The sequence below is a fragment of the Anomaloglossus baeobatrachus genome, chromosome 11 (assembly GCF_048569485.1).
Source record: "Anomaloglossus baeobatrachus isolate aAnoBae1 chromosome 11, aAnoBae1.hap1, whole genome shotgun sequence".
In the NCBI taxonomy this organism is placed as follows: domain Eukaryota; kingdom Metazoa; phylum Chordata; class Amphibia; order Anura; family Aromobatidae; genus Anomaloglossus; species Anomaloglossus baeobatrachus.
In genome coordinates this window covers 16,219,439-16,291,527 of record NC_134363.1, presented here as the reverse complement: position 1 = coordinate 16,291,527, position 72,089 = coordinate 16,219,439, and the positions used below count along the sequence as shown (strand labels likewise).

The 72,089-nt window shown below is 44.1% G+C and overlaps 1 protein-coding gene and 1 long non-coding RNA gene across 2 annotated transcripts; both read right to left on the bottom strand.

Annotated features, from left to right (window-relative positions):
• Positions 1-20,652: 20,652 nt before the first annotated feature.
• LOC142256325 (uncharacterized) lies at positions 20,653-28,239 on the bottom strand. Its single transcript, XR_012727515.1, has 6 exons — positions 28,182-28,239; positions 27,788-27,922; positions 25,786-25,899; positions 25,546-25,692; positions 22,192-22,340; positions 20,653-21,966 (listed from the first exon to the last, which is right to left on the bottom strand). It is a non-coding gene; the product is annotated as an uncharacterized LOC142256325 (long non-coding RNA).
• A 5,807-nt stretch (positions 28,240-34,046) lies between these two features.
• On the bottom strand, positions 34,047-54,709 carry LOC142255670 (phospholipase A2 inhibitor and Ly6/PLAUR domain-containing protein-like). The gene is made up of 4 exons (XM_075327086.1): positions 54,667-54,709; positions 46,143-46,286; positions 34,458-34,607; positions 34,047-34,199 (listed from the first exon to the last, which is right to left on the bottom strand). Exons 1-4 carry the CDS (start codon positions 54,689-54,691, stop codon positions 34,084-34,086), a joined length of 435 nt encoding a protein of 144 aa, XP_075183201.1. The 5' UTR covers positions 54,692-54,709; the 3' UTR covers positions 34,047-34,083.
• Between the last annotated feature and the right edge of the window lie 17,380 nt (positions 54,710-72,089).

Sequence of the window (72,089 nt, the reverse complement as noted above, 5' to 3'; positions counted from 1 at the left end):
CTTTTAGACACAAATTTATTCAAAACAATTCACACAATAGAACAAGGAAAAAGAAAGAAGAATAAACCACATATGGTAGAAATAAAAATAAAAGTAAAAATAAAGAATAAGTAATTGATAGTGCAGCAAACAGATACCAGGTGTCTGGTTGCAGTACCCCGGCCGGTAGTAGAGCAATTATTAAATCCAGTATAGTATATTAAGTGATGCTTCAAGGCATATGATATTTAATGCCAATTGAAACTATCACTGCAATATGATTTTTCAGATACCTGGAGAGTTTTTTTCAATCCATAAGCAAAAAGGTTTTTAATAGAGGCTTAAATTATAAGCAGCAATTTCAGCGTGCCTTTAAATGAATTTGAAGAAACTGCACTTCAGGATTGTAGTGAGGATTGTAGTGAGGATGAGGTGCCCCAGCTCATCACTTGATGAGCTGGGGCACCTCATCCTCACTACAATCCTCACTAGTGTAGTAGTAGTGAGGATTGTAGTGAGGATGAGGTGCCCCAGCTCATCACTTGATGAGCTGGGCACCTCATCCTCACTACAATCCTCACTACAATCGGGAAGCAGCGTGCAGCCTTCACTCCGTAAGAGATCAGTGCTGCTGGCTGTCAGCGGTAACAGCGGTAATGCTGACAGACGCATTACCATAGCAACGGTGCTCTCGGAGCCGCGGTTAGCGGTGACGTCACCGCTAACTGCGTTGCTATGGCAACGGTGATCTCCATTAATGACCGGCTGTGTCAGCCGGTCCCTAACGGAACGGGGAGTCGACCGTGTGCTAGAGCATGTCGCCGGTACACGGCGATACACATATGTGCACCGTGTACCGGAGAGTGCAATGACAGGTCCTACATGACGCGTCATAGTCATGTGACCAGTCTGTAGCCAATGAGATAATAGCCACGTGACTGGTCACATGGCTATTTTGACGTCACGAAAGGTCCTGCATCACTGCTGGCAGTGATGGTCACCGGGAGGATTCAGCGATCATCGGATGGAATAGCTGCAGGAGACAGAGTGCAGGAGGGATCGCGGGGACCGGTAAGTGTTATGGCAATGTTTATTAACTGTTTGTGTACATTTATCATGCATTTTTATGTGTTTGTTATTGCGTCCCATTATAGCCTATTGGTTCGAGTTTGGTTCGACGAACGTTCGATGAACCGAACTCGAACTGGACCTCCGTTCGGCGAGCCGAACCGCGACCGGTTCGCTCATCTCTACCAAAGACACTACAAATATTTATATTTTTAATCCAAAAAGTAGGCAATGTTTATAAAAAATATACAACATATTACAAAGGGGTCAATGCAATACAGTAGATACAATAACAAAATTAAGGGATAAAGAAATGAAAAGTACGAGACTTGTGGTCCCAAGGATGACACAATTCAGTTTTTTGGAGGGCTCCTATTGAAATACTGGAAAATCCTACTGGAAAACGTATATTCCATACTAATCAAAGACTTCAACTTATAATCTGTATTTATTAGTTATCAACCACTTCCACATACCTCCCCTTAAAGCCTCAGCTAGGGGCTGGTCAATGGGGTATGGCTTTGGTCCTAAAAACTATGAGATCCCCGATCCATAGGATATCTACCCACTGAAGATTCCAGATGGAAGATATTAATGTCATATTTCCTACCATGATTTTGCATTTCCAAGGAAAGGAAACATGGCATATACAGCTCTATGAATGTAGCAGAGATGAATTTGGGGCTGATGCACAGATCGGAGAGCCATGCAAGAAATTGCATTTGGTTCCCTTTGAGATCACGATGTTGAAAATGGGTCTCATCTAAAGATAGGATTACTGTAAAACCAGTGTCCTTTTTGAAGTCTGGAGCCTTATCTACTCAGGTGCTAAATTTGTAAATCTATTGCTTTTCATCCTCTTCTATTTGCTGAATCCAGAGTATGTGTCTTGTTTTCAGCTGATATACCATTTTAACTATCTGTTCGCACCAGGGGGTCATAGCTGAAAAGAAGTGAGATAGAGTGTTACCTCTTTCTCCACTCTCAAATTATAATGAGCCATGTTTCTTCATAGATACGTCCTATTTTAGTATTTAATTATGTCAAATTGCAAGCCAGATGTTTTGTCTGAATCTATTTATTTCATGCAGACATTAATTTGAGATATTTGATCATCTTTAGTTGCAGAACACATTACTTAAGTAAAACTGATGATTTTCCATCAGTCAATTACACTTATCAACATATGACACTTACTTTCAAATTTTTGATTGTTGCAAAGGTCCCCAGAGCAGCAATGCACAGAGAATTGATAGGGAGTATTTGCCACTACTAATGAGCCATTAATTCCACACAAAGATTCATTGGCACAACCTTTATATATTTCGTTAAACTGTGTTCCGTCTACAAAATAAGTAAACAGACATCTCAGAACCAGAGATAAAATTGTAATATTTTAGTTAAGTAAAGATAATTAAATAAGTCATACTTACTAAGCTTAAGGTGTTGGGAGCCGGTCATACATCGATTTCCAAGGCATTCCGTCTCTGACTCCTCACATGTTGTAGAATTGCGGGACTCACAGTAGTGACATCTATGCGAAATTACTGGAAAACAAACAATCCATTATACATATATAGTCAAAATTTTTGGTACCTTTCGTCTAATGAAAGAAAAACCCACAATAGTCACAGAAATAACTTGAATCTGACACAAGTAATAATAAATAAAAAAATCTATGAAAATAAACAAATGAAAGTCAGACATTGCTGCTTTTCTGCTTCCTCAGAATTTTTTGAAAAATAAAACTCATGAAATAAGACTGGACATAAAGGATTGCACCCCTGAAAATAATGTGACAAAAGGGACATGTTAAATCAAGATGTGTCCACTAATTAGCATCACAGGTGTCTACAATCTTGGAATCAGTCAGTTGGCCGGTATATAGGGCTACAGATACTCACTGTGCTGTTGGGTGACATTGTGTGTACCATGCTCAACATGGGTGAAAGACAGCAAAGGAAAGAGATGTCTCAGGAGAATAGAAAGAAAATTATAGACAAGCATGTTCAAGGTAAAGGTTATAAGATCATCTCTAAGAGACTTGATGTTCCTGTTACTACAGTTGCACATATTATTCAGAAATCAAAGATCCATGGGACTGTAGTCAACCTCCCTGGACGTGGCCACAGGAGAAAAATTGATGACAATCAAAGAGACAAGTAATACGAATGGTAACAAAAGAGCTCAGAAAAACTTCTAAAGAGATTAAAGGTGAACTTCAAGCTCAAGGAATATCAGTGTCAGATCGCACCATCCGTTGTTGTTTGAGCCAAAGTGGACTTCATGGGAGACAACCAAGGAGGACACCAATGTTGAAAAAAAACATAAAAAAGCCAGACTGGAATTTGCCAAACTACATGTTGACAAGCCACAAAGCCTCTGGGAGAATGTCCTGTGGACAGATGAGACAAAAATTGAACTTTTTGGAAAGGCACATCAGCTCTATGTTCACAGACGGAAAAATGAAGCATATCAAGAAAATAACACTGTCCCTACTGTGAAACATGGAGGAGGCTCTGTTATGTTCTGGGGCTGCTTTGCTGCATCTGGCACAGAGTGTCTTGAATCTGTGCAGGGTACAATGAAATCTTAAGACTATCAAGGGATTCTAGAGAGAATTGTGTCAGAAAGCTTGGTTTCAGTTGCAGGTCATGGGTCTTGCAACAGGATTATGACCCAAAACACACAGCTAAAAACACTCAAGAATGGCTAAGAGGAAAACATTGGACTATTCTATGAGCCCTGACCTAAATCCTATTGGACATCTTTGGAAAAAGCTGAAATGTCTGAAAAAGGCAACCTTCATACACCAGACACAAGGAGCAGTTTGCTCTTGAGAAGTGGGTAAAAATACCTGTCTCATTGACCGTTACAGGAGTCGTTTGATTGCAGTGATTGCCTCAAAAGGTTGTGCAACCAAATATTACGTTATGAAGAGGAAGGAACCATCATTTCTGTCCAGGCCAATTTCATGAGTTTTAATTTTTTAAATTTCTGTGGAAGCATGGTTGAAAATCAATGTCTGCCTTTCATTTATTTATTATTACTTTTGTCAGATTCAAGTTATTTCTTTGACCAATGTGGGTTTTTCTTTCATTAAACTAGGACGAGGGGGACCAACAATTTTGACCACATGTGTGTATTATATAAGAACAATCAGAAAGAAGAATTTAGGGGAAATATTAATTGTGATTTGATTTATCTGTTCCACAATCAAAGGAAACAAAATTTTACCATTTTTAGGATTTTTCATTGCCCCTTTATTTCCACACTGACTTGAATTCTAGGCTCACAAGTGTCTATGAACATGATAAGTGTGTCATATTTGTTCACTAATACTTTTATACTTTCAGCTAAGCTTGGTATGATTATATTACTACTTAATGGGCTTTAAAGGGAACCTGTCAAATGATTCCCACTACTCGTTACACTGTAGCAGCTATGACAGCCTGGAAGCACAATAACAGCCAGGAATAATTTTATCTGATGTTCCTCTGTGCAGAGCATCTTGCAGACTTGCAGATGCTCTGCTGCGTTTTCCAGAATTACATTCCTGACAGTTACACGATTCCTCTGTGCAGAACATCTTGCCTTTGCAGATGCTCTACTGTCCCTTACTGAGCTAGCAGCTTGCTTGACAGCGCAGGATTCCATGTTGGTGCTGATTTATCAGGTGTTCCTCCTTACTGGTAATTGTTCAGGCTTCTTACTGAGCATGCTCACCCAGAATTTTGCCAGTTGTATATTCTGGTTCTGCTGTTTTGCTGCTGCCTCTGCTAGTGTTCTGATCTTTGTGCTTTGACCCTAGATTGATATTTGACTTTTCTCTGCTCGCTCCCTGTTCCAGTCTTGACCTTTTGCCTATTGACCTCGAACAGTTACTGGACCACATCTCTGTTTTCTCTCTAAACATAATATGTGCTCTCCTGGATTTCTGACCCTTCGATATTGAACTGACTACGCCTCCGTTTACTGCTTCTGTTCATACGTGTCCTCCTGTTACCAGACCCTGGCTTTCCTGACTACTCTTCCGTACATTCTGCCCATAAGTAGTGAATACATCACATCTGGTAAGCTCACTGTATCAGATAAATTGTATCATAAACAACCAGCTGGGGTACAAAGCTTGAGTTGATGTCAGAAGTGACCAAAGCTTGAGACATGAATAATTTAGTGCTGCCCCTGGCTGGACTCCACCAGCGCCACTGCAGGTGAATAACAGGTATCACGGTATGGAAGAGACTTGTTAAGCTCCTAGAGTGACTATGGAAAGAGACAACCAGGGTAAAACAGACTCGTCATTTCTCTGTCTGTTGTCCATAGCAGATTGTTCTCACTTTATCCTATCTTACATACTTGAGCTTTGCAGAATAAGATATACAAGGCTGTAATCATACAACTAGGCTCGGATTCACAACGTCTATTATTTGGGCAGCATATGTTGACTGACATGTTCCCTTTAATATACAAATTGCATATATTTAGTTTTTTTTAATTAGTATTATTTATTTTTTTTAAAAGAGCACTACTTGGGTTGACCTCGATGGACACAAGTCTACCTTCAAACTTAAACACAAGGAAACTACTTGATTTTTAAGAAGTTTTTTCTTAGTACAATGCTATCCACAGATTGGGAGTGTCATAAGGACACGCAACGACATCGCTAACGAGATGTCGTTGGGGTCACGGAATTTGTGATGCACATCCGGCCTTGTTAGCAACGTCATTGCGTGTTACACGTACGAGCGACCACTAACGATAAAAAATACTCACCTTATCATTGATCGTTGACACGTCATTCTAATCCCAAATATCGTTGATGGTGCTGGATGCAGGTTATTCGTCGTTCCTGAGACAGCACACATGGCTACGTGTGACACCCCGGGAACTACGAACAGCACCTTACCTGCGTCCTCTGGCAATGAGGTGGGCGTCACTTTCTTTCGGCTGCTCTCCGCCCCTCTGCTTCTATTGGCCGCCTGTCGTGTCATGTTGCTGTGATGCCGCACGAAACGCCCCCTTAGAAAGGAGGTGGTTCGCCAGCCACAGCGACATCGCTAGGCAGGTAAGTACATGTGATGGGGACTAACGATACTGTGCGCCACGGGCAGCGATTTGCCAGTGGCGCACAACTGACGGTGGTGGGTGCTTTCACCAGTGGCATCGCTAGCAATGTCGCTCGTGTAAAGCCCCCTTAACAATCAATCAACAAGCTCGTTCTGAGTGGGATGTTGTACATCAATTATCTATTTTATTTGCTGACCTCCTCTCAACTGAATTATGAACACATAAGAGAAGAGATGAACTTCGATCAGCTAAGAGAACCTTCGTAATAAATACAAAAGAGATTTACAAGCTCTTTATGAGATTTTAAGATCATCCTTCCTACAGCAACCTATGTAAGACATCCTTAAAAGAAAAATAGTGCAAAATATTTAAGGATATCTCATTGTAAAAAAAATATTTTTAGCTTAAAGTACCAAAGTACAGACATTTAAGTTGCTACTAGAATGTGTCCTCAAGCCAAGTGTCCTCAAGCCAAGTACCCTCAAGCCAAGTGTCCTCAAGCAGAGTGCCCTCAAGCCAAGTGTCCTCAAGCCAAGTGCCCTCAAGCCAAGTGTCCTCAAGCCAAGTGTCCTCAAGCCAAGTGCCCTCAAGCCAAGTGTCCTCAAGCCAAGTGCCCTCAAGCCAAGTGTCCTCAAGCCAAGTGCCCTCAAGCCAAGTGTCCTCAAGACAAGTGTCCTCAAGCCATTCGCATTCCTTAATATCGTTTCAGGCTTGTTCAAAAAGAAGTTAATAAGAACATTACTTTAGGTTTATGATTGACTCCATGATATTATCAATAATGTATAAGAGATGGGTCTATATAATACAATTACTGTATAGCAAATAGTTGGGTATGAACACACCACTGGAAATATAAGATGTTGCTCCATGAAAGCTTTTGGGGCTCATTTATTAAAAGTCCCATTAGAAAATGTTGTGTAATGTCCCTTTTACCAGAAAAGTGTAAAATATAGAAGAATTTGAAAATAATATTAGTGCAGACCTGTCTGAAATCATTGAGAGATGTCAATAATGTTTGCTGATGTTCTTCAGTATATAAAGGTGTATATTCTATAAAGTGTCTACATTAGCCTTACCTGAGCCGGTAAGAGCGGAGATCATGCAAAGTAAAGCCACCAGATTCTTCATTGTGGGTGAATGGGCGTCTTCTCGGATCTCTTCTGCTCATTCTGTGTCTGGACATAGGGATCATATAAATAATGTTTCAAAAGTCAAAAACACCATGCATTATGGGATAAATGAAATCTCTCCAATAACAACATGGCACGCTACACTTTCCAAGTATCTTTGACAATGATTTACTTTCTTCTTTATGTAAACACATTACTTACAGCAAGATGGAATTGCAGCTGTATATTGCTCAGCACAAAAAACTACTACTGATCCAGCAGGATACAGCTAAACCTCAGGGCAGATCAAAGTGCGCCTGCTCAGGACCTGAATGCCGGCGAGTGTGGATGACATCGGACACGTCATGCACCGCGGCTAGAGAAGAAGGAGGACGAAGATGTCCGAAAGAGGCGGCGCCGGCACCGGAGAACGAAGACACCCATCTGGCCAACCGAGCGACCGTTAGGTGAGTATTATAAAGTGATTTTTATGTTCTTACAGCGGCCTGGGCTCTTATATACAGCATGCTAGAATGCTTTATTTAAGAGCTCGGCGGTGGTGGCCACAGTTTATACGCCAAAAAAGTGGTGACAAATTAACTTTAAGAAAGAATTTCCCACCTGGACCCATTATTGTAGCCCTATAGTTCATAAATCTGTCCATGGATCCAGTGCACTCCATCACCACGTCAGTCTTGCATTCCTCCGAAGTGCCAAGACATAGGGAAGATAGACCTTTTATATCATTTTGTGTTTTATCTTCTGTAGGTTCTGAAAGAATGCTCACATTTATTATTTCAAACAAGCAAAGACTTAGGGTATGTGCCCACGATCAGGACTTGCTGCATTCAGAATGTCGGGTCCTGACCGTGGGGGCCGCATGTCTCCACCGCAGGAGAATGCAGGAGACCGCAGCTGTCAGAACCCACGATCAGGGTTCTGTGCGCTGCGGTCTCTCCCTTGTGTTCTCTTTACAGAGGACGCATGCGATTCTGCAGCAAACAATTTGCATGCTGCAGTCTGGAAAGACGCTCTGCAGATCAGTGTTTGCTGCGGAAAGAAGAAGCACAGTGGGCACGGGATTTCTAGGAATCCATTTACTATGCTTATATTTTTCACCGCAGCAGTTTGGCTGCAGCTGAGGTAGGCTGCGTCCAAAACACTGCAAACTCTGATCATGGGTACGCACCCTTAGCAGTAAAAAAGAATGAAGCCATTTGATGAAAAACACTTGGATATTCATTGGACTCGGTAGGTTCAAGAAATTTGCATTTTGATTTGCACTAATTGTCAAAAATGTCTAATGACATTTTACATAATGCAGAAGTTTGCATCAACTAGAGAAGTCATATATGACCCCAGGCAAAGCAGACCGGACTACAGTAAAGGCCACTTTACACACAGCGACATTGTTAGCGATGTCGCTGCCGATCGTACCCGTGCCTGTCGGTTGTGCGTCACCGGCAAATCACTGCCCGTGGTGCACAATATCGCTAGTACCCATCACATGGACTTACCTTCCTAGCAACGTCGCTTTGGCCGGCGAACTGCCTCCTTTCTAAGGGGGGCGGTTTGTGCGGCGCCCCAGCGACATCACACGGCAGGCGGCCAATAGAAGTGGAGGGGCGGAGAGCAGCCGAAGGAAAGACATGCCCACCTCATTGCCGGAGGACGCAGGTACGGTCTTGTTTGTGGTTCCTGGGGTGTTACACGTAGCGATGTGTGCTGCCTCAGCAACGACGAACAACCTGCGTCCTGCACCAACAACGATATTTGGGATTTGAATGACGTGTCAACGATCAACGATTAGGTGAGTATTTTTCATCGTTAGCGGTCGCTCGTACGTGTCACACGCAACAACGTCGCTAACGAGGCTGGATGTGCACGAATTCCTTGACCCCAGCGACATCGTGTTAGCAATGTCATTGCATGTAAAGCCGCCTTAAGACATATTTCCTTCCAATTATATCTGCATTTCTAATAAAGAAGGGCAACTAGAATAAGCAGAAGTTGCAGCCATTTTTTAATGAATCTGTATGGTGGGAGAACAGCATAGAACACATATCAGCGATAGCGGTAGAGAAAAAGCAAAACAATTATAAACAGATTCTACATATATCGTATATGACAGCACAGCAGAGAAGAAAATGTGTGAAGAACAGGCCGGTGTTCGGTTTTTGGGCTGAACATCGATTTTAAAAAATAATAGAATTTGAGTTAGGCGTTCAGATGCTTTACGTATGTTGACGACTCATGCAAATATCGCTGTGCTCAGGTACGCTCAGTGCTCAGCCCTGTGTGAGCCACTTGCAGTGTTTGAATGGCTTGCACTGGGGGTAACAAGAGCATGGTCAGAAGTAGTGTGCAATCCCCCAAAAAATGGAAAAACTCAGCCCACCCTCCACCAGAATTATTCTGATTATATCTGGTTGTACGTGTGCGGAGACTTGAACTACCAATCAATGATTTCCATTGGGGTTTGGGCCAAGTCAGCAGTCAAGTTTGGGCCAAGTCAGCAGCCACCAAACCGAACTTCCACGGGTTCGCTCAGTTGTGTGTCACAAAACCACACATTTTTCACCTATTTCCTCTATATTGGGCAAGACCCTATTATGCTTGTTTTAGCCACTTCTTTGTCCATTATCAATAAAGTATAAGTGATGGGTCTATATAATACAATCCCAGTTTAGGTAAAGGCTGCTTTACATGCAGTGACATCGCTAGCAATGTCACTCGTGAAAGCACCCGCCCGTCGTTTATGCGTCATGGGAAAATCGCTGCCCATGGCACACAATATCGTTAGTCCCCGTCATATGGACTTACCTGCCTAGCAATGTTGCTGTGGCCGGCAAACCTACTCCTTTCTAAGGGGGCGAATCATGCGGCATCACAGCGACGTCACACGGCACCTATCCAATAGAACCGGAGGGGCGAAGAGTAGCCGAAAGAAAGTGACGCCCACTTAGTTGCCGAAGGACGCAGGTAAGGTGTTGTTCGTCGTTCTTGGGGTGTCACACAGAGTGATATGTGCTGCCTCAGGAACGACGAACAACTTGCGTCCTGCAACAGCAACGATATTTGTGATTAGAACGACGTGTCAACAATCAATGATAAGGTGAGTATTTTTGATCGTTAGCGGTCGTTTGTACGTTTCACACGCAACAACGTTGCTAGCGAGGTCAGATGTGCGTCACGAATTCCGTGACCCCAACGACATCTCGTTAGCGATGTCGTTGCGTGTAAATCCCCCTTAACAGTTGGATAGGAACACACCACTGGACATAAAATAAGTGACTACATGAAAGAGTTTGGTGCATAGGTATTAAAGGTCTGATTTTCACATTAGAACATGTTCTGTAATGTCACCACATTTTCTAGAAATGTGCAAGGTATACACGATTTTGTATTTAATATTTGCATAGACCTGTCAAAAATTATTGAGGGGGATGTCAATAAATTATGCTGATGGTCCACAGTACACTATGGGTAAGGCCTGCGACACACATCCATGCCGCAGGTACGTGTTTGACATTGTTTGCACGTACCAGCGGCACGGAGACACATACACCAATGCTACCCTATGGTAGCAGGCACACACACGTAAAACCGCACGGAACGTGTGTCCGTGTGCATTTGTACGTGTGTGCATTTTTCTAAACGCTGACATGTAAGGATTTTCTCTGGCAGCACGGGTGTCACACGGCCCGCACCCATACCACACGGGTGTAGTGTGGATGCGGTCCCGTGTGACACGCGCCGGAGAAAAACACGTGTCAGTGGAAAAAAAAAAAAATTACTCACCTTCTCCAGCCCTCCTGTCTCTGCCGCTGCTGCTACTTGCTGCCGACCGCCGCTCTTATGCTCATTGAATATTCACTTCACTGCCTGGCAGCAGCAGCAGCGGGGAGACGGCAGGGCTGGAGACCGAAGATCAGCACCACGGACAGCAGGTAGGACCACGTGAGTATGTAAATTACCGGTTCTACGTGTGCTATCGCGGATAGCACACGTAGAACACACGTAGCCCACACATACCTGAGACACGTATTTACCTGCACGCAACACGCAGGGGAAATACGTGTCTCTCGGCACGTGCGTGATTTTCACGTGAGTGTGGCAGAGGCCTAATGGTGAGAAATGATAGTAGTCTTATCTGATCCAACAACAGCGGAGATCAGGGAAAGCAAAGTCACCAGGTTCTTCATTGTCCATGAATGGGCATCATCTCGGATTCTAATCAGCTCATCTTGCAGTCTGTACACTGGGAATCATATAAATACTCATTAGAAAGGTAAAAAAGTTATCATACATTGGGATGAATGAGATCTCTCCTGTAACATGGACATCACAATTTCTCGAAGGACATTTTGTTCTCTGAAAAGTTAAAGGTTTTTTCAGGTATGGTTCTGAAGCTTTATAATAATAAAAAAATTACCTATTTTACGAGGAATTCATCAGAATATCTGTCAATTTGTTCTTTCCTAAAACCGAGTGTTTAAATCAGTTACACAATGATATATTTACCTTCCCTGAGGACCATGGGTGGATCCATGTTGCTGGTGTGCACAAGCACTCCAAGCTTCTCTGTAAACTATCAATACTGAATATAATGTTTATCCAATGTCTTAGTCTGATTTATTTATGTTCTACCTCTAGGAGGGTTGGCTATCTGTATTTTTAACTATTAAATGAATAAAGAAAACAGCGCACCATTCTATCCACTTGTATATCTTCAATCGTAAAGATCCTGAAACTTTTCATTGTTTATCTCAATCCTACTTCTTTATTTTTTCATTATTTTGTTATTGATAAATGATTAAAATCTTCATTAAAATGTTAAGAAAACAATGTAACATCCAGTGACGCGTTTCAAACGCTACATACTCCTTAGTCTCGGAGTTTCATTCCGTTTTTTCTGTCTGAACTTAGTACCTCTTCTAAACACATTGCACACCTTTTTAGTAATACTTCAGCCTTAGTAATACATGTTATTATTAACTGGACAGCTTCCTTGAAAACACACTTATAGTTGTAAATAAGTGCTTGATAATTCAACTAAAGCAGAGGTCTCAAACACGTGGCCCGCGAGCTGCATGCAGCCCCCGAGGCTGCTTGTTGTGGCCCGCAGACCCCCTGACAATTGCAGCTCTATGCCCGGGGACCGGCGCCGGCTGGACTTTACTACAGTGGAATCATTTGCGGTGCCAAGCAGAGCAGCTGTTTGCGTTATACCAAAGGCTACTGTCCGCTAATTAGATACAAGGAAGTGACGTCATTGTATGATGTCACTTCCTTGAATCTGATTGGCCAGCGGTAGCCATTGGTATTGTGACAGGGCAATCCAGCAGTCAGGCAGGGGTTTACCTGCGGTCACAGTTGATAGTTCACACACACAGCATACCTTAAAAACTGCTAGCTGTGAACTTTGGTGACCTCACTAACATCCCCGCTTTTGACAGCCAATGGCTCCTACTATTTCTTCAGTGTGTTCCAGAGGCCAAAGTACGTGGTCTTGTTTTCTATTGTCACTGCTCACCACGGCCTCTGCATGTAGCAGAGGCAAGAATCATCAAGGTACTTTCTTGTGGATTATGTCAGGCCTGCGGGAGTGTTTTGAGGAGTAAAAAATTGCTGAAGATTGGTGTCTGTGTTTCTATTTGAAATAAAGGATTTTTCTGTATTTGTGTTTATTTATTTTCACTTCGAGGGTTAGTAATGGGGGTGGCTCATAGACACTTACATTACTAAATCAGGGCTTGATGGCGGCTGTGATTATTTACAAATCACATCTGTCATCAAACCCATATTTTACCCCCCCATTTCCTCTACACCAGGCAATTGGGAAGAGCCAAGTAAAGCATCAGAGTTGGTGCATGTAATGGATGCTATTTTTTGGCTGGGAAGGGTCAATACCCATAGGTCTTTTTGGCCCAATAATACCAGCAACCAGCTGTCGGCTTAATCTTGGCTGGTTAACAAAAATACGCTTTTTTTTTTTTTAAATGAATTATTTATTTATGACTAAAAAAATTAACAATTGACAAATACTAATAAAGAACTTGTTTAAAAAAAACAGGGTGTGATTCCCCTCTTTTTCACCCTTTAACAGATAGATGTTATGGGGAACTGGCGGATTAGGATGAAGGTAGCAAACATCCCAATCGCCAGTCAGGGTCCACTGTGCAGTGATGGTAAACTGCTGATGGAAACAGGAAGGTCAGGTGAATAAGACAGAGCTAGGTGGCTCGGTAATGAAATAAAGCCTGGCCCGAGTTAAAGGTCACTTAGATCAGGATAATTTTGAACCCTGTTAACACACCAGGGCCCACACACCGAAAGAAAGACCTCTATTGTTCACACCACAGGGAGTCCTTTCAAAGGAAACTGTCCGTGTACATAGGGGGCACACCGGAACATTGGGTGCAGCTCAGTTAACCCCACTGAGCTTCTGCAGAGGAACTGGAATGGAGGAGGGGAAGCGGAATGACTAGCCCTACCGTGCCTTACCACATGATCTTGGCGTGACAGGCATCGAGCGCCTAACCCTGCCTACCGCTTCTAGTATATCAATGGCGCTAAGGCTGTGATGTGGTTTCACTGCTCTGACAAGACTCTCAGAGCTGGAAATGTGATGACTGTGCATCGGGGTGCACTCTCCAGGACCCTTTAAACAATTAAATTCTGACCCAAACACAAGATGGGACCACAGGGACCAATGGTGGAATGCCACATCAACAGTGATCTTACCAGCGGCCTATCCAGAATGTCACATCACTGATGACACAACCGCAGCACTGCCCCAAACACCCTACCAGTCATCATCATAAGACCAATGGTGGGGTGCCAGGTCATAGCGGCGGGCTTCTGTGAGCCAGTCCATATTGGCAACATCATCAGTACACCTGATGCTTTCCAACTTATTGGGTCCTGCCACCTCACAGACATGCCCAGGGAAGTCCTCACTAGACTTAGCCTCAGATCCTGCACAAAGTGTGTGAGCATGCTCAGTAGCCTGACCTGAAGACTTAGCCTCAGAAATAATACTAACAGGCTGAGCATGCTCAGTAGGAAAAACACAAGACTTATGCGAGCATCACACGGTACGATCTATCGTGCGATCGCACAAACGATCATACCCACCCCCGTTGTCTGTGCATCATGGGCAAATTGCTGCCCGTGTCGCACAAGGTCGGTAACCACCGTCACACGTACTTACCTGCTGAGCGACCTCGCTGTGGGCGGCAAACATCCTCTTTATGAAGGGGGAGGGACGTTCGGTGTCACAGCGACGTCACACAGCTGCCAGCCAATAGAAGCGAAGGGGCGGAGATGAGTGGGACATAAACATCCCGCCCACCTCCTTCCTTCCACTTAGCTGGCGGGTGCCATGGGACACAGGTAAGCTGTGTTCATCGTTCCCGGGGTGTCACACGGAGCGATGTGTGCTGCCCCGGGTACGATGAACAACCGGTGCCATGAAACATAAACGATATTTTAAAAATAAGCAACGTGTACATGACTCACAATTTGTGACCGATTCAGCGTCGCTCAGAGGTGTCACACGAAACGACGTCGCAAACGATGCCGGATGTGCATCACAAAAACCGTGACCCCACCGATGCATCGCACGATAGATCGTCTCGTGTGACGCCCGCATAGGACACAGCATTAAGGCCAAGCATCTGGTCAAAGAGGCTTTTTGCTTAAGTGTGTGAGCATGCTCAGTAGCCTGAACTGAAGCCCTAGCCTCAGGAATGGGGATAGCTGAGCATGCTCAGTAGGCGAAACACTGGACTTAGACTCTGACTGGGGCAAATCAGCACACGCTTGCTCACTAGCCGTCTCTGCACCATTAGGCGTGGAGGAATGAGCCACCAGGTGGATGACCCAGGTACAGCCAAAAACAGAGGCAGGCTCCTGGGCGTAACAGGAACCGCAGCAGGCTGCTTGCAGCATCAGCGGCACAGATTTGTAACAATAGATTGTTGAATTGAAATGTATTGTTTTTCAAAATTAATTCAAACATGAAATAGTTAAGTCTGTCTCATACCTTCATTTTTGTAGAGTATTTTTCTTAAAAGAACTTAAAGGGAACCAATCATCAGGATTTTGGTATATAAGCTTAAGTCAGTGCAATATTGCCACTATCAGGCTGATTCTATACGTACCATTAGTGGTTATTTTGGATGTTTAGGCTTTCAAATCCAAGAAAGTAAACTTTAAAAAATTGTTAGCTTTTTGAGTGACAATTGCAACTGAGCAGATAATACAGTCATATGAAAAAGTTTGGGCACCCCTATTAATGTTAATTGTTAACCTTTTTTCTTTATAACAATTTGGGTTTTTGCTATTTCAGTTTCATATATCTAATAACTGATGGACTCAGTAATATTTCTGGATTGAAATGAGGTTTATTGTACTAACAGAAAATGTGCAATCCGCATTTAAACAAAATTTGACCGGTGCAAAAGTATGGGCACCTCAACATAAAAATGACATTAATATTTTGTAGATCCTCCTTTTGCAAAAATCACAGCCTCTAGTCACTTCCTGTAGCTTTTAATGAGTTCCTGGATCCTGGATGAAGGTAGATTTGACCATTCCTGTTTACAAAACAATTCCAGTTCAGTGAAGTTTGATGGCCGCCAAGCATGGACCGCCGCGTCACATCATCCCACAGATGTTCAATGATATTCAGGTCTGGGGACTGGGATGGCCATTCCAGAACATTGTAATTTTTCCTCTGCATAAAAGCCTGTTGTTACTTCCTCTCTCTGTTCTCTATGGTAAGTATTATACAAACGATTCACTTTGTTGAAGGACTTGTGGGAGGTTATACCCATGTCACCTGGTACCCAGCTTTGTTGGCTGAGGCCCCTCCCCTTCTGGTCACACGGGTATGACCATACACAGGTCCTTCAACAAAGTGAATCGTTTGTATAATTCTTACCATAGAGAACAGGGAGAGAGAGGAATATATTATCTGCTCAGTTGCAACTGCTACTCAAGAATCTGACGATTTTTTAAAGTTTACTGTCTTAGATTTGAAAGCCTAAACATCCTAGCTGACCACTAATGGTATGTAGATAAGCATCCTGATAGTGTCAGCATAGCCCTGGCTTTAGCTTATATACGAAACTCCTGATGATTGGTGCACTTTAAGAATTGCGGACCTTGTTTTATATCACTATACAGTGCTGCAACGTCCATGTGTGCAGGAGGATTATTTTTCCCAGAATACTATTAAGATGATAGACTACCAAGAAATCGTTACATGACTGCATTTGTCAGGAATTTGGGAAAACGGTCCTACAAATAGTCATGTAAATTTGGAAAAACAATCTAATATTTATAAAAAAAAATTCTGATGATAGATTTCCTTTAAATATTCACTGTCCTTTCAGGAAATAAAAAAAAATCTAATTTAAAGCCATGTCTCCTTTACCAGCCTCAGGAACATACACTGTGTGCAGAATTATTAGGCAAATGAGTATTTTGATCACATGATACTTGTTATACCTGTTGATCTATTCCATGCTGTATAGGCTGAGAGCAAACTAACAATTAAGTAAATCAGGTGATGTTCATCTCTGTAATGAGGAGGGGTGCGGTGTAATGACATCAACACCCTATATAAGGTGTGCTGAATTATTAGGCAACTTCCTTTCCTTTGGCAAAATGGGTCAGAAAAGAGATTTGATGGGCTCTGAAAAGTCCAAAATTGTGAGATGTCTTGCAGAGGGATGCAGCAGTCTTGAAATTGCCAAACCTTTGAAGCGTGATCACCGAACAATCAAGCGTTTCATGGCAAATAGCCAAAAGGGCTGCAAGAAGTGTGTTGGGCAAAAAAGGCGCAAAATAACTGCCCATGAATTGAGGAAAATCAAGCGTGAAGCTGCCAAGATGCCATTAACCACAAGTTTGGCCATATTTCAGAGCTGCAACGTTACTGGAGCATCAAAAAGCACAAGGTGTGCCATACTCAGGGACATGGCCAAGGTAAGGAAGGCTGAAAAAACACCACCTTTGAACAAGAAACATAAGATAAAATGTCAAGACTGGGCCAAGAAATATCTTAAGACTGATTTTTCAAAGGTTTTATGGACTGATGAAATGAGAGTGACTCTTGCTGGGCAGATGGATGGGCCAGAAGCTGGATCAGTAAAGGGCAGAGAGCCCAACTCCAGCTCAGACGCCAGCAAGGTGGAGGTGGGGTATTGATATGGGCTGGGATCATCAAAGATGAACTTGTGGGACCTTTTCGGGTTGGGGATGGAGTGAAGCTCAACTCCCAGAGCTACTGCCAGCTTCTCGAAGACAACTTCTTCAAGCAGTGGTACAGGAAGAAGTCGGTATCATTCAAGAAAAAGATAATTTTCATGCAGGACAATGCTCCATCACATGTATCCAACTACTCCACAGCGTGGCTGGCCGCTAAAGGTCTAAAAGATGAAACAATAATGACATGGCCCCCTTGTTCACCTGATCTGAACCTCATAAAGAACCTGTGGTCCCTCATTAAATGTGCGATCTACAGGGAGGGAAAACAGTACACCTCTTAGAACAGTGTCTGGAGGCTGTGGTGGCTGCTGCACGCAATGTTGATCGTAAACAGATCAAGCAATGACAGAATCTATGGATGGTCGGCTGCTGAGTGTCATCAAAAAGAAAGGGGGCTATATTGGTCACAAATTTTTGGGGGTTTTGTTTTTGCATGCCAGAAATGTTTATTTCTAAATTTTGTGCAGTTATATTGGTTTACCTGGTGAAAATAAACAAGTGAGATGGGAATATATTTGGTTTTTATTAAGTTGCCTAATAATTCTGCACGGTAATAGTTACCTGCACAAACAGATATCCTCCTAAGATAGCCAACTCTAAAAAACCTACTCCAACTTCCAAAAATATTAAGCTTTGATATTTATGAGTCTTTTGGGTTGATTGAAAACATAGTTGTTGATGAATAATAAAAAAAAAAAATCCTCTAAAATACAACTTGCCTAATAATTCTGCACACGGTGTAGTTTTCACTTGGTAAAACTGGAAGATTTCATATTGGTCATTAAAAGTTGGACTGGTGGATCACTTAGAGATCAGATTACAACTACCTATTGAACTCTGGGGAGTGTCAGGAAAACAAGAGGATGCTGAATGAGAAAAAAAGCAAAGGAAGACACTATCAGACCTCACCACAGTCCTGGTTTCACAGCAACCCCAGTTAAGGCCCCGTCACACTAAGCAACATCGCTAGCAACATCGCTGCTAACGAACAACTTTTGTGACGTTGCTAGCGATGTTGCTGTGTGTGACATCCAGCAACAACCCGGCACCTGCTGTGAGGTCGTTGGTTGTTGCTGAATGTCCTGGGCCATTTTTTAGTTGTTGCTGTCCCGCTGTGAAGCACAGATCGCTGTGTGTGACAGCGAGACAGCAACAACTAAATGATCAGGCAGCAGGAGCCGGCTTCTGCGGAGGCTGGTAACCACAGTAAACATCGGGTAACCAAGAAGCCCTGTCCTTGGTTACCCGATATTTACCTTTGTTACCAGCCTCCGCCGCTCTCACTGTCAGTGCCGGCTCCTGCTCTGTGCACATGTAGCTGCAGGACACATCGGGTTAATTAACCCGATGTGTGCTGTAGCTAGGAGAACAAGGAGCCAGCGCTAAGCATTGTGCGCTGCTCCCTGCTCTGTGCACATTTAGCTGCAGGACACATCGGGTTAATTAACCCGATGTGTGCTGTAACTAGGAGAGCAGGGAACCAGCGCTCAGTGTGCGCTGCTCCCTGTTCTCTGCACATGTAGCTCCGTGCGCTGGTAACCAAGGTAAATATCGGGTTGGTTACCCGATATTTACCTTAGTTACCAAGCGCAGCATCTTCCACGCGGCGCTGGGGGCTGGTCACTGGTTGCTGGTGAGCTCACCAGCAACTTGTGTAGCGACGCTCCAGCGATCCCTGCCAGGTCAGGTTGCTGGTGGGATCGCTGGAGCGTCGCAGTGTGACATCTCACCAGCAACCTCCTAGCAACTTACCAGCGATCCCTATCGTTGTTGGGATCGCTGGTAAGTTGCTTAGTGTGACTGGACCTTTAGTACTGCTGTTTAATTAATCCAATTCTGCTGCTTTGTTATGTTTGATCTCACCTTAGAGATAAGGTACTGTCACACTAAGCGATGCTCCAGCGATCTGACCTGGCAGGGATTGCTGGAGTGTCGCTACATGGTCACTGGTGAGCTGTCAAACAGGCAGATCTCCACAGTGATCAGGGATCAGCCACCAGCCACAAGCGACCCATGTAACGACACTGTGCTTTGTAACCATAGCACACATCGAGTTACTAAGCAAAGCGCTTTGCTTATAGTTACCCGATGTGTACCTTGGCTACGTGTGCAGGGAGCAGGGAGCCGGCTTCTAGAGGCTGTGGATGCTGGTAACCAAGGTAAATATTGGATAACCAAGCAAAGCCTTTGCTTGGTTATCCGATGTGTACTTTGGTTACCAGCGTCCGCAGAAGCTGGCTCCCTGCTCCCTGCACATTCAGATCGTTGCACTCTCACTGTCAAACACAGCGATGTGTGCTTCACAGCAGGAGAGCAACGACCAAAAAATTATCCAGGACATTCAGCAACGACCGGCGACCACACAGCAGGGGCCAGCTCGTTGCTGGATGTCACACACAGCAACATCGCTAGCAAGATCGCTGTTGCGTTACAAAAACCATGACTCAGCAGCGATGTCGCTAGTGATGTCGCTTAGTGAGACGTGGACTGTAGATTCACAGCTACACTGCTCAGTACTAATGAATTATGTCCCCCATGTTGCTGCTGCTTTTGGAGATGTGCTACAAAGAAGCAAGAATCTCTCGCAACAGTGTGCGGAATATCGAAGACATCAGAGCACCATGTTTCCACCAAATGGCACCTCCTTTTTTATATGCCTCAAGTAAAACTTATATTAAAACTTATTCTAAAAAATAATCTCCCGGAATGACATGGACATGTACAATTTAAAAGTTATATTTTGCTCCCCCCTCTCCCTTGTTTAATACCCATATTATTGTGATTTTTGTTGATAACGTGATGACAATATGATGTATGATGTAACCTCTGACATTAATTACTAATAAAAAGTTATGATTTAAAAAACAAAAAAGTTATATTTTGACTAGTAAGTACTGCTGTCCATTTATACTTTTACTTATTACTATTTTTCTTATTTTTTTCAGACAACACAATGTTTAAAGGAAATTTATTAAAGAGTATAGTATAGTAATCACATGTTAATTTTAATATTGAAAGATCATTTTTTATTGAATTTTGAGCAGTTCAAGTGTTTATTGGTTCTCAGTTAGGGCCGCTTCACATCCGGCACACATGCAGTACAGTTACATTAATTTACAGTGGAAGCGCGACACCATGCGGACACATGTGGTTGTGTATGAAGCACACAATAGCATGGTGTCGCGCTTCTACTGTAACTGAATGTCATGTGGGCCGGATCTGGCTTCCGGCATAAAAACGGAGATGTGAAACAGCACTTAGACTAATGATTTTTAACACATTACTGGAGATGAGCAGACCTGTAAAAGTTTGGTTCGGTTGGGTCAGCTAAACTTTAAATTAAGTTCAGTTTGGGATCCGAACTTGACCTGAAGTCTAATGGAAGTCAGTAATTGAGCAGTTCAGGGTCTCTGCCCACATGCAGCCAGCCATAAACAGATCACTTCTGGGGGCGGGTGGTGAGGCTTTTCCAGTTTTTTGGTGGGTGCACCACGCTGTTGTTAACCCTAGTGCACATCGTTCAAAACTACAAGTGGCTCGCACTTCGCGTAGCACCAAGGGTACGAAACCACAGTGATGCTCGTACAAGTGAAGTTCATGTGTAAACTGTCATGATCCAGGCTGGCTTTTGCCTGCTGCTGGTTTCACCCAGCTTTGGCCTGGTCATGTCATGAGTTAACTTCCCTTGCCTCGTTCTGGATCCCAGGATGTAATATATTGCCTGTCTACCTATGGCTCAGTGCCAGTGATATTTATGCCTTGCAGCGTGTTTACTGGCTCTGATAAGTGTTCCCGATCTGTCCTGCCTCCCTGCTACTGTGACCTGACTTTGACCCTTCCCCATTTTTCTGCCTGTCCCAGTCCCTGACTTCCCTCTCCTATCTGTTGTTTGTGTTTCCTTCTGCATACCTGATCTCCCGGCATCTGACTCGGTTCTGCTTTCTGACTTTGATATTGTTCCTCCCTTTACAGTGTTTCTTTGTCTCTTCTCTACTACTCTGCTGCCACCTAGTGGGGATTATGCTGTACTGCATCTTACTAGCCTTTGTGCAGCGTGACATAAACCACCCAAACTCCGAACTCACACTCAATTTTTTTTATAAAAGCCCAAACACCAAACCTCGAGTTTGCTCATCTCTACCTATTGTGCTCATTATGCTCCAGGTTCTAGAGTGATCGCAAATCATGAAAGGGACATTAAATTTGGGGAAAATAACTTCTCGTAGAATTTAAATTCCTAGAAAAAGCAGTGTGAACAGGCAAATTCAAATTTTCCTTGACACTAGCTTCTCTAATTTATTATTAATTTTACAATTTAGTTGAATTGGCTTAAACTGTAGCGTCTAAAACTTGACATACACCCTGTGCGTGTCTTTATAGGCAATCTTGCTGTCAACGTTGTATCGGCATGCATCATCATTAATACAACCCTTGGCAGAATAATTTGTATATGTTCCATCTGTAGATACAAGAACAACAGACATCATTTCACAACAAAACATATATTAATTGGACCTGAAAGGTTCAAAATGCAGTAAACACTGGAGCTATATACAAAAATTGTAAAATATTTAAGTTTAGACTACATTTACAAACTTCCTATATTTTTTAATTTAGATGATTTGGAGCAAAAAGAGCATTTGGTTACGGAAAACTTATACAACTTTAGGAGCGATTTTCTCACCTGGATTTACCATTGAACCCCTATAGTCGAAGCATCTGTCTTGGATCCAGTGCAGTTCATCATCTTCTCAGTTTTACATTCCTTCAAGGTGTTAAAACATACATCTGAGGAACATGTTACACCATTTTGTGTTTGATTTTCTGGAGGAACTGGAGAAATAAGCCCAATTATTATTTAAAGAAATATTTCAAATATACCATGACTTACTGTATGGTAGGAAATAGCATGTGATTAAAGATGATTAAACAGAGTTTACGCAAATTGTCAAATTTTTGATAATTCCTCTTAAGTGAGAAAACAAAAAGACATTTTCCAACTCTTGGTGTTTGATCTTCTGTTGGTGCGATAGGAATTTACGCATTTATTATTTCAAGCAAATATTTAAAACATAAGCAAGGGGTATGTTATTTATTTCCACTCCAATTTTTATGCATAATTAATAGGGAAGATCGAATACCAAAATATTCGAGTTCGCGAATATCCGACGAATAGGTCGCCACTATTTGACTATTCGCGAATATTCAATGCGCGATGTAAGTCTATGGGAAACTCGAAAAATTTCACGTTGGACCTAACGGCGAGCTGTGGTGACTGAGGAAAAGGCTGAAATGGATGGGAAAAGGCAGAAACAGTATGAACACAGCGTGTAGAAGATGCGTGACAGCCTTTCTGGTGTCTTGGAATAACGTGGTCAGAGCAGCACGCGGCGTTTACGTAGTCACCAGAACAGCTCTCAAACTAAAGTAAAAGAGGGGAAATTGATAAGTAACAGTTTCTAATGCCTAATAACTGTAATAAAACGTCAAATCAAGCCCCAACCTCCAAAAAAACCCTTTAGCATATGTTCACACATTTCGTTTTTCATATTGTTCTCCCTTTTTCAATTAGAAAGGGCTCTAACTTATACATTATATTGGTGTCTGTCTCACACCTCCTTTTTTGGGACATATTTGACAGCACTTTAAGGGTTTGTGCGCACGTTGCGTTCTGGCATGACAAATAAAAAGTAGCATTTAGTCACTGCATATGCGTTTCAAAATGCATCCAAAACGCTGTGTTTTGGATGCATTTTTGACAGTGTGGTACCACTCGGCTCTGCTACATCTCCATAGAGAATGGCTGGCTGCGAGACAGAGCCAGTGACCGCAAATCCCGTGAGTAACTGAAGTGAGCCACGTGATCAGTGGTGCAGACACTCAGGTTACCCGCAGCCACAGCTGGAGCCCTCCACCTGAGAGTGGTGGCCACGGGTAACCTGTCTGATATTTTTGCTGACAAAGTGATTCACTTCAGTTGCTGCATGGAGCTGACAGAAAGCGGTCATGGCCTGTGGCTGCTCCTTTGAGCTTCATGTAGCAGAGCTGAAAGCGTTGTGGTACCTCGTGTGGATTATGCCGGACCTGGAGAGATGTTTGGAGATTTTAATAAAGTGGTGAAAGAGGGTAATTTTTTTTACTTTTATTCCAAATAAAGGATTTTTTTCAGGTGTATGTGTTTATTTACTTTCACTTACAGGTTATTCATGGGGGGTGTCTCATAGATGCCTGCCATGATTAACCTAGGACTTAGAGGCAGCTATGGGTATGGACTGCCATTAACTCCTTATTACCCCGATTGCCACCGCACCAGGGAAATTCGGGATGAGCCGGGTAGAGTCCAGGGATTGTCGCATCTAATCGATGCGGCAATTCCGGGCAGCTGCTGGCTGATATTTTTAGGCTGGGGGGCTCCCCATAACATGGGGCTCACCATCCTGAGAATACCAGCCTTCAGCTGTGTGGCTTCACTCCTGCTGGTATGAAAATTGGGGGGGACCACATGCCTTTTTTTTAATTATTTATTTATATATTTTATTGCACTACATAGACCCTCCCACCGGTGGCTTGAGATATGTTTCAGTGATACAGCTGTCACTCAGTGTTGGGGCTCTTCTGAATGCAACCAATCATAGGTGCCAGTGGGCAGGGGAAGCAGTGAATATGAGATGGAATAATGAGGGGCCGGCATTTTCAAAAGCAGGAGAAGCCGCTGGAGCAGTGTGACAACCGTGCAGCGCCACGGCGGTGATCGGTCAGTGATCAGTGAGTATGAGAAGAGGGGAGGGAGAGACGGACAGACAGAGAGAGACGGACAGACAGAGAGAGAGTCTGACAGACAAACAGAAAGTGAGAGAGAGACCAACACAGACAGAGAGAGTGAGATCAAAAGACCTGCTTTCTGTTAGTCAAAAAAGCATGCTGAACGCAACAAAAATGCAGTGCAAGCGCATTTTGGTTGCGTTTTGACACACCTCATTGATTTCAATGGATGGAAAATGCAACCAAAATACACAGGACTATTTAGGAGTTTGCAGCACGAACGCTATCACTTACAAGGCACTGCACTGTCACATGCCCTATAGCTGGGTCCGCATTCACTGTTTTACAGCCTGGTGATTTATGGAGCTGCCAGCAGCTTCTTACTGCTGGCTTCCACCCTTAGAATGACTATCTAGGAGTTTGCAACATGAATGCTTTCACTTACAAGGCACTGCACTGTCACTGTCCCTATTGCTGGGTCCGCATTCACAGATTTGCGGTCTGGCGATTTATGGAGATGCTAGTAGCTACTGGACACTGTCTTCAGCCCTTGGAAGGACTATTTATTAGTTGGATCTAGGAACACACTGCCGCACACAATACAGTCTATCTACACCACCAGCTCCCCAATGACTGCGTGTTCACAAAATGGCCGCTGGCTTATATAGCCCCTATGATGCTGTGCGGCCAAGCCAATCACAGTAACAGCACAACAAAGATGGCTGCGATGTTACTGTGAGGGCAAGCAACATCAGATGTGTTTATTGGCTGCAAAACAGGCGCCAGGAAGTAAGAAATAAAAATGAAAGTATCGGAGCGGATACTGTTTTATTCGTCGGATACCGAATGGTGCGAATAGCCCGTTATCCGTCGGATACCGAATAGTGGCGAATACGTTTGCTCATCCCTAAGAATTAACTTAAATTGATAGTTTTGCTTCAATTTTACTTTTTTGTACTGAAATTGTATTGAACAAACCTGTCTCAAAGTAAGACCATAAATGACCCAGCGAGGGAAGAAAGTCCACCAGGTAGATTTCCTTACCTTACTAGATCATTTATGATATTTTTTCATGATTCCAAGTGAGATCCATGCCAGGATTGGAAGCAAGGATGGAAAGAAAAGGTTCTAAAGGGGAGCTGAAAATATTTGGTGTTTTTTTTGTTTCAAATTAATTTGCATAATTTGCTAATTTTTAGTTGTAGAAAACATTATATACTTAGAACTTGAGTTTTTTTCAGCCGTCAATTATAATTATTACCATTGTCACACTTACGTTCATATCCTTTATTGTTGCATAAGTCTCCATCGCAGCAACTCGCATAAAATCGAAATGTTGTATTTCCCACTACCATTGCGCCCTTGGTTCCACACAAAGTTTCATTGGCACAACTTTTATCTATTTCAATAAGCAATTTTCAATCTATAAAATAGGTCAACATCACAGGACCAGAGGTGAGACGGTGATTGTTTAGTATATTTGTTTAGTTAAAAAGATAAACTGAATTGTACTCACTATTTCTAAGGTTTTGTATGGCATCCCTGTATCGCTCTCCAAGGTATTGGATTTCAGACTCGTTACATGTTGCAAAATTGCGGCAAAACCACGAATAGCATTTATAGGAAATGACTGGAAAAGAAATCCAATCCTACTTATTATATTGAAACAATAAGAAAGAGGAATTTTCTGGAAAAATGTATTGTCATTCTATTTATCTATTTTAGAATTGTAGGCAACAAGAGTCCAACATTATTGCTAACATTGTCACTTTATTTCCACTGTTGCTTAAATTCTAGGCTCATAGGTGTCGTAGATCAGGATAGGTTTCTTGTTTTTGTTCAATGATACTTTTTCCCTTGACCATAAGCTTAGTATGTTTTTGACTCTTCTTTATGGGCTTTAAAGGAAAACTGTCAAATGTTTCCGGTGGCTCTTACGATTAGCAATGTGAATCAGAGCCTGGCACCATGATTGTAGCCAGTGATAACCTTCTCTGAGATGCTCAAGTGTATCAGAGATATTGTATTGTGATCAACCTGCTGAAGACCAAGGCTTGAGAAATGACTAATCCAGTGGCGCTCCTTGCCGGTATCTACCAAAGCCACTCCAGGTGCATATTAGGTATCTCAATATGGATTTTAAAGACTAATGCGGTTTATTGCACCTACCATAGTATCCATACATGCCTGGATCAATGCGGTTGGCCTTCACTGATAACAGCAAATAGAATGGATGAATATAGCATACCGTTCTTCTTAAAATCTTGTCTTTATTTGTTCAATTAATTAAAATACAGTATGATAAAAACATTCTTCAAGCTCAGAGCTCCAACTGAGGTGTTTTGGACTCTCATATTTACTCATTGGCATAATGGGGAATAATGAAGTGATTGTGTTTAATGAGGTAAGAGCCCTGGGTTGTGGGTAATTTTAGGGGACTGTTTAACATGAAAGATTTTAAGAAGAACGGTATGCTGGAATCATCCATTATGGATGCCTGTCAATCAACTGAGAAGGCAGTTGAAAGAGCGGGTCAGGGCAACGCTGGACTAATAAGATTCTGGTATTTTTATGGATCTTCAATACCAGTAAGGTTTTTTTAGTACTGGATCGCATTTTTTTCTTTTTTCTATCTCATTATGGATGCCTATCAACCAACTGTGGTGGCAAAGAAAAGGACAACACCAGACAAATAAGATCTTTGTCTATAGTCCACGGCAGATTTTTAAGACTGTATTTTCTCTTAACTTCTAGAGCATTTACGTAAATATATCTGGCTAAAATGCTGGAACCGGAAGACCCACCTCTTCCGATGAGCCTACAACAGGCAATAACCTCAGTCCACTATACCACTGCCCGACCAGCTCTGCCCTGACCTACTGTATCCTCACCCCTTCCCTGTAGACTGTGAGCCCTCGCAGGCAGGATCCTCTCCTCCTATAGACTGTGAGACCTTGTGGGTAATTTGAATTATAAATAATTTTCTCCCTGAATAATCTTGACTACAGATCGAGAGTGATTAAGAATCTATCAATGAGCTCATTCTGATTGAACGTTTGTAAAGCTTTAACCTGTTCTTTACGGAACTTCACTCAACTGAAAAAGGAACACGTAAGAGAAAAGTTGAACTGTCATGTGTTCATCATATCTTTTAAGTTTCTTTTAGATTTGGTCAATGAGGAGTTATTGAGATTCATTTTTTTAAGCCTAAGGATTGAATCCATAATATCAAAAATTTAGTATAAGAGATTGGTCTATATAATACAATCACTGTAGAGGAAATAGTTGGATATGAACAACTACTGGATATAAAAGAGGTGAGTCCATGTAAGATTTGGGGCACATTTGTTAAAGATCCCATTTTCCAAATTAGAAAATGTGCTCCAATGTCACCACATTTTCCAGAAACTTGCAATATATACAATTTTTTTTTACTATTTGCATTTATCTGTCAAATTATGCTGATGCTTTTCAGTGCACTGTGTGTAAATGATGGGAAATGGCTGCACACCTCTTACCTGAGCCGACAAGAGCTGAGATAATGAAAAGCAAAGCGACCAGGTTCTTCATTGTGTGTTGGGCAGCATGGGCGTCTTCTCGGATTCTCTTCTGCTCATTCTGCTGTCTGTTCACAGGGATCATATAAATACTTTCTGGGAAGATAAAAAAAACTATTTTATTATGGGATGGATGAGATCATTCTTATAACAACATTGCACATCACAATTTCTGACTGTCCCTGGCAGGACATTCTCTTCTTTGCAAAGTTTATGTTTTCTCCAGGTGAGGTCCTGGGGCAACTCAACAATGAAATGATGACCTAAATTAAAAAGATCCATCAGAATGTCCGTCAATTTCTTCTTGCCTAAAATAAAATGTTTAAATAATTTAAATATATATATATATATTTACCTTCCCTGAGGAACCATGGGTGGACTCATTTTGTTGGGAGTGGGCAAACTTCTTTCTTGTTTCTTTGTAATCTTTCTACACAGGACACAATGCCTAGCCAACATCTCAGTCTGATTTATTTATATTGTACTCTTAGGAGTATTGGATATCTGTATTATGGAGATGGTATAAAATTAATATGGAGGACAACACACCAGCCTACGCACCGGGATATCTTCAACCCTAATAATCTGGAGACTTTGATATTACTAATCTTTTTCAAGTGCAGAAAAGAAAAATTATGTTTGTCCAATTCCTTGAAATTTTATTTTTGTTTTTAACTACTCATTTATTGATAAATTATTAAAATCCAGATCAAAGTGTTAAGAAAACATATTATCCAGTAATGCATCTCAAATACAACATGTCTCTTAACCTTGGTGTTGCATTCAATTATTTTTCTATCTAAGCTAAATAAAGGGCACTTTACACGCTGCGATATCGGTACCGATATCGCTAACGAGCGTACCCGCCCCCGTCGGTTGTGCATCACGGGCAAATCACTGCCCGTGGCACACAACATTGCTTACACCCATCACACAGACTTACCTTCCCTGTGACGTCGCTCTAGCCGGCAATTCGCCTCCTTTCCAAGGGGGCGGTTTGTGCGGCGTCACAGCGACGTCACACGGCAGCCATCCAATAGCTGAGGAGGGGCGGAGATAAGCGGCCGGAACATGCCGTCCACCTCCTTTCTTCCTCATTGCCGGTGGACGCAGGTAAGGAGATCTTCGTCGCTCCTGCGGTGTCACACACAGCGATGTGTGCTGTCGCAGGAATGATGAACAACATCGTACCTGCTGCAGCAATGATATTTGGAAAAGGAGCGGCAAGTCAGCGAGCAATGATTTTTCACGTTTTTGCGCTCGTTGATCATCGCTCCTTGGTGTCACACGCTGCGATGTCGCTTATGGCGCTGGATGTGCGTCACTAATGATGTGACCCTGACGGTATATCGTTAGTGATGTCGCAGCGTGTAAAACACCCTTTAGTCTCCTAAACACATTGCACATCCTCCTAGTAATACTTTGGCCACTTTTGCCAAATTATTTAAAAAATGTTTGATTTGTAGCAAATAAATTAACAAATTGTACAGATATTGTATTTGACAGCAGAACACTAAAAAAATTAGCATGTGCACAACAGGATTTTATTTTTTCCTAGTTAAAATCCATCTACCTACAGTGGGTATGGAAAGTATTCAGACCCCTTTACATTTTTCACTCTTTATTTCATTGCAGCCATTTGGTAAATTCAAAAAAGTTCATTTTTTTCCTCAGAAATGTAGAATTTTTTGAAATTTATTAAACAAGAAAAACAGAAATATCACACTAAATCTGGCAGACTGCACTGCAGCTGTATAACACAGTTTGGTAGTCTAGCAGCTTGACAGCTTGACATGCTCAAGCGATTCCGTCAGTCCAGCAGTGAGTTCACCTGCAGTCACAGATGGTATCGTGATCACAGGTGAACTCGCTGGACTGTGCCCTGATGCAGAATGGTTTGAGCACATTGGATTGCCAGACTATGTGACATGGCAACAGAGCAGTCCGGCAGTCAGGCAGCAAGTTCACCTGCAGTCACAGATAGTAGTTCTCACGGTACCAAAATGACAGCACGGGAACACACTGTCAGATTGCCGGACTGCTCTGCCACCAGGTTATGCAGTCCGGCAGTCTGACAGTCCAACGTACTCAAGATTTTATGATAGATTACACAGATTGAAGGACTGCCTGGGAGTGCTGTTCAGAAGTCCTTATTACCAGGTAGAATTGCTTGAGTACATTGGACGATTAGATTGCTCTTCCACCTTGTCATGCAGTCCGACGGTCCAGCAGTCCGACATACCAACTGTGACCATAGGTGAACTCACTGATGAACTGGTATCGGTGATATCGGTATTACAAATTGTCATGTAAATTTAAAAAAGAAATCTAATATTTAAAAAAAAAACAATCTGATGATAGATTTCCTTTGAATGGTCACTGTCCTTTCAGAAAAAAAATATTTTTCTTTATAATATTCTTAGCAGAGAATTGTGCTTTTTTCTCCATTTATGAACCTTGTATCCTGTACCAGCCTCATAAACATAGTTTTCACTTGGAATAACTAGAAAAGGTCACCTTGATCAAAACAAATTGGACTTGTGGATCACTGAGGGATCAGGTTACAGCTGTGGAATATCAGGAAAACAGGAAGATGCTGAATAAGAAAATAAGCAAAGGAAAACACTACAGACCTGGTTTCACAGCAAAAAAAAAAACAAGAAAGCTATCTAAACTCAAAATGGCATGTATTATAAGATGTTCACTGCACTAAAAATTCCAAACTGTACTATTTTAAATTTGAGATTTTTGCCAAAAAATTGCAATTTCTTGAGCTACCCCGCCACATCAAGGCAAATCTCTATGGGGCAATCCTACTCTAAAATATTTTATATATAAAATGCGCCAATGAAAAAGTAGTTTTCATATCAGCACTGTTCATAGCAGCAATTACCTGGTGCTTTTCAATCCCGTACCCACGACTGATTCATGGCTGTGGGCGGGACAGGCCCAAGCAAATGCTGCATGAAATAAATAGCCTGTGGACAGCCACCAATTGGCAAAATCAAAACAGGTGAAAAAAAAACAAACAAATTGATGTGCATGGCAAGGTGGGGGTCAGCCACCGACCAATTCAACAAAAAAACAAGAAAGCCAGCTAAACTCAAAATGGCGTATTATAAGATGTGCACTACGCTAAAAATTCAAAACTGTATTATTATAAGTTTTAGATTTTTGGCCAAAAAATTGCAATTTCTTGAGCTACCTCGCCACATCATGGCAAATCTCTTTGGGGTAGTCCTACTCTGAAATATTTTGTTTTTAAAATGTGTATATTTATTTATTTATTTTTAGAATAGTACTGTCTCAAAGAGATTTGTCGTGAAATGTGGGATAGCTCAAGAAATTGCAATATTTTGCCAAAAATCTCAAATTATTATTATTATTATTATTATTATTATTATTATTATTATTATTAAATTTCAGACACCAGAATGATTTAAGAAAATTTATTGAAGCGTATAGTCAATCCCATGTTAATTTATATATTGAAAGATCATTTTTTAATTGTATTTTGAGAAGTTCAACCGTTGGTTTTCAGTTAGACCAATGATCTGTAATTTATTTCTGTCGGGATACCAATACTCTCAGTATATCAATGACATTGCTATGTTTAGATGTTAATAGACTAAAAAGAAAAGACTCAACTCTCAACTGAAAAGGCAAGAAAATATTTAGAATATTGATTAGAAAGTGTAATAATTAACATCCTTGCAGATTATTTGTAATTAGGACAGAATAGAGCAGTGTTTCTCAACTCCAGTCCTCAAGACCCACCAACAGATCATGTTTTCAGGTTTTCCTCAATCAGGTTCTCAGGATTTCCTTAATGTTGCACAGGTGATGGAATTATCCCCTGTCTAATATTGAGGAAAACCTGAAAACATCATCTGTTGGTGGGTCTTGAGGACTGGAGTTGAGAAACACTGGAATAGAGGAAGATTATTGAAATAGTAATGATTTTACAGAAACCACACTCATTATTTTTTATTAATTTTCTTCCATTCGGATTTAGCCAAGGTGGCCGACAACTACCATTTGCCAAAATTCTAAAAGGCCATTAAAATGTTAAAAAGCAAAACAAAAAACAACTAATAATTAGGGATGATCGAATACCTCAACTATTCGGCTTCGTGAACATTTTATGAATACCTCAACGCAATTCGACTATTCGCGAATATTCAATGCGCAATGTAAGTCTATGGGGAACTCGAATAACAACTATTCGGAACTATTCGGGCTTCCCATAGACTTACATTGCACAACGAATAGTCGAATAGCGGCGAGGTATTCGGGAAATATTCGCGAAGCCGAATAATCGACGTATTCGATCATCCCTACTAATTAATCACCTTACTGCCACCTCACTGGCCCAGTCACTCCTCATAGTCAGATTACTGAATATTCAGATTGCCATCATTTGTGTTAAGTTTAGGTCTTGGCTTTGAGCTTTGCTAGGGAAATTATGATTTCTGCGCATGTGCCAGCAAAGGTGAAGTACATGCTGTAATGTCATGCTGTAATGTCATGATGCCATGAAGTCTGAACTCTTTAAGTTTTGCTCTTATGGAAAACCCTACTGATCCACCAAACCTGGAGGTGCCTGTACTGCATTCAAAGCCATCCATAATCTGTCTCCTCCGTATATTTCTGAACTAATCTCCCGCTACACTCCAAAACAACCTCTGGTCCTCCAAAGATCTCCTTCTCTCCTCCTCTCTCATTCGCTCCTCATGCAACCACATCCAAGACTTCCTTCGAGCATCCCCTGTCCTCTGGAACTTGCTGCCTTAACACGTCAGACTATCTGCTACACTTGCAAGCTTCAAACGGAACTTAAAACTCATCTGATCAGAAATGCCTATAATCGTATATGCTGTAATGTCAAGATGCCAGGATGTCTTAACCCTTTAAGTTTTGCTCTTATGGAAAACCCTCCTGATCCATCAAACCTGGAGGTGGCTGTACTGTGTGGAGTTTTCAACCCAACAATGGTGATCTGAAATTGCAATGAGGATCAAGTGGGGCTGGTGATAAGAAGAGGCGTTAGTAAGGTGAATATAAGGATTTTTCATTTTTTAACACATTATTAGAGATGAGTGGACCTGTGGAAGTTGGGTTTACTGGGGTCAGCCGAATTTGGGTCCCAAAATTGACCTGAAACCCAATGGAAGTGACTAATTGGGCAGTTTGGGTCTCTGCCCACATGCCACCAGCCATAAACAGACCCCTTCTGGAGGCAGGTGGGCAGGGGATTTCAATTTTTTTAAGGGTGCACACTACTCCAATCATGCTGTTGTTACCCCAAGTGCATGCTGTTAAAACTGCAAGCAGCTCGCAGTGGGCATAGCATAACACTGAAAGTACCCAACCACAGCGATGTTAGCATGAGTGAAATTCATATATAGCACCCGAACTCTGAATGCAAACTCAGTTTTTTGATAACAGTCTGAACACCGAACCTCGGGTTCACTCATCTCTACACATTATGCCTATTATGCGCCAGGTTCTAGAGTGATTCCAAAGTATAAGAGGGGACATTACATTTGTAGAAAATAACTTCTCCCAGAATTGAAGCTCCTGGGAAAATCCGTCTAAACAGGCAAATTCAAATTTTGCTTGACACTAGCTTCTCTAATTTATTATCAGTTTTACAATTAAGATGCCTGGCCAGAAACTGTAGAGACTACAGTCTGCTTTACACACATCAATTTCTCGCGCGATCGCATGTGCGATCGCACCCGCCCCCGTCATTTGTGCGGCACAGGCAATTTCTTGCCCATGTCGCACAAAGTTGTCAACCCCCTTCACATGTGCTTACCTTCCAAATGACCTCGCTGTGGGCGGCAAACATCCTCTTCCTGAAGGGGGAGGGATGTTCGGCGTCACAGCGACGTCACACAGCGACCGGCCAATAGAAGCGGAGGGGCGGAGATGACCGGGACGTAACATCCCGCCCACCTCCTTTCTTCCTCATTGCCGGCGGGACGCAGGTAAGCTGTGTTCATCGTTCGCGGAGTGTCACATGGAGTGATGTGTGCTGCTTCGGGAACAATGAACAACCGGCGAGCAGAAGGACGTTCGATTTTAAGGAAATGAGCGACGTGTCAACGAGCAACGATAAGGTGAGTATTTTTGCACAATCACAGACGCTCGTAGCTGTCACACGCTACGATATGTCAAACAATGCCGGATGTGCGTCACTATCGGCGTGACCCTGACGACATATCGCTTAATATGTAGTGTGTAACGTGCCCTTAACACTTGACGTACACCCTGCGCGTTTCTTCAAAGGCAATCTTGCTGTCAACGTTGTTTCGGCAGGCATCATCATTAACACAACCTTTGGCAGAATATTTTGTAAATGTTCTATCTGAAGATACAAAAACAACAGACATCATTTCACAACAAAACATTTGTATATAGTCTAAATGTCTTTTACATAATATTAATAGGACCTGAAATGTTAGATACACTAAGCACTGGAGCTACAGTATATACAAAAAACTAAAATATTTAAGTTCAGACTATCTCTATGAAGTTCCTATATTTTTTTTAATTTAGATTCTTTGGAGCAAAAAGAGTATTTGATTACAGATAACTTATACAACTTTAAGAAAGATTTTCTCACCTGGATTTATGATTGAACCCCTATAGTCGAAGCATCTGTTCATGGATTCAGTGCAGTTCCTCATCTTCTCAGTTTTACATTCCTTCAAGGTGTTAAAACATACATCTGATGGACATATTACACCATTTTGTGTTTGATTTTCTGGAGGAACTGGAGAAATATGCCAAATTTTTACTTTAAATAAGTATTTCAAATATACTAGAACTTTTGGCAGGAAATAGCATGCAATTAAAGTATTTACTGATGCCTGATACAGTAAAGCACCGTTCCTGTGTCCACAATGTTTAGGGTTTCACAGCCCTACTTGTGCTATCCGTCCATGTCAGCCACATTCATACGTTGCTATTGGCTTTTGTAAGTAGTTACTAAGCAGTACTCTAGTATTTACTGCTGCCTGACACAGTAAAGCACTGTTCCTTTTTCCACAATATTTAGGGGTTCACAGCCTGACTTGTGCCGTCCGTCCATGTCAGCTACATTCATACATTGATGGTGGCTTTTGCAAATACAAAGCAGGACTCTACCATTTTGTGCTGCCTTGTACAAAGTACTCACTTGTAATTTCTCCACAATATTTTTGGGGTCAAAGTTTTCTTGGCTTGGGCTATCAACATCTGCAAACATGTCAGCAAAACCCAAAATGACAAAAAAGGCAGTGTACATGGGCATGGTGTTGTCAGTAGTAGGCGACAAGGCACTGAGTGTGTATCAGGTCAGAAGAAGCTTGATGCATCCACTATGTTACTTGTCAAATTTCCTGGTCTGGAACATAAACATGTGTGGAAGCCAGAAGAGCGAGAGCAGATTCTGTCTTGGATGGCAGACAAAGCCTCTTCTCATTTGTCAAGCAGCAACCAATCTTCCACGATCACACAGTCTACTGTGGATACAAAGAAAGCTGGCCCATCCAATCCTCAACCTGGTCCTCCTTCCTCCCCCGATCATCAGTGACAGGAGACATATGACCCCAATCGTGGCCACTCTGAGGATCTGTTTTGTATGTACCCATTGGTTGGCTCTGACCTCTCACCATTCAGCATGGGAGAGGGACATGAGGAGGTGGCATGTGTTGATACGCAAGTATTTGAGGACCTACAGCCAGAAGAAAGCCACTTTGAGGAACCTGATTTACTTTCTCCTGAGGTGGAGGCTGATGACGATGAGACACAGTTGCCATCAGCTCAGCCTACAATCTCAAGTGGGAAGGAGGATGAGATGGAAGACGAGGTGGTTGATGATGAGTCCACTGATCTGACCTTGACCATTGACATGCATAGCCAGCACAGCAACACAGAGGAAGATGGATATGTAGCACCAACACAGGGACAAAGGGGTAATGGCTTGCCAGAGTGAGAACTGGGTCAACTGTTCCCAAGAGCACCCCCACTGTGGCCCAAGCCAGAGCAAGCGGGCATTCAACCGCTCTGTGGAATTTTTTTTCTGAAAGTGCTTCAGAGAAAAAACAATTTTAATCTGAAATATCTGACATAACAAATTGAGCAGAGGTCAGGGCAATAGCAACCTGAGCACCACCAGTATGCAGAAACACATGGCAGCCAAGCACCGCAATAGGTGGGCCGAACACCAGGGTACCAAAATTGTGTCTGCAGGTAAAACCACTGCCATGTCGCCTGTGCTACTTCCTTCACAATCTGCTGTACAGGAAGCAGGCGTTCATACATTCTGCCCACAAGGTGCAATTGCACAGACACCGCAAACATCAACCACATCCACTTCCTTGTCCCAGGGAAGAGTCCAGTTGTCCATGCCTGAGATCTTGGAAAGGAAGCATAAATACTAAGCCATGGACCAACAGGCACAAAACTTAAACTCGCACATTGTCAAATTGCTAGTTGTGGAGATGTTGCTTTTAAGGCTTGTGGGAACACAGTGTTTCTGTGATCTCTTGTCTTTGGCTGCCCCATGATACAGGGTTTTCAGCCTCAGGAAGGTCACAGGAGGCAGGGTCATTGATTTTGTGGGCTCAGAGGATGGGGTGTTGCGGGTCATGAGGGTCAAGGAAACTCTGGGCTCAAGGGTGTTGCATCAGCGGTGAGCCCCATTGATCTGTCTGAGGGCTGCGGAGGTGTTATGTTCAGGGGTATCATTGATCTGCCGGGGAGCTGCGGGAGTGTCACTGTCTTAAAACGACTCAAGAGGGTCACAAGATGGGGTATCATGGTGGTGCCATTGATCTGATTGTGGGCTCCATTGAATCACCCGAGGTTGATGAGATGAACTTACAAAAATGACAGCGGAGGCAGTGCATGCGCAGATAGGACTCTGTGGTTATTTTCTTAAAGTCCATTGCATCAATCTGCACTCTGTGTCTCTGTGGCCATTTTCTTGAAGACTATCACGTAAACTGTGGGCATTTCAATGGAGCTTGCAGTCACATAAATGACACCCACCACGAAGATCCCCGTCCTTTGACCCTCCTAAACTGCGCCTTTACTCCTCCTAGACTTCAGTACTGCCGACCTTACCTCCTATGACTCTGCTCCACACCACCGCCCCAGTAAGCCATATCCAGGTATTAAGACACACCCCAACTTTACCACGAGTTTTGGGGAAAAAAAGTGTGTCTTATAATCCGGAAAATATGGTATAAATTTTTTACATAATATGCTCATTATATTCTGGGAAATGGGGAGACCTCAGAGCAAAATAATAAACATTATTATATCATAAACATTAAATTCATGGTGAACAACCTTTCTACAAATTTAATTTTCCCAAAAAATTCATGAAAACAAGAGAATTTGAAATTTGCCCAATCTGCTTATCTCTAGTTGTTTCGACATTACTTAAGGGTGCTTTACACATTGCGACATTGCTAGTGATTGCTAGCGATGTCGTGTGCGATAGCACCCGCCCCCGACGGTGGCACGATATGTAGTAATCGCTGCCGTAGCGAACATTATCGCTACAGCAGCGTCACACGTACATACCTTGTCAGCGACGCCGCTGTGACTGCCAAACAATCCCTCCCTCAAGGGGGAGGTGCGTTCGGCGTCATAGTGACGTCACTGCAGCGTCACGAAGCAGCCGGCCAATAAAAGCGGAGGGGCGGAAGTGAGCGGGATGTGACATCCCGCCCACTTCTTTCCTTCCTCATTGCCAGTGGAGGCAGGTAAGGAGATGTTCGTCGCTCCTGCGGTGTCACACGTAGTGATGTGTGGTGCCACAGGAACGACGAACAACATCGTAACGGCAGCAGCAACAATATTAAGGAAATGAGCGACGTGTCAACGAGCAACGATTTTTCACATTTTTGTGCTCGTTGTTCATCGCTCATTGGTGTCACACGCAGCGATGTCGGTAACGGCGCCGGATGTGCGTCACTAATGACGTGACCCGGACGATATATCGTTACCGATATCGCAGCGTGTAAAGCACCCTTAAGGCTGTATTGGAATTAGAAGGAGACCTTGGTATATGATGATTATCTTTTCAGAGCAATCAGATGCTTTACAGTAATTATGTGGCGAATCAATTGGTGGCAAATCAAATTTTGGAGAAAATTGAACTAAACTTAAAATTTGAATTTCAAAAGATTAATTATTTTCTAATGATGATGATATAATTCCAGAACATAGATATATCTGCTTAAACTAATACAATAGATTTATCTTGTTTACCTTACTCGTTCCATTTTGGTAACATATAATATGTAGTGATGAGCGAGTACTAAAAAGCTCGGGTGCTCGAAGCTCGGGCCGAGCCTCCCAAGATACTCGTGTACTCGGCCCGAGCAACGAGCCCAATGTTATCCTATGGGAGACCCGAGTATTTTTGTGAAATGACCACCGGCAGCATGTAGAAACCCTAAAAATGGCACAAAAGTCTCAGAAGAGTGCTCAAATGACATGGCAACAGCATGGGGAAGACCCCTTGAAGCATTTATCACTCAAAAGTCACAGCTGTGAACAATTTTGTCCGCGTTTTACGCCATTTTTACGGACTCACCAAAAAACCTTCCAAAATGACACCAAAATGATTTTTCATGGCGGAAATGTTAAGGGCACATACCCAATAGTGAGATAGAGCTAATGTATGTTACTTTTTGAGATCAATACATGAAAGATTTTACGTAAAACATTGTGTGGCACTCCGATGTCCCTGAGAAGAGACGTACATAAAGGCCTCTGAGTCTAATGTGCCCATTTAGAGGAACTGAGTCTTTGTAGTATTTTCCTTTGCCAGGGCAGTCCAAAATTGTGAGGTTCACCAATGCCCCTGCATACAGACGTGCATGATGGCCTGTAAACCTGAAGTGCCCATTGTAAGGAAGTGGGTCTATTGTAGTATAGCCCTTAGGCAGGGCAGCCAAAAATTGGGAGGCTCCACGTTGTCCCTGGATAGAGACGTGCATGAGGGCCTGTAAACCTGAAGTGCCCATTGTAAGGAAGTGGGTCTATTGTAGTATAGCCCTTAGGCAGGGCAGCCAAAAATTGGGAGGCTCCACGTTGTCCCTGGATAGAGACGTGCATGAGGGCCTGTAAACCTGAAGTGCCCATTGTAAGGAAGTGGGTCTATTGTAGTATAGCCCTTAGGCAGGGCAGCCAAAAATTGGGAGGCTCCACGTTGTCCCTGGATAGAGACGTGCATGAGGGCCTGTAAACCTGAAGTGCCCATTGGAAGGAAGTGGGTCTATTGTAGTATAGCCCTTAGGCAGGGCAGCCAAAAATTGGGAGGCTCCACGTTGTCCCTGGATAGAGACGTGCATGAGGGCCTCAAAACATTAAGTGTCCATTGTCAGGAAGTGGGTGTATTATAGTATAGCCCTTAGGCAGGGCAGCCAAAAATTGGGAGGCTCCACGTTGTCCCTGGATAGAGACGTGCATGAGGGCCTCAAAACATTGTTCCCATTGCAATGGAGCGGGTCTCCTGTCGTTGTAATGTCCATTCTGCAAAGAATGGGTGAAAAAATTTACCACTGGGGGTATACCTGAAACAAAGGCCTAACTCTTGTAACGGTCATCATGGTGGCGCATGAGGAGAAGGAGGAGCAGTCCAGCGATTATCCAAAGTCCAGAAGTGTGTACCCATGGGTGACTGGAGGTACATGGCAAATTCCTGTTACAAACTTTAAATTCCGCTCTCATTTGCTGGTGGTGTGGTGAAGTCTGGCCCAATCCAACCCTTGTTCATCTTGATCAGAGTCAGCCTGTCAGCATTTTCAGTTGACAGGCGGGTGCGTTTATCTGTAATGATTCCACCTGCGGCACTAAAAACACGCTCTGACAAAACGCTAGCGGCAGGGCAGGCCAGGACTTCCAAGGCGTAGAGAGCCAATTCATGCCACGTGTCCACCTTGGATACCCAATAATTGTAAGGCACAGAGGAATGTCGGAGTACAGTTGTTCGATCTGCAAGGTACTCCTTGAGCATCTGGGCAAACTTAGGATTTCTTGTGGCACTACCCCGCACCTCAGGGGCTGTGGTACGTGAGGGGCTGAGAAAACTGTCCCACATCTTAAAGACTGTTCCCCTACCTCTGGCGGATTGGACTTGTGCCTCTCTCGGCTGTACGCCTTGGTTGTCCACTGATTCCTGACCTATGCCGCTAGCGTTTTGTGAGGGGAATGCTTTGCCTACCTCCGTGACTATGGCCTTCCGGAACTGCTGCATTTTGGTTGACCTCTCCGCCTCGGAAATAAGAGACATAAAGTTCTCCTTGTAGCGTGGGTCTAACAGTGTTACCAACCAGTAATGATTGTCGGCCAAGATGTTCTTAACGCGAGGGTCACGAGACAGGCAGCTTACCAAAAAGTCAGCCATGTGCGCCAGACTCTTAACAGCCAGGACTTCAGTAGCCTGACCAACACGTTGACTGAACATGCTGTCCTCCTCCTCCTCCTCCTCCTCATCTACCCTGTCCTCTGGCCAGCCACGCTGAACCGAGGATATGACTGGTGTGCATGTCATATCCTCAATTTGGCCGGAGATTTGCTCCATGTCTTCATCCTCCTCCTCGTCATAGTCCTCCACTGCACGTTGTGATGAGACGAGGCTGGGCTGTGTGTTATCACCCACACCCACTACTGTTTCTTGCTGCAACTTATCGCGCTCCGCCTGCAATGCATCATGTTTGGTTTTGAGCAGAGACCGTTTTAGAAGGCAGAGTAGCGGTATGGTGACGCTAATAATGGCGTCATCACCACTCACCATCTTGGTGGAGTCCTCAAAGTTTTGGAGGATGGTACATAGGTCGGACATCCATCTCCACTCCTCAGGTCTTATGTGTGGAGTTTGACCCATTTCCCGACGGCTTAGGTGATGCAGGTACTCAACAACTGCCCTCTTCTGCTCACATATCCTGACCAACATGTGCAGAGTTGAATTCCAACGCGTGGGGACATCACACACCAGTCTGTGAGCCGGAAGATGCAAACTGCGCTGAAAGCCGGCAAGGCCGGCTGAAGCAGTAGGTGACTTTCGAAAATGTGCAGACAGGCGGCGAACTTTTACCAGCAGATCAGACAGCTCTGGGTATGACTTTAGAAACCGCTGAACCACGAAGTTGAGCACATGGGCCATGCATGGAACATGTGTCAGCTGGCCTCGCCTCAAAGCCGCCACCAGGTTCCGGCCATTGTCACACACGACCTTTCCTGGCTTTAGGTTCAGAGGTGTGAGCCAGTGATCTGCCTGCGGTTTCATAGCTGTCCACAGCTCTTCTGCATTGTGGGGTTTGTCACCTATGCAGATTAGCTTCAGCACAGCCTGTTGCCGCTTCGCCGAGGCAGTGCTGCAGTGCTTCCAGCTTGGGACTGGTGTGGAGGGTACAGTGGATGAGGATGCGCAGGAGGAGGAGGAGGCTGAAGAGCATGACATTCGGAGCTGTAGAGTGTGGGTGAAACACTGACTGAGGTAGGGCCTGCAAACCTTGGTGTGGGAAGGACGTGTTCCGTCCCTCGCTCAGACTGGGTCCCAGCTTCCACAATATTAACCCAGTGTGCCGTCAACGAGATGTAGCGGCCTTGCCCACAAGCACTTGTCCACGTGTCTGTGGTTAGGTGGACTTTGGGTGAAACAGCGTTGTTCAGGGCACGTGTGATGTTTTGTGACACGTGGTTATGCAACGCGGGGACGGCACACCGGGAGAAATAGTGGCGGCTGGGGACCGAGTAACGTGGGACAGCTGCCGCCATCAGGTCGCGGAATGCTTCTGTCTCCACCAGCCTAAAAGGCAACATTTCCAGCGCAAGCAGTCGCGAAATGTTAGCATTTAGAACTGTGGCATGTGGGGTGTTGGCAGTGTATTTGCGCCTGCGTTCAAAGGTTTGCTGAATGGATAACTGAACGCTGCGCTGGGACAAGGACGTGCTTGATGATGGTGTTATTTCTGCGTAGGCAACTGCAGGTGCAGGACCGGAGGAGGCTTGTTCGCAGGCAGCATGGACAGGGGATTGGCTCGCATGCACAACCAGCAAAGACGTAGCAGTGACATTAGCAAGCACTGCTCCTCGACTCTGTTGTACTTCCCACAAAGTCGGGTGCTTGGCTGACATGTGCCTGATCATGCTGGTGGTGGTCAGGCTGCTAGTTTTGGTACCCCTGCTGATGCTGGCACGGCAGGTGTTGCAAATGGCCTTTTTAGAATCATCTGGAGCCAACTTAAAAAACTGCCAGACTCGGGAAGACCTAACATTTGTACAGGCACCTTGTGTCGTGTTGTTGTTCCGGGGAACGGTTGCCTGACTTCTGCCTGGAGCCACCACCCTGCTTCTTACTGCCTGTTGGGATGCTATGCCTCCCTCCGCCTGTGCACTGCTGTCCTCGCTCTGCATATCCTCCTGCCAGGTTGGGTCAGTTACTGGATCATCCACCACGTCGTCTTCCTCTTCCGCACCCTGCTCCTCCTCCTGACTTCCTGACAATTGTGTCTCATCATCGTCCACCCCTTGTTGAGACACGTTGCCAACTTCGTGAGAACGTGGCTGCTCAAATATTTGGCCATCTGTACATACGATCTCCTCATGACCCACTTCAACATGAGCTGGCGAGAGGCCAGAATGTGCGAATGGAAACGTGAACAGCTCTTCCGAGTGTCCAAGTGTGGGATCATTAATGTCCGAGGACGTGTACTCAGCCTTGTGGTAGGAAGGAGGATTAGGTTCTGAAATGTGCGGTGCAGCATCACGGCTACTGACACTTGACCGTGTGGAAGACAGAGTGTTTGTGATGGTGCCAATCTGACTGAAAGCATTATCCGCTATCCAACTAACAACCTGTTGACACTGGTCTTGGTTCAAGAGCGGTGTACTGCTGCGGTCCCCAAGAATTTGGGACAGGACGTGCGAGCGACTAGATGTGGCCCTTTGTTGTGGCAAAATTAGAGCTTGCCCACAACCTCGGCCTCTGCCTGCACCACCATCACGTCCACTTCCTTGCTCCTTGCCAACGCCCTTGCGCATTTTGCAATGCTGTGCTGACGTGTATTCACTAGACTTGGGCGTTATATCAAAGCTTGTGCAAATCGTGCACCTGTAGGCTGCCACCGACAGGCACACACGTGCGGTTTTTAAATGCAAGCACGGACGCACTAAGAACCTAACACAGGTTTTAGGAGCAAAAATTAATGAGAACTCTGACACTATCAGCCACTGCTGACTGACGTGTATTATACACTACACTTGTGCGTTATATAATAGTTTGGTAAAAACGCACACAAGTGCACCTGTACGCTGCCACCGACAGGCACACACGTGCGGTTTTTAAATGCAAGCACGGACGCACTAAGAACCTAACACAGGTTTTAGGAGCAAAAATTGATGACGAGAAGTCTGACACTATCAGCCACTGCTGACTGATGTGTATTATACACTACACTTGTGCGTTATATAATAGTTTGGTAAAAACGCACACAAGTGCACCTGTACGCTGCCACCGACAGGCACACACGTGCAGTTTTTAAATGCAAGCACGGACGCACTAAGAACCTAACAGGTTTTTAGGAGCAACAATTGCTGAGAAGTCTGACACTATCAGGACTGTTATAGACTGTGTACACCAGCCCCAGATATGATGAAGGCTGGTATACGGTCACCACTAGAAATGGCTATATACCCTGCCTGCCTGCCTGCCTGCCTGCCTGTATACTGCTACAATAGTCCTGACAAGGACTCTTTTGGTCACTAGCCTGTATTCCAACCTGGCTATACCCTGCCTGTATACAGCAACAATAATCCTGAGAAGGACTCTGCTACTGTACTCCGACCTGGCTATACCCTGCCTGCCTGTATACAACTAGAATAGTCCTGAGAAAGACTTTTGGTCACACTGTTTGCAGCCCTGCTACGGAAATAGCTATAAAGGGCCGCAAACCTTTCCCTGAAGCAGCGACACTCTCCCTGCACTGACTGTCTGGATAGCTGTGAGCAGAGCACAGCGCGCCCGCCGGTATAAAGGCTCGGTCACGCTGTGCGGGCCGGCCAATCACTGCAATTCCACAACTAACAGGGCTGTGGCATTGCAGTGGTCTGCAAGCCAATCCCTGCATGAGGGCTGGCTCTCAAAAGAGCGCCAACATGCAGAAATGAAGACCACGAGTACAGCACGAGTATCGCGAGATTACTCGGTCCCCGCCGAGTAGACCGAGTACAGTGATACTCGTGCGAGTACCGAGTAGTAGCAAGCATGCTCGCTCATCACTAATAATATGGTTTCTAAATGTTAAATATAGAAAAATAATAGCAAATATTTCTCTTTTTTTGAACTTCAGTGCTTTAAATTACAAATGAATTTCCACTGCTAAACAAGAAACTTCTTATAAATAAAGACAAATTAATTGATCCCTATCAAAAATAGCCCCTTAACAACTGCGGGCAGTAATATTATGTCCCTGCGGTCATAGTGTTAATCACCACCAGCTGCCGCAGGCAGCCGGGGAGGATCTGCACACATTTGAGCTGATTTCTACAGCTGACGTGTGCTTTGCAGGCATGAGTGGAATGGCTATGAACCCGTACATGTTACCCCCTTAAATGTTGCTGTCAAAATGTGACAGCACCATTTTAATTGCGATCACGGTAATCACATACTCACAGGCCTCCACCAGAAGTCACGAGACATGATCACGTGGATCCGATCGTTGTCATGGTAGCACAGAGTCATGGGATGACTCCAGTAGCTCACATGACTTAGGGGCTGTAACAAGTAGCCGAGTACTGCAGGTTGCAGAAGATCAGCATATCTCCTGATCCGAGTGGTGCTGCTCTGATCGGGAGAAATGAATGAGCGATCAGACTGCTGCTCATAAAATAAAAAAATAAGTAAAAAAAAAGTTTTATCTATAATATTCTATAAAAATGTAAAATCAATTAATCTGATCAGTAAATGCCATAGCGGCAAAAAATTCCAAATGCCAAAAGTACGTTTTTTGGTTGCTGCAAAGTTTGAGCAAAATGCAATAACAAGCGATCAAAACATAGCATCTGCACAATTATGGGACTGTTAAAAACGTCAGCTCGAAATGCAAAACATAAGCCTTCCCTGAGCCATAGATCCCTAAAAATGAAATTGCTACGAGTTGTGGAAATGGCGCAAATCGTGCACTACTTTTTTTGGTGAAAGATATTTTTTTTAATACCTTAGATAAAAGTAAACCTAACATGTTTGGTGTCTACAAGCTTGTAGCAACTTGAGGCATCACACTAACACATCAGATTTACCATATAGTGAACATGGTGAATAGAATATCAGAAAAACAATTATTCAATCGCACTTTTTGTGCAATTTTTCTGCACTTGGAATTTGTTTGCCATTTTCCAGTAAATTATATGGTAAAATTGTATGGTTAAAAAAAAAAAAGCCCTAATATGGCAAGATTGACTGAAAAGTAAAAACATTACGGCTCTCGGAAGAAGGGGAGCAAAAAAAACCAACCAAAAATGGAAAATTGGATGGAGATAAATTCATTAAATATTTTGGAATTCTGACAAATATGACATTTTTGTGATTAAATTCTCACAAAAAAGTGACCTCATCTGACTCTTATGGTCCATCTTCCTCTGCCCCAGCATTCATTTCCTCTGCCGTTGACTATTTTTTCCAGTGCTGAGGTCAGTGTTTGGTCTCTTGAGATCCCGGGGAGGGGGAGAGTGATTCCCATCATTGACATCTAAGACATGATCACACTTGACAAACTGAGACCATTCAATGAGTGCAGCGCTGTAAGAACTGAGAAACAGCAAGAAAGGATAAAGAGGTGCTGCAGCAGCAGAATAAGGAGTCATGAGATCATGAGACTACCTAACAGAGGTCAGGATAAGGTGATATATCATTTTTTACACTTCAATTTTGATGGATAATTAATTTCCATTGATATTTTTGCTTCAATCTAATTTTTTTGGACTGAAAATAATATGAACAAACCTGTCTCAAATTAAAACCATTAATGATCCAGCGAGGGAAGAAAATCAACCAGGTGGACTTCCTTCCCTCGCAGGATCAATTATGATCTTTTTTTATGCTACATGATTCCAAGTGAGATCCATGCCAGGATTGGAAGCAAGGACAAAAAGAAAGGATTCTAAATGGGAGCTGACAATATTTGGTGTTTTTTGTGTCTCAAATTAATTTGCGTAATTTGCTCATTTTTAGTTGTAGAAAACATTATATACTTAAAACTTGTTTTTTTCAGCCGTCAATTATAATTATTACCATTTTCACACTTACGTTCATATCCTTTATTGTTGCAGAACTCTCCATCGCAGCAACTCGCATAAAATCGAAATGTATATCCCACGACTAATGCGCCTTTGGTTCCACACAAAGTTTCATTGGCACAATTTTTATACATTTCAATAAGCAGTTTTCCATCTATAAAACAGGTCAACATCACAGAACCAGAGGTGAGATGGTGATTGTTTAGTTTATTAGTTTAGTCAAGAGGATAAACTGAATTGCACTCACTAATTTTAACGTGTTGCGAGGCGGTCATGCATCGCTCTCCTACGCATTTCCGGAGAATACAGCACCTTTAATGGGGCTTTACATGCAACGACATCGCTAATGAGATGTCGTTGGGGTCACGGAATTCGTGACGCACATCCGGCCTCGTTAGTGAAGTCGTTGCGTGTGAAACGCACGAACGACCGTTAGTGATCAAAATTTCATTGCTGTTGCAGGACGCAGGTTGCTTGTCGTTCTTGCGGCAGCACACATCGCTATGTGTGACACCGCAGGAAGGACGAAAGACACCGTCCCTGCGTCCTCCGGCAACGAGGTGCGCGTGTCTTACCTTCAGCTGCTTTCCGCCCCTCCGCTTCTATTGGATGGCTGCTGTTTGATGTTGCTGTGACACCGCACAAACCGCCCCCTTAGAAAGGAGGCGGTTTGCCGGCCACAGCAGCGTCGCTAGGCAGGTAAGTCCATGTGACGGGTCCTAGAGATGTTGTGCGCCACGGGCAGCGATTTGCCTGTGACACACAACCAACGGGGGCGTGTGCTTTCACCAGCGACATCACTAGTGATATTGCTGCGTGTAAAACAGCCTTTGGTTCTATAACTAAAGGCGCTGTGTATGTCGCAAAACACTTCAAGGTCACGTGTGGTGTGTGTTTCGGCACCATGTTTTAACTCTTGTTCATAGTTTGAATAAAGAAGAATAAATTTTGATTTCCAGTAATTGCAAGACCGGCTCTTTTTCTACGGTAGGCCAGGACAGATGTCTTCTTTTTGTTTGTTGATACTTTTTCACTTGACGTTAAGCTCAGTATGTTTGTGTCACTTCTTTATGGGTTTTAAAGGGAATCTGTCAAACAATTCAGGCTGCTCAAACCACTGGTAATGTGAATCAGAGCCTGGTAGCACAATTGCAGCCGGGGAAATTGTTTTCTGAGATGCTGAAGCATGTCAGAGATATTATATTGTGAACAACGTGCTGAAGATCAAAGCTTGAGACATGACAAATCTAGTGCCGCCCCTGGCCGATATCTACCAATACCCCTCCAGGTGACACATCAATCAATAGAAAAGTAGAAATGGGTTGTCATGTCATGCTGCTGGAAAAATTCAGAGCAAGTAATATGATGAGCAGATTTTATTGTTCATAGCTTTATGCATTTCAGAGGTAGCGTGCTCCTTCTTCAGGAACCAACATTAGCAATGTACTATTGTTTGGTTATGAATAAGGAGCATGCTAGCTCCGAAATGCCTAGAACTATGAACAATAAAATCTGCTCATCATATCAATTGCTCTCCCTCCTGAATCTAGCCAGCAGCGCGGCATACCAACCCATTTCTTCTTTTCTCTTGATTCACGTTGTATCTTGTGGGTTTGCAGAAAGTTTTTCACGCTAACAAGCGCTTTACAGAAGTTGTCACTTGCACAAGCTACCCAGGTGAGTTTTCCTTGCACCTCCATATACTGGTTCCAACCAGGATAAGATGCCAGTTTTGCATCTTTTGTGTTTTCAGCCTCATCATTGTAACTCCAGGTGAATGACAGGTATCTCGTTATGAATGCCTGTCAATCAACTGGGGTGGCAAAGGAAAGAGCCAGTCACGGCAATGCCGGAAAAATAAGATCTTTGTCTCTAGTAGAGTTGAGCGCGGTTCACGGTTCGAGGTTCTCCAGTTCTAGGCTCGAGTGATTTTGGGGGCTGTTCGAGATCGAACTAGAACTCGAGCTTTTTGCAAAAGCTCGATAGTTCTAGATACGTTCAAGAACGGTTCTAGGAGCAAAAATCAGGGCTTTTTACAGCTACAGTGTGCAGGAGCCATCGCTGGCAGCCTGCCACAAGCTGGTAACCAAGATAAACATAGGGTATCCAAGCAAAGCGCTTTGGTTAGTAACCCGATGTTTATCCTAGTTACGTGCAGGAAGCCCACACTTCCCCGCTCAGCTCGCTCCGCCCCCTCCTGCCCGCGGCATGTACACATACATACACACACACACACACACACACACACACACACACACACACACACATGGTCCCGCTCGGCTTACCTGCGGTGATGAAGTCCCGCCATCCTGACCTCAGCACTGTCACTGTCCTCCATGGCCGCCGCTTGTCACATCACCTCTCGCTTCCGACCTGAGACTGACTAGCGGTGACGTCACGGGCCTCTCGAGATACTTGGTGTGAAGGCGCCGGTCATTGAACTCAGTGACAGGGGCTGTCAGTGTGCTGGAGATCAGCGCAGGTAATGTACCTCGCTGACAGCAGCACTTGTCATGCCCTGCAGTGACCTGGGCTGACCCATTGATGTTAGCTCAGGTCACTGCACTGCTCTCCCAGCCAATGGGGAACATCCTGCTCTTCATTGACTGGGACAGTGTGGATCGTCATGGCAAGCCCTTGGATTACACCAGACCTGGATTTGTTTTTCATTCTAATAAATTGCTTAAAGAGGGAATGTTTTGGGGAGTGTTTTTTCAAATAAAAATGTGTTTGTCGTCTATTTTTTTTTTATTACTGACTGGGTTGGTGATGTCGGGTATCTGATAGACGCCTGACCTCACCAACCCCAGGGCTTGATGCCAGGTGACAATACACATCTGGAATTAACCCCATATATTACCCCGATTGCCACCGCACCAGGGCGCGGGATGAGCTGGGGCGAAGCACCAGGATTGGCGCATCTAATGGATGCGCCACTTCTGGGGCGGCTGCGTCCTGCTATTTTTAGGCTGGGGAGAGTCCAATAACCATGGACCTCCCTAGTCTGAGAATATCAGGCCCCAGCTGTCTGCTTTACCTTGGCTGGTGATCCAATTTTGGGGGACCCCTACGTGGTTTTTTTTTTAATTATTTATTTAATTTAAAATAACAGCGTGGGGTGCCCTCAGTTTTGGATTACCAGCCAAGGTGAGGTTGCCAGCTGTGGTCTGCAGGCTGCAGCCGTCTGCTTTACCCTAGCTGGCTACAAAACTAGGGGGAACCCTACATCATTTTTTTTTTCATTTTTTTGGCTAAATACAAAGCTAAGCACCCCTTAGTGCCACATGAAAGGCACCAAAGGGTGCTCCACTTTTTCTCCACTTTTTCTCCATTTTTTCTCCACTTTTTCTACATTTTTTCTCCACTTTTTCTCCACTTTTTCTCCACTTTTTCTCCACTTTTTCTCCATTTTTTTCTCCACTTTTTCTCCACTTTTTCTCCACTTTTTCTCCATTTTTTTCTCCACTTTTTCTCCACTTATTCTCCACTTTTTCTCCACTTTTTCTCCACTTTTTCTCAATTTTTTTCTCCACTTTTTCTCCACTTTTTCTCCACTTTTTCTCCATTTTTTTCTCCACTTTTTCTCCACTTTTTCTCCACTTTTTCTCCACTTTTTCTCCATTTTTTTCTCCATTTTTTCTCCACTTTTTCTCCACTTTTTCTCCACTTTTTCTTCACTTTTTCTCCACTTTTTCTCCACTTTTTTTCCACTTTTTCTCCACTTTTTCTCCATTTTTTTCTCCACTTTTTCTCCACTTTTTCTCCACTTTTTCTCCACTTTTTCTCCGTTCTTTTTCTATGGTCGATCTACCCATTAGCTCTGCCATGCATAGTGTAGCTCTACACCTACTGCACATGTTACTTTATGCTTGACATCTCTTTCGTACCAGAGCTGTCTAAGCCTACTCTGACCCCATATTTGTCATTACTATATTGTCCTTGTACTGTATTATGACATTTGTATCATGTGTTTCATTTCTTGCTGTGTTGCAATTTTTTTGCTGCATCCCAATTGTACCTCTACATTGTTCGAGTTTATGTTATTGTTCTCTCACTCTTATGTGATACTGATTATTGTCATTTTTCATGATTACATGCAGATAAGTCCAATCTGACGAAGGCTCAGGCCGAAACGTCATTTGTAACTTGTTTTGAACAAAAACATATATGCTTATGAAAAAAAAAATTTTCTTAATACGGACCAATAAAGAGTGATTTTGCATTACTATCCGTTGTGACTTACTGACTTAGTCTGGGAGATTTAGAGTGCCGAGGTTACTCACTAATTTTATCTATTATTACCTCTGAGCACCTATATACCAGTGAGCAGAGCTTCCTCTATAGTAGTTCTCCTGATTAGGCATGCCCTTACCTCATGAGCAGGGCATTGCAGCTTTGGTAGCAACCATTACGACATGGACTCTGCTGCTGTGGACCCGAGAAGAGTGAGTGCAGATTCATTGCACCCACACTCCTCACATGAAGGGTCCGCACTCCTAGAAAATGGGGGATACGTTCCCTGAGTGTCTCCCCCCCATATTCTAGATGGTCCAGAGTCGTCGTGGGACCCCTTAATTTTTTTCTTACAATAAATTGGTGAAAGAGGAAATGTTTTGGGGACTGTTTTTTCAAATAAATTTCTTTTGACGATTTTTTTTTTTTGTTAGTACTGACAGTTTATGATGTTGGGTATCTAATAGACGCCATGACATCACAAACTGCTGGGCTTGATCTCAGGTTACTTTACAGCTAGTATCAACCCGATTTATTACCCCATTTGCCACTGCACCAGGGCACGGGATGAGCTGGGGTGAAGCGCCAGGATTGGCGCATCTAAATAGGCAACTGGGGGTTGGGGGCAGCCGTACCTGCCTGCTGTACCTGGCTAGCATACAAAAATATGGCAAAGCCCACATAATTTTTTCAGGGGGCAAAAAACTTCTGCATACAGTCCTGGATGGAGTATGCTGAGCCTTGTAGTTCTGCAGCTGCTGTCTGTCTGTATGGAGAAGAGCAGACAGCAGCTGCAGAACTACAAGGCTCAGCATACTCCATCCAGGACTGTATGCAGAATTTTTTTGCCCACCAAAAAAATGACGTGGGCTTCACCATATGTTTGTATGCTAGCCAGGTACAGCAGGCAGCCACGGGCTGCCGACATCCCCCAGTTGCCTATTTGTACCCGGCTGGGAACGAAAAATATAGGGAAGCCCGTTTTTTTTTAATTATTTCACTTATTTCATGAAATAATTAAAAAACAAATGACGTGGGCTTCGCCCCATTTTTGTGTCCAGCTGGGTACAACTAGGCAGCTGGGGATTGGAATCCGCAGCACAGGTTAGCCCGAGGTTTCTGGGTGCCTCTGCTGCGGATTTCAGTCCGCAGCCGTCCCAGAAAATGGCGCTCTCATAGAAGCGCCATCATCTGGCGCTGTATCCAACTCTTCCAACAGCCCTGGAGCCGGGTGGCTTGTTGGGTAATCATGAGTTAATACTGGCTTTGTTTTACTAGCCAGTATTAAGCCAGAGATTCTTAATGTCAGGCACGTTTGACCCGGCCATTAAGAATCTCCAATAAAGGGTTAAAAAAAACACCACACAGAGAAAAAATACTTTAATAGAAATAAATACACAGACACATTAGAGACTCCATCTTTATTACCCCCTGTCAGCCCTCCACAATCCTGCTCTTCTGTCTTCTTTCTTTCTAGTGTAGTAGTAGTGACGATTGTAGTGAGGATGAGGTTCCCCAGCTCATCACTTGGGGCTGGGGAACCTCATCCTCACTACAATCCTCACTAGTGTAGTAGTAGTGACGATTGTAGTGAGGATGAGGTTCCCCAGCTCATCACTTGGGGCTGGGGAACCTCATCCTCACTACAATCCTCACTAGTGTAGTAGTAGTGACGATTGTAGTGAGGATGAGGCTCACCAGCTCATCACTTGGGGCTGGGGAACCTCATCCTCACTACAATCCTGACTACAATCGGGAAGCAGCGTGCAGCCTTCACTCCGTGAGTGATCAGTGCTGGCTGTCAGCGGTAACAGCGGTAACGCTGACAGACGCGTTACCATAGCAACGGTGCTCTCGGAGCCGCGGTTAGCGGTGACGTCACCGCTAACTGCGTTGCTATGGCAACGGTGATCTCCGTTAATGACCGGCTGTGTCAGCCGGTCCTTAACGGAACGGGGAGTCGACCGTGTGCTAGAGCATGTCGCCGGTACACGGCGATACACATATGTGCACCGTGTACCAGAGAGATGCACTCGCAGGTCCTACATGACGCGTCATAGTCATGTGACCAGTCTGTAGCCAATGAGATAATAGCCACGTGACTGGTCACATGGCTATTTTGATGTCACGATAGGTCCTGCATCTCTGCTGACAGTGCCGTCACCGGGAGGATTCAGCGATCATCGGATGGAATAGCGGCAGGAGACAGAGTGCAGAAGGGATCGCGAGGACCGGTAAGTGTTATGGAAATGTTTATTAACTGTTTGTGTACATTTATAATGCATTTTTATGTGTTTGTGATTGCCTCCCATTATAGCCTATTGGTTCGAGTTCGGTTCGTCGAACGTTCGACGAACCGAACTCGAACGGGACCCCCGTTCGGCGAACCGACCTTGAGCCGAACCGTGACCGGTTCGCTCATCTCTAGTCTCTAGTACACGGCAGATTCTTCAGACTGTGTTTTCTCTGAAATGCCAGGGCATTTCACAGATAAACATACCTGGCTGAAATAATGCCGCTAAGCTCTGATTGACAGTGTCCATGAATTGATCATGAGGTAACTTAGAAGTTACCCTTAATTCATACATTGCATGTATGTTAGAAATTTTTTTATTCTCTTCTATTAGTACGATGTGCACTATTTGAATTTTATACAATTTCTCCCTGAATAATAGTGACTACAGATTGAGAGTGACTTAAGGCCCCTTTACACACTGAGACTTTCTAGTGATCCCACCAGCAATCTCGATCTGGACGGGATCGCTGGAAAATCTCTAACAGTCGCTGGTGAGCTGTCCAACAGGCAGATCTGTCCATCAACGCAGCAGCGATACGGACCTGCAGAACGACCTCGCTGGAAAGGGAACGCTAGCACGCATATGGGCTGGATCGCTAATGATATCATTGTAATAGTGTCAAACACACCGATACATGCTGCGCAGCGGAAAACAAAGGACCAAAGAATGGTCCTGAACGGCTTGTAGCGATCAGCGACCTCACAGCGGGGGCCAGGTTGCTGATGCGTGTCACACACTGCAATGTCGCTGGGGAGGTTGCTATTACGTCACAAAACCGGTGATGTTACAGCGATATTGCTAGCGATTTTGCAGTGTGTAAAGGGGTCTTAAGAATTTATCAATGAGCTCATTCTGATTGAACATTTGTGAAGCTTTTACCTGTTCTTTACTGAGTTTCGCTCAACTGAAGGAACACGTAAGAGAAAAGTTGCACTGTCATGTGGTCATAATAAGGCTCCTAAGGTTACTTTAGATTTGGTCAATGAGGATGTAAGAGTTCCGGGATTTCCAGTTTGCTTCTGAAGGATCTTGCCCTTTGTTAACATGGAGTTTTCTGTTCTGTTGCCCTACTTCCTGTTCATCTGTTTAAAAGCCCGCCCCTAAGCTTAGTCTAGTTGCTTGAGTATACTGCTTCCTGTCTACTCCTGCCCTGCTGCTCTTGGTTCCTGATTGCTATTTCGGATCCCGTTGAAACACCCAACACCGGCTCTGGACTTCACCTGGTCTCAGCAAGCTGTGCCTTCGCTGGTCCCGGACTCCGTCTGCCGTCTCTGGTCGGCACTTCTGCCCGATTCCTTCGGTTTCATATCCACCCTAGGACTCACATCACGTACGGACATTTTTGGACTATACCTGTTGCCCTTTCGTGTCCCAGCTGCTGCGCATTTAGGCCTTCTGGGGTGATCGCCAGACAGCCCCAGTATAGGGGTTCGCTCCTGGTGGTCTCCCTGGGGGAGTCCGGTGCGCGGCCCCGGGAATTCCCCTTTGTTCCGAACCTAGCAGGTATTTACTGGTTTATGTTCTGTGCTGTGTACATATTGTTGGTTGCATATTATAAAACGTCTTTGCACCAAGAACCCGTCTCTGGTTGTCATTGCCCTAACGCAATCGAAATCCTCAGTTCATACAATAGTATTACAGAGGAGTTATTAAGATTCATTTTTTAGCCTAAGGATTGAACCCAGAATATCATTAATTTAGTATAAGAGATTGGTCTATAAAATACCATCACTTTAGAGGAAATAGTTGGATGTGAACAACCACTGGCCATAAAAGAGGTGAGTACATGTAAGATTAGCAGCACATTTATTAAAGATCCCATTTTCCCAATTCGAAAATGAGCTCCAATGTCACCACATTTTCCAGAATCTTGCAAGATATACAAGAATTTGTTTTTAGTATTTGTATTGATCTGTCAATAAATGATGGGGATGTCAATAAATTATGCTGATGCTCATCAGTGCACTGTGTGTAAATGACGGGAAATGGCTGCACACCTCTTACCTGAGCTGACAAGAGCAGAGGTCATGTAAAGCAAAGCTACCAGGTTCTTCATTGTGGATGATTGGGCGTCTTCTCGGATTCTCTTCTGCTCGTCTTGTTGTCTGTACACAGGGATCATATCAATATTTTCTGGGAAGGTAAAAAGAAACCTATTTTATTATGTGGTGGATGATACCATTCCTATAACAACATGGCACATCACAATTTCTGAGTATCCCTGGCAGGACAACCTCTTCTCTGCAAAGTTTATGTTTTCTCCAGGTAATGTCCAGGGGCAACTCAACAATGAGGTAATGACCTTCGATCAAATTCAGTCAATTTGTTCTTGCCTAGAAGAAAATGTTTAAGTCATCTAAAACATATATATTTACCTTCCCTGAGGAACCACGGGTGAATTCAATTTTCTGGGAGTGCACAATCTTCTTATTTGTTTCTTGGTAACCTTGCAACACTGAAGACAATGTGTATCCATTGTCTAAAGTGGGCTTTACACGCTACAATATATCTAACGATGTGTCGGCGGGGTCACGTCGTAAGTGACGCACATCGGACATCGTTAGTGATATTGTAGCGTGTGAAACTTACGTGCGATTGCGATTGAACGAAAAAGCGTTGACCGCATGCACGTCGTTCAATTACTAAAAAATCAATGTCCGGTTGTTCAATGTTCCCGAGGCAGCACACATCGCTGTGTGTGACACTTTGGGAACGATGAACTCAGCTTACAGTTAGGTCCAGAAATATTTGGACAGTGACACAAGTTTTGTTATTTTAGCTGTTTACAAAAACATGTTCAGAAATACAATTATATATATAATATGGGCTGAAAGTGCACACTCCCAGCTGCAATATGAGAGTTTTCACACCAAATCGGAGAAAGGGTTTAGGAATCATAGCTCTGTAATGCATAGCCTCCTCTTTTTCAAGGGACCAAAAATAATTGGACAAGGGACTCTAAGGGCTGCAATTAACTCTGAAGGCGTCTCCCTCGTTAACCTGAAATCAATGAAGTAGTTAAAAGGTCTGGGGTTGATTACAGGTGTGTGGTTTTGCATTTGGAAGCTGTTGCTGTGACCAGACAACATGCGGTCTAAGGAACTCTCAATTGAGGTGAAGCAGAACATCCTGAGGCTGAAAAAAAAGAAAAAATCCATCAGAGAGATAGCAGACATGCTTGGAGTAGCAAAATCAACAGTCAGGTACATTCTGAGAAAAAAGGAATTGACTGGTGAGCTTGGGAACTCAAAAAGGCCTGGGCGTCCACGGATGACAACAGTGGTGGATGATCGCCGCATACTTTCTTTGGTGAAGAAGAACCCGTTCACAACATCAACTGAAGTCCAGAACACTCTCAGTGAAGTAGGTGTATCTGTCTCTAAGTCAACAGTAAAGAGAAGACTCCATGAAAGTAAATACAAAGGGTTCACATCTAGATGCAAACCATTCATCAATTCTAAAAATAGACAGGCCAGAGTTAAATTTGCTGAAAAACACCTCATGAAGCCAGCTCAGTTCTGGAAAAGTATTCTATGGACAGATGAGACAAAGATCAACCTGTACCAGAATGATGGGAAGAAAAAAGTTTGGAGAAGAAAGGGAACGGCACATGATCCAAGGCACACCACATCCTCTGTAAAACATGGTGGAGGCAACGTGATGGCATGGGCATGCATGGCTTTCAATGGCACTGGGTCACTTGTGTTTATTGATGACATAACAGCAGACAAGAGTAGCCGGATGAATTCTGAAGTGTACCGGGATATACTTTCAGCCCAGATTCAGCCAAATGCCACAAAGTTGATCGGACAGCGCTTCATAGTACAGATGGACAATGACCCCAAGCATACAGCCAAAGCTACCCAGGAGTTCATGAGTGCAAAAAAGTGGAACATTCTGCAATGGTCAAGTCAATCACCAGATCTTAACCCAATTGAGCATGCATTTCACTTGCTCAAATCCAGACTTAAGACGGAAAGACCCACAAACAAGCAAGACCTGAAGGCTGCGGCTGTAAAGGCCTGGCAAAGCATTAAGAAGGAGGAAACCCAGCGTTTGGTGATGTCCATGGGTTCCAGACTTAAGGCAGTGATTGCCTCCAAAGGATTCGCAACAAAATATTGAAAATAAAAATATTTTGTTTGGGTTTGGTTTATTTGTCCAATTACTTTTGACCTCCTAAAATGTGGAGTGTTTGTAAAGAAATGTGTACAATTCCTACAATTTCTATCAGATATTTTTGTTCAAACCTTCAAATTAAACGTTACAATCTGCACTTGAATTCTGTTGTAGAGGTTTCATTTCAAATCCAATGTGGTGGCATGCAGAGCCCAACTCGCGAAAATTGTATCACTGTCCAAATATTTCTGGACCTAACTGTACCTTCATCCCACGGCTCCCGCCGGCTATGTGGAAGGAAAGAGGTGGGTGGGATGTTTAAGTCCCGTTCATCTCCGCCCTTCCGTTTCTATTGGCCGGCTGCTGTGTGACGTCGCGGTGACGCCGAACGTCCCTCCCACTCCAGGAAGTGGATGTTTGCCGCCCACATCGAGGTTGTATGGAAGGTAAGTACGTGTGACGGGATTTAATCATTTGTGTGACACGGGCAACAAATTAAACGTGCTGCACATACGATGGGGGCGTGTCACATTGCATACGATATCGTATGCGTAATTGTAAGGTGTAAAGCAGCCTTTAGTCTTATTTATTGATATTGTACCCTAAGGAGTATTGGATATCTATATTATTGAGATGGTAAAATATGAATATGGAGGACAACACACCAGCCTACTCACTTGTATATTTTCAATCCTAAATATCCAGAGTCTTTGATATTACTAATCTTTTTCAAGGGCAGAAGAGAAAATTTATGTTTGCCCAATTACTTCTAATTTTTTTTTTAATTACCCCTTTATTGCTAAATTATTAAAATTTATATCAAAGTGTTAAGGATACAACATATTACCCAGCAGCGCATTTCAAATTCTATCTAAACAAAATAACTCTCCTTAACACATTGCACACCCTCTTAGTAAGACTTCGACCAGTTTTGACAAATGATCTAAAAAAAGTTTGATTTGTGGCAAAAAATTGGCGCACATTTCAATACTGGAAAGCTTGTAGTTGCTCCGAAAATACACGTATGGGAGAGGAGAGAGATTGTACCTTAATGCCCATAAGAGTTTAAAGTCTACAGGATAGAGAGAGAGGACCCCACTGACCATAATAGCTTATACTCTACAATAGATAGAGAAGAGAGGACCCCACTGATCGTAAGAGTTTACACTCTACAGGAAAGTGAGAAAGATAGAGAAAGAGGACACCACTGACCATAAGAGCGTGCACTCCAAAGGAAAGAGAGATAGAGAGAGGACCCTACTGACCATAAGAGCTTACACTCTACAGGAAAGTGAGAAAGATAGAGAAAGAGGACACAACTGACCATAAGAGCTTGCACTCCACAGGAAAGAGAGATAGAGAGAGGACCGTACTGACCATAAGAGCTTACACTTCACAGGAGAGTGAGAAAGAAAGAGAAAGAGGACACCTCGGACCATAAGAGCTTTCACTCCACAGGAAAGAGAGATCGAGAGAGGACCCCACTGACCATAAGAGCTTACACTTTACATGAGATAGAGAACCCTAATGACCATAAGAGTTAACACTCTACAGAAGAGTGAAAAAGAAAGAGAAAGAGGACACCACTGGAAATGAGAGCTTGCACTCCACAGGAAAGAGAGTTCGAAAGAGAACCCCACTGACCATAAGAGCTTACACTTTACAGGAGAGAGAGCTGACCATAAGAGCTTACACTCTACAGGGGAGAGAGAATTCTACTGACCATAAGAGCTTACACTTTACAGGAGAGAGAGCTGACCATAAGAGCTTACACTCTACAGGGGAGAGAGAATTCTACTGACCATAAAAGCTTACACTTTACAGGAGAGAGAGCTGACCATAAGAGCTTACACTCTACAGGGGAGAGAGAATTCTACTGACCATAAGAGCTTACACTTTACAGGAGAGAGAGCTGACCATAAGAGCTTACACTCTACAGGGGAGAGAGAATTCTACTGACCATAAGAGTTAACACTCTACAGAAGAGTGAAAAAGAAAGATACAGAGAACACAACTGGAAATGAGAGCTTGCACTCCACAGGAAAGAGAGTTAGAGAGAGGACCCTACTGACCATAAGAGCTTACACTCTACAGAAGAGTGAGAAAGAAAGAGAAGGAAGACACCACTGACCATAAGAGCTTGGACTCCACAGGATAGAGAGATAGAGAGGACCCTACTAACCATAAGAGCTTACACTCTACAGGAGAGAGAGAACCCCACTGACCATAAGAGCTTACACTTTACAGGAGAGAGAGAACCCTACTGACCATAAGAGCTTACACTCTACAAGAGAGAGAGAACCCTACTGAGTATAAGAGCTTACACTCTACAGGAGAGTGAAAAAGAAAGAAAAAGAGGACACCACAGACCATAAGAGCTTGAATTCCACAGGAAAGAGAGATCGAGAGAGGATGCCACTTACCAGAAGAGCTTAAAGGAGAGTGAGAAGGAAAGGGGACACTTCTGACTATAACAGTTTACACTCTTTAGTAAAGGGAGAGAGAACCCTGCTGACAACAAGAGCGTACACTCTTTTACAAGGAAGCCATCAGAATATCTGTCAATTTGTTCTTTCCTAAAACAAAATGTTTCAATCAGTTAAACAATGATATATTTACCTTCCCTGAGGACCATGGGTGGATTCTTGTTGCTCTTGTGCACACGCTTCTCTGTAAAGTATCAATACTGAGTAAAATGTTTATGCAATGTCTTAGTCTGATTTATTTATTTTCTACCTTTAGGAGGGTTGGTATATCTGTATTTTTAACTATTAAATGGATAAAGAAAACAACACACCATCCTATCCACTTTAACCCTAAAGATCCTAAAACTTTGTCTTTGTTTTTCTCAATCCTGCTTTATTTTTTCACTTCTTTATTGATACATGATTAAAATCCATATCAAAATGTTAAGGAAACAATGTAATATCCAGTGACGCGTTTTAAACTCTACATGTCTCCTTAGTCTCGGAGTTTCATTCCGATTTTTCTGTCTGAACTTAATATTTCTTCTAAACACATGGCACGTCTTATTAGTAATACTTTAGCCTAAGTAACACAAGTTATTAACTGGACAGCTTCCTTGAAAACACACTTATAGTTGTAAATAAGTGCTTGATAATTCAACTAAAGTATCTGATATACTGTATAACAGAACACGGATGACATTAGTAAATACATAAGCTTTACCAGGTATGTTCTTTGTAGTCATTGTTCTTTAATTTTTTGTATGTTATAAAGCATTTACAGTAATTAGAGAAAAACTGAACTTTGCAGAATGATCACCTAGAGAAAAGTCATATATGACAATGCCTTGCAGATATGAAATCATATGGTATGGCTCGGCTATTCAGGAGGGACTATAAGAAGACTATATTCACACAGGACATTTTTGCAGCATTTTTTTCCTGACCAAAACCTGATCTTGTGGCAGGAATTCTCCTGGGAGTCATCTGTGGTTTTGGTGCAGTTTTTGTGGCATTTTTTGTGCCGTTTTTACAGCGTTTTTTTTCTGTAACGTCAAGGTCAACAAGGATTCAAGAGTACCCGAGTGCTGGGCCGAGGTGAGATTGACCTGGATCCAAAAAAAAAAAGGTGGAAAGAAAAAAAAAAGTAAAGCAAGTGTGCTATACTTCCCAGTCTCTGGTACATGCTAGAGTGTATGGGCTCCTTCCAGGTATGATGTCATACAACAGGCACCTATCAAATGGTGGACATGAGGGCAAAGCATGATTGTACTGGCAGGGAGAAAATGTAGCACCCCTGAGGTATCAGGTGCCACAAAATGGGAACCGTGGAAACCCAAGCCCCGGAATATCCGTGCCAGTCACACACCAGCACCCTCAAGTCACATACATAACCCCAATTCCAGACTGGGAGACTGCCTAGCAACAGGTAAAAGGGATGAGCAGTTATTGGCTAATTGCCATACAATCTGTAGGGAGAGACCCAGCAAGGGGAGGGGCAAATGGCCAGTGTGGAAGTTGGTGGGAGGAAGTGTTTAATCAGTTAGGAGAAGAGTTGAGAAAGTGAGGAGTGAAGTAAAGAAAGGGAAAGTGTAAAGACCTGAAGTAACAATGGAACGCTGTAACAGGAGTGAGGGACTGTGGAGCAAGGAACCAGGACTCTAGGAACCGTGGGTTACCTGTGGAATTGTAATACTTCAGGAACCACAGGGCGCCTGTGGAAGTCTGGAACAAAGGCTCACAGGACTCAGCACGAGGCGGGGTGCAGACTCTTGGATAGCGGGACACTTTATGGTTATCTGTTAAAAATGCCAGGTGAGGGGATCCCCGAGGTCCATCACCAACTAAAGAGTCTAAAGCATCACCAGCAAAGAGGAGACAGAGGATTGAACCCCTTACATAGTCCAGGCTGCCTGCAATAGGACCAGGACTTAAACGGGGGGCTACCCCAGAAGCTTTAAGTCACAGGAGCCCAATACAAACAAGAGTGTACGGAGGACAGCTACCCCAGGTCAAAACTGGCACAGAGAGCAAGTTGAGCGGGAACACCTGAAACTGGCACCAGCGGGTCCACAAACCAAGCTAACAGTAAAAAGGCAAGTTGAAATTGCAATACCTGTGTGGACTGTTTCCTTCTCGCCTCCGTACATATACACTGACTGTTCCCTCCTATTGCCCCCTCATCATCCACTGCTGGGGCCTAGCCCTGCTTGTGGAGGGCCCAAAACACCTAAGCTGCATTACTCCACCAGCCCTAGCAGGACCCTGCAGCGGCGGCTTCAATAATCTGGCCGCCACCACAAGGGGCATTGTTGAAAAATTCTTTTCTTTTCCTTCCATTTTTCACCCCTTTTTTATCAGATCGACCCCAGGGTCACGGAACCCAGCATCAGCCGTGACCACGACTATTGCCCCCTGCTCAACACGCGCCCGGGACCGAGTACGCCACAACCGTGGGGCATCACAAAAACATCTTTAAGCTCACTAACTAAGCCGTTCATGCCCACTAACCCAGCTTGTCATGCCCACTAACCTGGAAGGAGCCCATACATTCTAGGCTCAAGTGTACCTGCCCTTGCGCCCCCTCCTACTTCCGGTGTTGCTCATTAGCCTCATGTATATTCACTGCTTTCCCCCTCACTGGAGTAGGCGGGTCTATCGTACAGTAAAAAATAAATAAATAAAGTGACGTAGGGTCCCCCTATATTATGATACCCAGCACAGATAAAGCTTATGGCTAAAGGCTGCAGCCCCATTTGTGTGATTATCTTGGCTGTGAATTAAAATAAGATAGACCCCATGCTGTTTTTAATTATTTAAATAATTAAAAAAAAACAACAGCATGCAGTCCCCCCAAATTTGTTACCCAGCCAAGATAAGGCCCACAGCTGGGGGTTGGTATTCTCATACTGGAGAGACGCAGCCTAAAGATTTTGGCCTGCAGCCGCCCAGGATTGTCGCATCCAATAGATGCAACAGCCCCAGTTACCCGGCTCTTCCCGAATTGCCCTGGTGCAGTAGCAATCGGGGTTATTTCAGGGGTTAATTGCAGCTCATAGCTTCGACTAAGCCCTAGATTGGTAATGGCAGGCGTCTATGAGACACCCACCATCACCAATCTGTAATAAGTAAAAAGAAATAAACACAAACACCAAAGAAATCCATTATTTGAGATAAAAAGCAAAAAGCCTTGTCTTTCACCACTTTATTATTCCCAAGACACCCTGCATGTCCGACATAATCCACACAAGGTCCCACGGTGATTCAGCTCTGCTACATCTGAAAGTCACAGCGAGAGGCCATGGAACTTGACTGCCCTCTGTGAGCTCAAGAGAATGAATGAGCCGCACGATCAGCGGTCACTTCACTCAGGTGATTCACGTTCACAGCTGGCAATACCTGAGTGAGGTCACCGCTAAATGCGAGGCTCACTCATTCTCTGTATAGACTAGAGGTGAGCGAGCCTCTGAAGGCTCGAGTTCGGTTCGATTCGTCGAACGGACGCTCCGTTCGAGTTCAGTTCGACGAACCGTTCGACGAACCTCTCGAACCCCATTGAAAACAATGGGAGGCAAACACAAACACATAAAAGCACATTATACATGTACACATACAGTTAATAAACAATGCCATAACACTTACAGGTCCCCGCGATGCGTCCTGCACTCTGTCTCCCACCGCTTTTCCTTCTGATAATCGTTGCATCCTCCCGGTAACCAACACTGATGATAGGACCTATCGTGACTTCAAAATAGCATGTGACCAGTCACGTGTCTATTATCTCATTGGCTACAGACTGGTCACATGGTTAGACGTCATGCTCGGTCCTGTCAGTGCATCTCTCCGGTACACGGTGCTCTTTCCAGCATGTCCGTGTACCGGTGAAATGCTCTGGCACATGGTCGACTGTATGTTTCTGCATGTGGGCGCTCTTTACAGAGTCAGCCCACATGCAGGGACTAGCTGTCACAGCCGGTAAATAGTGGCACCGGGAGTCACGTGATCGGAGCACAATTGTTATGGTAACCTGCCTGTCAGCGGTGACGTCACCGCTGACAGCCTGCACCGGCACCGTGAATAACGTGATCGGATCACCATTGCTATGGTAACCCGCTTGTCAGCGGTAACATCACCGCTTACAGCCTGCAGCTTCTGCTCACTCACTGAGTGAATAGACTGCACGGGAGCAGCAGCGTTCTTCCTCCCATGCAGCACTGTCTGATGTAGCAGAGCTGCATGGGTTGAAGGAGAAAAAAGACAGAAGACCATGGATCGTTGAGGGCTGACAGGGAGTAATAAACATGGAGTCTCCAAATGTGTGTGTATTTATTTCTATTAAAGTATTTTTTCTCTGTGTGGTGTATTTTTTTAACCCTTTATTGGAGATTCTTAGTGGCCGGGTCAAACTTGCCTGACATTAAGAATCTCTGTCTTAATACTAGCTAGTAAAATAAAACTAGTCTTAACGCAATATTACCCAGCAAGCCACCCGGCTTCAGGGCAGCTGGAAGAGTTGGATGCAGCGCCAGATGATGGTGATTCTATGAAAGCGCCATTTTTTGGGACGGGGCTGCAGAGTGCAATTCCCAGCAGAGGGGTCCAGAAAGCTCGGGCCAGCCTGTGGTGCGGATTCCAATCTTCAGCTGCCTAGTTGTAGCTGGCTAGACACAAAAATGGGGCGTAGCTCCTGTTGATTTTTTTTTTTTAATTATTTCAAAACCCGGTTTGCTGGAAGGCAAAGTGATCAGATGATGTTTCAGGTTTAAGGGCCTGAATCACATGACACATCAGCTGATTGTATAAATGTCTTTTATAAAATCAGCTGATGCATCAGTGCAAAAAAAAACCAAACTACACACTTCAGTGCAGACTCCTGTTCGACAGCATCAGCTGATAGTTTAGATGTCCGGGCGGTAAAAAGCCGGCCTCACCGCTCGACTTATAGTGTCAGCTGGTTCCGTCAGGTGACTGCATCAGCTGATCATCGCCAGGTCCGAGAGAGAGAGCGAAGAGAGAGAGAAGAGAGAGTGAGGATTACCAGCCAAGGTGAGGTTGCCAGCTGTGGTCTGCAGGCTGCAGCCGTCTGCTTTACCCTAGCTGGCTACAAAAATAGGGGGAACCCTACGTCATTTTTTTGGCTAAATACAAAGCTAAGCACCCCTTAGTGCCACATGAAAGGCACCAAAGGGTGCAAAATTACAAAATGCAGGAGAGTGGGACATTATGTGTCTTTCTGCCATTATAATGACAGAAAAGACTGATATGAAGTGCACAAGCACAGGAAAATCACCAGGGCGCTCTACGCTGTGAAAGGCAGTAGAACATGGCACTGGAGTGAACATGTGACCGCCTCATGTAGGATGAAGCTATGGATCCTGGGTAAATTTATGCATTTACCCTCCTTCAGTTTTTTTGCAGTACACAAAAAAAACGGAAGGCACACGGATGACAAACAGATGACATACGGACCGTCTACGGAACGGAAACGGATGCCACACGGATGCACCCGTGAAAAAAAACGGACTGTTTTTTGCAGACCGCAAAAATGGATCGGTCGTGTTAATGTAGCCTTATTCTGATCTGCCGTTTATAAACAGCAGGCAGAAATAAGTGAATAACGCCCCGCGGCGTCAGAAAATCTCCGCGGTTTCAGGGCTAGCTGAGACCCTGGAGATCATGATTCAGGACGGTTTTTCCGGTCCTCGCTCACGTGATCACAGGTATACATCGTACACCGATGATCACGTTACAGTAAATGACAGCGCCGGTAAAAAATTATTTATCTCCCATCTGGCATGAACAAACACTTCTTCTCCACTTCTTCTCCACTACTTCTCCACTTCTTCTCCACTTCTTCTCCACTTTTTCTCCACTTTTTCTCCACTTTTTCTCCGTTCTTTTTCTATGGTCGGTCTACCCATTAGCTCTGCCATGCATACTGTAGCTCTACACCTACTGCACATGTTACTTTACGATTGACATCTCTTTCGTACCAGAGCTGTCTAAGCCTACTCTGACCCCATATTTGTCATTACTATATTGTCCTTGTACTGTATTATGACATTTGTATCATGTGTTTCATTTCTTGCTGTGTTGCAATTTTTTTGCTGCATCCCAATTGTACCTCTACATTGTTCGAGTTTATGTTATTGTTCTCTCACTCTTATGTGATACTGATTATTGTCATTTTTCATGATTACATGCAGATAAGTCCAATCTGACGAAGGCTCAGGCCGAAACGTCATTTGTAACTTGTTTTGGACAAAAACATATATGCTTATGAAAAATTTTTTTTTCTTAATACGGACCAAGAAAGAGTGATTTTGCATTACTATCCGTTGTGACTTACTGACTTAGTCTGGGAGATTTAGAGTGCCGAGGTTACTCACTAATTTTATCTATTATTACCTCTGAACACCTATATACCAGTGAGCAGAGCTTCCTCTACAGTAGTTCTCCTGATTAGGCATGCCCTTACCTCATGAGCAGGGCATTGCAGCTTTGGTAGCAACCATTACGACATGGACTCTGCTGCTGTGGACCCGGGGAGAGTGAGTGCAGATTCATTGCACCCACACTCCTCACATGAAGGGTCCGCACTCCTAGAAAATGGGGGATACGTTCCCTGAGTGTCTCCCCCCCATATTCTAAATGGTCCAGAGTCGTCGTGGGACCCCTTTATTTTTTTTCTTACAATAAATTGGTGAAAGAGGAAATGTTTTGGGGACTGTTTTTTCAAATAAATTTCTTTTGTCGATTTTTTTTTGTTAGTACTGACAGTTTATGATGTTGGGTATCTAATAGACGCCATGACATCACAAACTGCTGGGCTTGATCTCAGGTGACTTTACAGCTAGTATCAACCCGATTTATTACCCCGTTTGCCACTGCACCAGGGCACGGGATGAGCTGGGGTGAAGCACCAGGATTGGCGCATCTAGTGGATGCGCCACGTCTGGGGTGCCTGCGGCCTGCTATTTTTAGGCTGTGAAGGCCCAATAACTATGGACCTTCTCACCCTGAGAATACCAGACCACAGCTGTCCGCTTTACCTTGGCTGGTGATCCAATTTGGGGGGGACCCTACTTTTATTGTGTAATTATTAATATTTATAAAATAATTATAAAAAAGAGCCTGAGGGGACCTCCACATTGGATCCCCAACCACGGTAAAGCTGCCAGCTGTGGTTTTCAGGCTACAGCCGTCTGCTTTACCCTAGCTGGCTATCAAAAATGGGGGGACCCAACGTCATTTTTTTTTAACTTTTTTTTAAATAGAAAAAATTAATGGGCTTCCCTGTATTTTGATTGTCAACCAAGGTAATGGCAGGCAGATGGGGGTGGCAACCCATAGCTGTCTGCTTTATCTGCGCTGAGAATCAAAAATACCATGGAGCGCTACGTCATTTTTTTAAAGATTTATTTTTACAGCACTGTGATGTCCAGCAATCAAAATACAGGGAAGCCCATTTTGTTTTTAGTTATTTAAATAAATAATTCAAAAAATATATATGGGCTCCCGCTGCATTTTTTGTATTGCTAGCTAAGGGAAATCCAAGCAGCTACTGGCTGCTAACCCCCACTGCTTGGTGTTACCTTCACTGGCAATGGAAAATCCAGGGAAGCATTTTTTATTTTTTTTGCCAAAAAACTACAAAAAAAGGACGTGAGCTTCGCCATATTTTTATATTCCAGGTATAGCAGGCAGGTGCTGGAAGAGTTGGATACAGCGCCAGAAGATTGCGCTTCTATGAAAATGCCATTTTCTGAGGCGGCTGCAGACTGCAATTCGCAGCAGTGGGACCCAGAAAGCTCAGGCCAACCTGTGCTGCGGATTCCAATCCCCAGCTGCCTAGTTGTACCTGGCTGGACACAAAAATGGGGCGAAGCCTACGTCATATGTTTTCTAATTATTTCATGAAATTCATGAAATAATAAAAAAAGGGCTTCCCTTTATTTTTGGTTCCCAGCCGGGTACAAATAGGCAACTGGGGGTTGGGGGCAGCCGTACCTGCCTGCTGTACCTGGCTAGCATACGAAAATATGGCGAAGCCCACATAATTTTTTCAAAGGGGGAAAAAACTTCTGCATACAGTCCTGGATGGAGTATGCTGAGCCTTGTAGTTCTGCAGCTGCTGTCTGTCTGTATGGAGAAGAGCAGACAGCAGCTGCAGAACTACAAGGCTCAGCATACTCCATCCAGGACTGTATGCAGAAGTTTTTTGCCCACCAAACAAATCACGTGGGCTTCGCCATATTTTTCCTCTGCCTCCAACCCCCAGTTGCCTATTTGTACTCGGCTGGGAACCAAAAATATAGGGAAGCCCGTTTTTTTTTAATTATTTCACTTATTTCATGAAATAATTAAAAAACAAATGACGTGGTCTTCGCCCCATTTTTGTGTCCAGCCAGGTACAACTAGGCAGCTGGGGATTGGAATCCGCAGCACAGGTTAGCCCGAGGTTTCTGGGCGCCTCTGCTGCGAATTTCAGTCCGCAGCCGTCCAAGAAAATGGCGCTCTCATAGAAGCGCCATCATCTGGCGCTGTATCCAACTCTTCCAACAGCCCTGGAGTCGGGTGGCTTGTTGGGTAATCATGAGTTAATACTGGCTTTGTTTTACTAGCCAGTATTAAGCCAGAGATTCTTAATGTCAGGCACGTTTGACACGGCCATTAAGAATCTCCAATAAAGGGTTAAAAAAAAGACACCACACAGAGAAAAAATACTTTAATAGAAATAAATACACAGAAACATTAGAGACTCCATCTTTATTACTCCCTGTCAGCCCTCCACGATCCTGCTCTTCTGTCTTTCTCGTTTAACAAATGCAGCTCTGCTACATCACTGCTGCATGGGGGAAGACGCTGCTTCCCGTGGAGCATTCACTCCGTGAAAGCTGCACGAGAAGCAGCGTGCAGCCTTCACTCCGTGAGTGATCACTGCTGCTAGCGGTAACAGCGGTAACGCTGACAGACGCGTTACCATAGCAATGGTGCTCCCGGAGCCGCGGTTAGCGGTGACGTCACCGCTAACTGCGTTGCTATGGCAACGGTGATCTCCGTTAATGACCGGCTGTGTCAGCCAGTCCCTAACGGAATGGGAAGTCGACCGTGTGCTAGAGCATGTTGCCGGTACACGGTACACGGCGATACACAAATGTGCATCGTGTACCGGAGAGATGCACTCGCAGGTCCTACATGACGCGTCATAGTCATGTGACCAGTCTGTAGCCAATGAGATAATAGCCACGTGACTGGTCACATGGCTATTTTGACGTCACGATAGGTCCTGCATCGCTGCTGGCAGTGCTGGTCATCGGGAGGATTCAGCGATCATCGGATGGAATAGCGGCAGGAGACAGAGTGCAGGAGGGATCGTGGGGACCGGTAAGTGTTATGGCAATGTTTATTAAATTTACTGTGTACATTTATCTTGCATTTTTATGTGTTTGTGATTGCCTCCCATTATAGCCTATTGGTTCGAGTTCGGTTCGACGAACTGAACTCGAACGGGACCTCTGTTCGGCGAACCGACCTCGAGCCGAACCGCGACCGGTTCGCTTATCTCTACCTAAGAGGTTGAGTTTCATCATCTGCAACTTGTTGGCAACAGAAAGGCTGCCTTTACACCCTTTTGAGACCGAGGATTTTCGAGACCTTATGCCCATTGCAGTGCCCCAAGAGCCGATGGCCAGTCGTTACTCCTTCTCCAAGAAAGGCGTGCCCGCGCTACCACAACAGGTCGCACACAACCTCACCGATTCCTTGAGAAACTCTGTGTGTGACAGGGTGCATTTCACCACAGATACTTGGACCAGTAAGCATGGACAGGGGAGTTACATGTTGCTGACTGGGCACTGGGTAACTATGGTGAGAGATGGAGAATGGTTTGCTGTACAAGTCTTGCCGTCCCCACGACTTGTGTGTCAATCCTTCCTCTGTATGTACAAGTTCCTCCACTGCTTCTGCCTCCTCAACCTCGTGTGGGTCTTCCACCTCGGCCCAAACCCTGTGTGGTCAGGTCACCCTTCCTTGTAACTGCGCCCAAGGAATCCCACACACCTCCTTACTATGCTGGCAGCACAGCTCAACAGCATGATGCGGTCGACTCTTTACTTAGAAATGTCTGGGAAATGTGAGTCACACCGCTAAGGAGTTGTGGACGGTAAGCTCTGGAGAGTGAGACCGAGTTTCATCAATGGTTGTCTCCACTCAACCAGCAGCCAGGGAAGGTCGGGTGCTACAATGATGCAAACCAGTCTGTGACCCTTCTTCAGGGCAATGTGACACACGTGCCTTGCATTGCTCACGTGTTGAACCTGGTTGTCCAGCAATTTTTAAAACACTATCTCGGCCTACATGGCCTTCTGCAGAGGGCACGGTGTAATGCCTGCCTGGATCAACACACTCAGATGGGCTGTAAAGGATAGGCTAGAGACAAGCCACTCACCAAGCTGGACACCCAGAACCCTGAAACCCTTTAACCCCTATACAGTGATTTGGAATTACACAGGGCCCAAGTTGATCAATACCTGTGGAAGGCTGCAGTTCCAGAGAATAGTAGTCATGCAGGGTCAAAAACATTAATTGAGGAAGAGGAACAGAATGGGATGGCCAGGACTTAATCAGAAAACAAGCAGAGGTGAAATGCGTATCGGCCAACGAGGTACATAAACAGCAAGCAGGAATAGTAGTCACAGGTAACAAGCACACAAACTCATAAAACTGAACTGGGGGTAACAGTAACAAGAGGTTCATAGCTATGTCTGGCAGTGGTCTGCAGACAGGAGGGGCCTAAACAAGGGTGTGGTATCTTCCCAATGGTTGTAGCTGAATGATGGTACTTCATCTGTGAGATACCCACCACCTACATTCAGCCTATGGTTCTGTATCTGTCAAGGTAACGCAACCCAGTGAGTGACCATAACCTGCGTCCACCTGCGCCGCTGGCATCGACTCCTTTCCCATCATCAGCACTATGCACGAAATGAACACGTTGTCACCTGGCGACCGGAGTACAAATTGATTGAGTGGACTACGTTGGTGACTTAACAGCCATGTGCGGCAATGATGCAAACCTGTCTGCGGCCCTTCGGCAGGGCAAAATGACACACGTGCCTTGTATGGCTCACGTGTTGAATCTGATTCTCCAGCAATTTTTAAAATATCATCCCGGCCTACATGGCCTTGTGCAGCGGGAACGCTGCTATGTGCTCACTTTCATCCTTCGCACCCAGCAGCTCAACAACTTTCATCGCTCCTGAAGACGTAGGGTCTGGCGGTTAAACGCCGGAAATGCGATGTTCCGACACGCAGGAATTGGAATCTGCACATGTTGCAGTGTCTGTGGCAGCACCGCAGAGCCCTGCTGAAATATGGTCTGACGTATACCCTGGGCTATCTTGATCCAGAGGTGGTGCAGATCACGCTGCTGGAGTGGTGTCAGATCAAGGACCTATGCACCCTTCTACACAGTTTACAAATGTCGACGAAGATGTTTAGCACTGGCAATGCCATTCTCAGCGCGACAATTCTGGTCATCTACATGATGGAGCACACTGTAAGCATTATTCGGAGTCAGGTATTGGTCCAAGAGGAAGGGGAGGAAGTATAGGAGGAGTCATATGCAGAAGGGATAATAAGATCTACAAGGTCCAGACGGTGAGCGGCACCTAGGCGGCAGTCATGGTGGGGGAGAGGGATTAACAAGGGCGCATAGTATCAGCAAAAATTGTTGAGGAAGGTGCAGGAGCCCATGAAGAAATGGAGGACGAACTGGCTATGGGCATGGAAGACTGAGCAGATGAGTGACAGCTTGCTCACATTTCGGTTGTGCGAGGTTGGGGGGAGAGGGCAGAGGAAGGAGTCACGATTCTCACCTCTCTGCCACCAACACACCAAGGACTTGGTCCTCCTGGATAAACAAGACACATGAGCGCCTTCTTGCTGCACTACCTACAACATGACCCTCGGATTGTACGAATTTGAAGTAATGCTAACTACTGGGTTGCCACACTGTTAGATCCCTGGAACAAGACAAAATTTGGCGAAATAATTCCTGCCATAGAAAGGGACACATGTATACAGGAGTATCTGCAGAAGGTGGTACGGATTCTTAGATCTGCTTTTCTAGTAAACACCAGTGCTGCACAGAGTGAATCTCAACGCTTTGTCATGGATAGGAGGAAATGGGCTTTTACTTGTCCACATCTGAGGGACCGAGGGCTGGCTGTTGTGCTGAGATGGCATTGAGTACGGTGTCCCTGCAAAGTTGCACTTTTGGTTATATACCAAATGAGTTGAAAAAGGACAGATGCTGGTGGAAAGGGGAACAGGTGTGTTGGAAAGGGGAAAAAAGTTTTTGTCCGTGGGTTTGGTGGTTAAGCAACAGTAACATTTGATGAAGAAACACCATCTGTTACAGTGGGACTGGCAGATTTGGATAAGGTGGTATATACTATGTTACCGCTATATAACGAAAATTAATAAGAAAAGAAAGAGAAAGGTATATATCCCCATCAGCAGTCAGTGTCCACCGTGCTCCCAGATGGAAAAGGAGAGGTTGGCAACTGGAAGGTTTGGTGGAGGATACAGAGCTGTGTGGCTATGAAACTAATAGTTGCCTGAACCGAGTTAGACGCCACTGGGATCTGGAGACTGGGAGCCCTGTTAGCGTCACAGGGTCCACACGCCCACCCAGCCCAGGAACTCCCTGTTAACATTACAGGGGCCATCATCAGGACACCTGATGCCCTGTGGTCTATATGGGCCCCCCACATCAGGGGCAGTGCCAAAGAGTTCATTACCGGACCTAGTCTCTGATGCAGTAAGTGCCTGAGCATG

What these genes read in the sequence shown, in the direction of transcription:
- LOC142255670 (XM_075327086.1), bottom strand. Translation starts at nt 54,691, where the DNA reads ATGACCTCTGCTCTTGTCAGCTCAG. An exon ending in CTCTGCTCTTGTCAGCTCAG is followed by an intron (nt 46,287 to 54,666) that starts GTAAGAGGTGTG and finishes CCTGTTTTATAG; the next exon opens with ATGGAAAACTGCTTATTGAA. An exon ending in GGGTTCAATCATAAATCCAG is followed by an intron (nt 34,200 to 34,457) that starts GTGAGAAAATCT and finishes TTGTATCTTCAG; the next exon opens with ATAGAACATTTACAAAATAT.